Source organism: Malania oleifera, chromosome 1, assembly GCF_029873635.1.
Source record: "Malania oleifera isolate guangnan ecotype guangnan chromosome 1, ASM2987363v1, whole genome shotgun sequence".
Taxonomy (NCBI): Eukaryota; Viridiplantae; Streptophyta; class Magnoliopsida; order Santalales; family Ximeniaceae; genus Malania; species Malania oleifera.
In genome coordinates, this window is record NC_080417.1 from 34,450,545 (window position 1) to 34,522,633 (window position 72,089).

Sequence of the window (72,089 nt, forward strand, 5' to 3'; positions counted from 1 at the left end):
TTAACTAAGTCGAATTGTTCTTGTCTCCCTATTAGTGAGTGCACACCAATCATAAGGGTTGTATCCTAGGGATAGATGCCAACGAACCTTCTGCACCATATTAGAGGGGTGGAATATTTCCTAAGGGCAGTGCATATGCCTCAACTGATAAGTTTTCTAAAATTTATTTTTCGCATCCTATTTTCAAATTCATTTTTACAATGAGGAGATACCATGGAGGAAAGCACACATTAACTTCTCATTTCATTTCACAAGAAACTAACTTTACATGGCTTTCACACCCTATTTATTATAAAGTCTAAATACAAAAGAAAACTACAAATAATGTCCTAAAGGTGAAATAAATTACAAATGAACACCTCAAACACACATATATTACAAACAAACCCCAAAATACACATTAGTCTACTAGTGACTAAACTACACACAAAAAAAAAACTAATTAACAAAACATATTTTGGTTTTGGACCCAACAATCCCTTGACCTTGTTCTTTGAAATTGGATCCAAATCGGGTTAGATTGATCCATCCAATAATCCAATCCACACGCTACACTAAAGGGCCATCAATGGAAGATCTTTATTGAACCTTTAAAGTCTATTGTGGAATATGGGAGGTCAAGGCTTCCTTGGCAACAAGGAAGAAATCTGGCTTTTCGAAGAAGGGTGCAACTTGGATTGATTTGGTGAACTGAGTTGATTGTAGTTCAAATTGTGCTTATGTGAAGGAGTTCTAGAATAGTATGGGTTGAGAGGAGGAGGGTCAGCAACTACAGTTTCCACCTTCAGTGACTTGGGCGAAGATACAAAGAACGGGGGTGGGGCTAGGGCAACAATTCTCTGGAGTGGGCTAGGACATTCTCACTTCTAATTTTGATAGGCCAGCTGTTAAGGAGGGAGTTTATTCCAGTTGAAGACCAAAGTAGTTTTAGGGAAGTAGCCCATTTTCATTCCAAGCAGGATTTAATTGGGCAGGGTAGTTTTAAATCCCAGGTGAAGAATCAAGCCTGGAAGACAAATAATTGTAAGGTTTTGTCAAATATTTATGATAGAATTAATCCTTCAATGCAGCAGGGGCAGAATGCAAAAATCTTCCTTGTGTGGAATCTTTTAGTGCTCCAGCAATGAAAATCTTCTTCTCTGATGAGGTGTGATTTTCCCATTTTGAAGGAGATTTGTAGTCAAGGAAAGGGTTTTTTTTTTTTTTAGGGTCTCTCAACAAAGGGGTTGTAGTGGTAAGGATATGATTGTGGGTGTTGATGGCTGTCATGATGAGGAGCAAGCCTCTTCATCCACCGTGGACCTCATGGGACTTGAGAGAAGCATAACAAATAGGATTGCCAACAGAATGGTTATTAATGGTTAGTTGGTGGGGATAAATAAAAAAAGTCATGATGGTTATGTTGTGCAGGGAGCTTTATCTTCTGAGGATGGAAAACAGAATTCTATAGATGAGTTAATAAAGGCTGATCGTTGTTGAATGGTGTTGCAGTCAGGTTTTGAGATGCGCAAAGTTTTTAACAAACAGCATTCCAATTCGGGGATGCATAATGCAAAGAATTAAGTTTTAAGAAAAAAAGTTATGCAAGTTGTACTGTTGTGGAGAATCCACTACAGGTGTCGGGTTTAGGGAAAAAGACTAATGCACAGGATTTTTCAAAAAATAAAAAGAAATGAGGTGACAACTGGCAAGTTAAATGAGGAAAAAACGTGGAAAGTGAGTTTGTCTGTGATGGTCCTTTACTATTAGATGAATTCCGTAAACAATATGAATGCTACTCAGACCAATCCAACTCTGTGGATGGCTGTTCTCATGTCTCAGCAATTCCTATTGAGGGGTTTGGAAAGAGTTCCTAATATTTGAGGATGAAAGACTGCTATTCTGCCAAAAAAAAAAAAAAACCCAAAGTTGACAAGAAACAAAACATATACAGAGAAATCGTACAAACATGCATAGAAGACCCTTCTTGTAACAAAATCCCCAAAGATCTCAAAACTAATTTAGGAAAATAGCAACATATAATTGTAGGGTAGGTAGACATCTACACTCAAACTAGAAACCCAAAGTTGACAAGAAACACAACATATACAGAGAAATTGTACAAACATGCAAAGAAGACTCTTCTTGTAACAAAATCCCCAAAGATCTCAAAACTAGAGTCTTTGGAATTAAGAAGTTCAGGTAGTGAAGTGGATGTTAAGCAGCAAACGTGTCCAACAAAACTAGAGATAATATATCTAAAAGTCTAAGACAAACCCAAATTGAAAAAGGCCGAGTGGACTATTAAGAGCAAACAACACCTTTAAAAAAAATAAATAAATAACTAACCCCTTGAATGGTGCTTGTTACCAGAAGATCTAATTTTTGACCAATAGTTAGTCTAGTGAAATTTTCATTTAAGCACAATTTCCCCTTCGTAAGGCAGCCAGAGAAAAGTTCAGAACTCCAGTTACCATCATTGCCCGAGATATCAACTTTAAAAGCTTCCAGCTTGAACAAGGTGCATGAAGGAAGACATTTTCAATGATAAGAATTAGAATAGGAAATGGAATATAGACCAACTCATAGTTATGACTAATCAAGATTTTGCACAAATCCAAATCCAACCTCAAGCACCCAAAAAACAGGATAAATATAAAAGATCAAGAATTCAGAACTGCGCATATGATAGTGGATCACCAACCAACTGAAAGTACAAAGAATTAGGCAAACTCAAACAATTATACTCCAGTGGACCTCGCTGGATATTTGTTCACTTTCTCATATGTTTTAAGAGGATTTCGTCATGCAGCCGATATGCACAACATAAATTTGAGATCCTTGAGTTGTTAATTTGAGAAATTTTTTAATGGGTGTGTTTTTTTTTAATTTTTTTTTCAAACAGTATAGGCGTTTCTCGGTTTAATTACTAGGTTTGAACAAGCAAAGAAGCTCGAGGCCATGGTGGCTGGACCATGAGGTCGACGGTGACGGTGATGATTGCCAAACCAATAAAGATGCAGATGAGAAATCTTATGCCGATTACATTGCAAAATTTAAAATAAATTAAAAATTAAAAATCTGATTATTTCTCGAGGAAATTAGCAAAATTGAGGAAAGGAAAATAATAGAATTTGAAGCCTTACCCGACCAACGAAGACACTCCCGTTGAAGGCGACCTCCGCAGTCTGCGTTTTGTCTTTCTCAACCCACCGTAAACTTTCAGCAACAGTTTTCACTTTTCCCAAAACATTTTAAAACGACGTTGTTTAAAGAGTTGCCACAAATCAAACAATGCTAATTAGACTCCCCAGCTTTTGATAAGCTTAAATGAGTCCAAGTTACAAATTAGAATTTAAATTAATTGATTCTAAATTTTAATGTTTGATTTGTAAGAATTTTATTTTAATTTCTATTTTACAGATGACTGAGATTTTTACTTAGTTTATTTTTTAATTCTTACCTCCTCACTGAAAGAAAGAGTGAAATGATAAGTTATTTTTTAAACTATTGATTCAAATTTATTTAAATCCTAATACTTTTAGTCAGTGTAATTAAAGATTTATATTTATTAATTTTGTTCAATTAAATTAGTTATCTAAAATAATTTAATAATTATGAATTGGTGGGTAAAAGTATGGATAGACCCTCTCCCCGTAGGGGCCAATATATATATAAATTATTCTATTTTGTCATAAAATTTCTTGAGTTTTTTTTTTAAAAAAAGAAAAATTTGGGCTCCTAAAAATAATAGTGATAAAACGGGTAATGCTAATTCAACAATATTCTATAAATGTAAAGGAAATTTATTAATTTTTTTATATTTAATTAGTACAATAAAAATAATTATAAAAAATTAGTCAATGTAAGTTCTTAATTATACTAATTAAAAGTAAACGCACTAAAATAGATTTTAATTAAAAAGTAGAGAAACTAATTTGATATTATCCTAACTGAAATAAAATTTTGATTTCACTTGTAACACACCCATATAGGCATGTAACTAATATATACTAATGAATAATATGCATAACATAGCCATGGATATATGCATACACATATTGTAATTTGATGTCTTATATATCATAATATAAGCATCATAAAATATAATATGTCTTTATTATATATATATATATATATATATATTATATAATGAAAAATAATTGTTTTTAAAATTTACAAGACTAATCTTGATATCAGTTTCTTGTAAAAGAAAACATAAATAGAAAATACTTAACTTACCTTCTAGATATTACCATTTTATTTACCCATTATATTTGGGTATTGTATTATGTATATGGTACAATTATTTAAATAAGTAGGTAAGAAAAAAGTATAATGTTTGGTAAGTGTAGCATTACTCAAACATAAAAAGTTTATAGAAACAGGATGTATTCTAGGGGCTCCTCTCCCCAAAAATCCTTTTTCTATAGATGAGAGACTCCTCAAGCATTCAATGTTCAGTATCTTTAAGTTGGAATGAGTTATACAAGATTGATTCTAAAGGGTTATGTCCTTTTTATTTTTCCTCCTTTATTTGGGAGTTATGCCTCTTTATTTTTCTTTTTAATTAAGTCTTCAGATTACATCTTAAGGTAACTCTTCGTCTCTTTCTACTAAGCTCTTCACATAGGTATTATTTTTTTACTCATCCAATGCTCTTTACTACTTTTAAGATTTGAAATTACTTTCAAGTTTATGAATACTTGGGAACCACATTTCTTTTCAAAAGGAACAGTAGCTAAGGCAAAAGCTACAAGAGCTATCTAAGCCTTACTAGCTTCATCAAACTAAGTCAAGTTGATATCTAGCACTCACTAAATTGACCTCCTACCCTTCATTGAGTTGTGCATCAAGCCCTTCACTAAGCCAACCTCCAGCTCTTCACAAAGCTAGCCTCCTAAACTTCACTGAGCTAACCTCTTGAACTTCATTTAAGTCATTGTTGTGCAACACGCCAACAATCACTTGGGTCTGATATCGATTGATGTTCTCAACAATGCCCTCGGAAACCAATTATCGGCGTCGAATGTGCGCAACGGAAGACCTCACACAAACTCTCACTAACAATCAATGTAACAAGCAAACAAGTACTTGATGATGAACTATACGAACCTAACAATCACTCAACAATGAGAATCAATGAAAGCAACAATCAAGACACAAGAATTTATGTGGTTTGACAATTTGCCTACATCAAGAGGAGTAGCGTCAATTTTCACTATCAATAATGAAGCTTACAAGCTCTGAAGCTTAATCTCATCCAGGGTTACATAATCTACTAATCTCGGATTCGAAAATCTGTAACTTGCACCAATTGAAACTGTCGACGATTTAACCAAACCATCGACGATTTTGAGCAGAAAGAAATACCTCGCAGCTACTGCCTGAAACCCTCGACGGTTACACCCCAAACTGACAACAGTTTGCCTTCAATGGCTACACCCTGCATCTCTCTCTTGGTCCCTCACTTCACAGTAATTTCCCTGATACATGTGTTCCACTCAAAATATAAGCCACATCCCTAACAATCTCCACCTTGGCAAATATTCAACACCTAAGATAAATCTAAAAGCATAATCCCCCTGCTACTCCACCCGAGCCAGTAGATTGGGAGCCACCTCCCTCTAACACCTAGAGGCATAAACCAAGTCCAAGCCATGCTTGAACTTGACCGTGGTAACAGGAACTCCACCTAACTGAACACTCGACTCCTTGAACGATCTTATGAACCACAATGCTACCTTGGCAGCCTCTACCTCTGCCAAGAACTTTGATCCATTTGTAACCAACACACCTTGAGACTATACCCTGAACTTCAAATAATTAGGCCTTCCCACAACATACCCTATTACAAGCCTCCTGTCTTCCAAGTCCCCTGTGTAGCCTCCATCTGCGAACCTCACAACTGACAGATCCCTATGTTGCTCACCGGAGTACCCAATTGCACTGGTGTAGGAAACCTTTGACATGACCCCAACATCACCATTCGTCCGTGAGTACTGAGCGGTAGATTGTTTACTTAGTTTCACCAACAGGGTACCAGTCCGGTTTAGCATTAATCATGCTAAACCTCTCCAACACCTGATCTCTAAAACTACCTTGGGATAACCACAATCTCCATGTAGTTTTGTCCATACAGTCATCTTGAGATAACACTAATGTCCCTGCAACTATGACTACAAAGTCACCCAGAGATAATCCCAATCTCCCTGTAACTTTAAACTTGTGAATCTCCAACTCAAGAATACTCTTGCTAGCACCCAATACCTTCATGTCAACTTCCTTTCTCAACAGAGTTGCCAACTGATTTACCTCAATTGAAACCTTCCCAACAATCGGCATGTCACTCATACAAAACAACAGAATATTGCCCACTTGCATCCTATCTCCCTCTCCCCATATGGGACCACCACCAACACCATTGTTTGATTCTTATATAATGCCTCCATCTCCTCCACCATGACACTTATCCACATACCCATTTCTTGGCTGTGCGCTGCCTCTTGAAAGGTAGTAGGATCCTTCCTAGTATTAATGGTTGCATAAGACATCAGATCATACTTGGGCGGTGGCCTGACAGTGCCTCTGAGCCCATTGTGATCCTACTGGTTTCCCGAGCTTAAACTCCCTGCATTACGACCAATGACATCTCTGCCTTGAGTCTTAAACTCCACCTGCATCACGATCTCCTTTTTGCTCTAATTTTTCCTATGATATTGCAAGTCTCCTAAATTAGAACTCCCTACACTCCTATCATGAGTCTCCAACTCACCCGCACAACATGTTCATTATTGTTATTACAACTTTTTGACACTTGTTTCTCTTCATCTACCTAAGTACGTTGTCCCATGGCTTTAACACCTAAATTCATGTCTCCACCAATCGCCACCCTGTTTTCCATTGGAGCACCTAGTTTGAACCCATTTTTCTTATATACCAAAAAGATGCACTTTTCGGATATAACACCAAGCCTAGATCCTACCTCACTAGAAATGTGCATAGCTGGAGCCCCAAAGTCTATCGCATAACCAGTCCAAACCTCTCTTGCAACTCTCTCATCTAGTGATACCTTTGGCGATCGATTAACCGAGAAACACGTCATACTCATTGACTTCACCAAGAAGTCCCTTACAAGCCTTACATACACCATGCTCTGCTCACAAAACTCCTTGAACACCAGCGTACTTAGAACCAATATCTGACCTAAGGAACTCTCTCCCAGTCTGGTACTTCACCTCAGCCACAAGTTACACCTAGCAAATAACTCCAACTTGTGTCGCATGAGATACCTCCAGACCTTTCGTGATAATCTCATGAAATACCCATGTCCAACCCATGATTATGCCCTCACCTGTCCCCAAACATCCACACCAATGTAGCTAAGAATACCCACCATTTTGTGTGTAGTTATTTTACACAAAACGGTATTATCTGACTCATAACTCTTAGTTGCAGCTCCACCTTACCTTGTAGTGCATAGAGATTCCCTGTTATCCTTTGTCCCTTCATTACTATCTGTTGACTTTTTGAGTCTGATCCCTGTTTTGATGCTAACAAAGCACTTGTCTTATGTGTGCATTTAGTATGTGAACAGGTTAAAATTTAGCATACACATAAGGTAAAATGGGAAATGGAAGTCATGAAGGACTTAAAGCGCATTTCGTCTGGCGTATTCCATGGAAGAATGAAGAGCAAAAGATGTGAAGACATTATTTGATTTGTAAATGCATTTAGTTTAGATTTGTTTGTAATAATGCATACCTTCCATGATATAATACTAAAGCTCAAATGACCATAGATTGACCCTAGGGAAACTAACCTTTCATGAAAAAAAATTTTTTTTTTCTAAAAATGCTTAAATCATATAAAGGTTTTTAAATGTTTTTGAAATCAAAATTTGGGCTAAAACAAAAATTCTCAAAGTGCTCAGTCAACCAACCATGTCATGGTTTATAAGGCCCAGTCGATTGACCTGTCCTTTTGGCTAGGGCTATATGTGCCTAGTTGACCAGCCCTGACATGCGTTATTATGCCCAGTCGACCAGCCAGTGCCTTTAGGCCAATTTAGTATACCCCAGTCGGCCGACAATTTTTTGAACTAACAAACCCCAGTCGATCGGCCTTCAAAGGCCCAGTCAATCGGATCTTGGCCCGACTTGCTGTTTCGCACAATTTTGGAAATCGCCTTAAGGTCAGCTGACCGGCGGTCTCCCCAATCGACCAGACCTCTTTGAAATTTAATTTTTTTTGCCTAAGGCTAGCCGACCGGAACAGTCCCTAGTCAATTGAACCTCTTGAGTTGTCCAATTTTTCAGTGCAAAAACGTCATTAAGTTTGAAATAAACAAATTAATTATTTCCCATTAGGTCCCAAATGGTCATATTTTGGAGAAGTTTATCAATACCCCTCTCATAACTCATTTCTTAAGCTTTTGATCATTTTGAAAATCCTCTCAAATTATTTGTGCTTTATTTCTCAATTTCAAGCAAGCAATTTATACTCTTTTTATTATTCCTTTGAAAAATCATTTCTTAAGAGAGTATTGATTTCTTCTTACTCCCTTCACTTGCAAATTTATTGCATTTGAGGGTTGTTCAAGGATCATTATTGTGGGAATTTATTATATCATTTAAAGCACTTACTGTAATGACCCTAAGAATAATGATATTTAAATAAAAAGAGAGGAAATGAAAATAGAAAGAAAAAGGGGTGGCAACAGACTTCATCGACGACGTGGCGTTATGGGCTCGTCGAGGAGGGTGTGCTTCGTTAATGAGAAGATACCGAAAGGATGTTTTGGCAATTCTAAATTTCGTCGACGAGGGGGAAAGTTCGTCAACGAATTGTCTTCTTGACCTCGTCGACGAGGTGACGTGACTCGTCGACGAAGGTCAGTGAATAAATAGTTCAAACTTCATTTTTTGGCTGAAACTCGATGCACCAAGCCCTCTCTCTCTCTCTCCTCCCTTCATTTTCCCTCCCTTCTCTCTAAGTTTCTGGGCTGAATTTATGCTGGTTCGATGATCTGAAGTCACCATGGCACTCTTGGGGAAGTTCTCTGCATATCTGCTAGAGTGGATCGTCGGTGGGGATAGTTTGAAATTCATCCCTGAATCAAGGTAAGGCTATTTATTCAAAATTTGGTCTTCCCATAGTTATAGGAAATGTTATTCAAAGAAAAATACTGAAGTTTAGTTCAAGGAGTTGTCGTTTTCAGGGTATTGACCGGGAAACCCTGCGAGTGCAGGACTAGTGAATTTTAAGGGGGTTTCTTTTTAGTAATCAGGTAAGGGAATAAACTAAAGCAATCATTTTCATGCAAATTATTATTATTTATCAGCTAATAAATTTTCAGGAAGTATGTATTATATATATGAGTAGATTAGTAAAAATACATACTTGGGAAAATACTGCTATTATGTTGAAATGTATATACATTATGAAATGCGAGAAAATATGATTTTAGAATGGAATGTATTGTTTTATTCAGCATTGTGTGGCATGAATATTATTTTACATGGAAAGTATTATGTTATGGCAATTCTACAAATAATGTATGTTTTCAGAGATTATAAAATGATGCAGTGCATTATGATTTCAAAATACATGATAAATGAATTATTTATTCAGGAAGATAAGTATGAAATGTTCGGCGCAAGGCCGTGTATTTATGTATGATTTTGGCACAAGATCGTATTTATGAATGTTCGACGCAAGGTCGTATGAATGCATGTATGTATGTATGTTATTACAGAAAATGCTATCAATCTATTTATGTTAGACAAGTATATTATCATATATTATATGTTATCAGAACCCTGATGTTAGTTTAGTTCAGTTACAGGAGCACGGTAGCTATACAAATCATATTATTATGTTTAGACTTGTGCTAATCGCCCTTGCAAGTAGAGGGGGTGGGATATGGATAGTTGATGTGACTTTCAGTGTAAAGTTATAGACATCCACCTGGCAGTTCGGACCAGGGTGTGGCGGGTCCATCGTACTTATAGACATTTTTTACTAGGTAGTGGTCGGCCAGCCATTGTCGGGTCCCGCCTTCGAGCTGCATAACCCGTTATAGGGAGTAATACATGACATCAACTAGCTATACATCCTGGGTAAATTTCTGTATTATTAGTTATATAAAACATTTCATGATCAATATGAATTATTAGAAATTATGAAATTATATGCTTATTCCATTATGTTATGATGAATGTTTTTCTAGTATATGAAATGTACTGTATATGTATTATAGCACCAAATATTCATGTTGTCACACAGCTGTATTTAGTTTATTTTCCCTTACTGAGAGGTGTTTCACCCCTAACATTAATTAATTTTTTAGGAAACCCAGAAAGACTGGCGGGTCGAGGCCGCCATTGAGATAGTGTGATATTACCCTGCTATGAGGGTAAGTTTTGATCTAGGGACAAGAAATTTATGTTGTGGGTTCCTAGATATGTAAATATTTTGTGTTTTTGGAGATTGTACATAAACACGGTATTTTGGGAATGTTATTGACTCTGGTATTATGTATTTTATGGTTTGAAAAATGTGATTTTTATTTACTGCTGCTTAGATTTCCGCTGTGAATATCAGGTGTGTCCCCGTTACCCATGGGTTCGGGTTGACTTTATTACTAAATATGTTTTATTATATGACAAGATAGGCAGGTCGTTACACTTACTCTCACTCAATCATTATTTTTGAAAATCATTATAGAGAGTAAAGTTTGAGTTTCTCCACATATTTCTTTGATAAATATTTTCAAAGAAACTTTACATAGCTTGTGAATCCTTCTGCATCTCCATTGCAAGATTAAAAGGTTCACATATTCTTTATTGAAAAAATCTTTTTAAGCAAAATCCTAAGCTTCTCCTACATTTACTTTGAAATATATTTTTTGAGAAAGTATTTGGGTGGGTCAAGAGAACCTTGAGCATATATACATCTATATATCTTTGTTTGGAAGGTCTCTCATATTTTGTTCTTGAGAAAATTCTTTTGAAAGAAAAACCCTAAGTTCTCTTACATCTTTATTGAAAAATATTTTTGGGAGAAAATTTTCATTGGGGTTAAATCTTCGAAGTATTCGTCATAAATATTTTATTCAAAGATTTCAAAAAGTTTTATTGAGAAAATTACTATACTCTATTGAGCTTATTTCATATCATTTGAGAGTGCATTTAGAACTTTATTGTGTACATCTTTGCTTAGTTTGCGAAGCACTTATTTGTACGAAAATTCTTATTGAATTTGGAACGGGGTTGGCTCCACCTGGTAACTGAGCTAAGGATACTTTGCCCTGTAAGGAGAACCAGTTTGGCTCCACCCGGTAAGTGAGTTAGGGAGACTCTGCCTTGTAAGGAAAACTAGTTTGGCTCCACCTGATAAGTGAAGTAGGGAGACTCCACCCTATAAGGAGAAACTGTTTGGCTTCGTATGGTAAATGGGCTAGGGAGACTTCGCCTTTTTAGGAGATTTGTAAACGGCATTGCTCCGCCTAGTTAAGTGAGCAAGATAGTGGAATCCTCAAGCAGATTGGCTTGAGGCAGGGACGTAGGTAGGATTGGATGAACCTTAATAACAAATATTGTGTCTACTCTTTATCTCTTGTGTCTATTTAATTTTCGCACTTCAATTTTTGCACATGTATGTTTAATTATTTATTGTCTTGATTGTTTTATATACATGCTTTAAATATTTTTGGTATTGGTGTTTGTATAGAAATACCCTAGGTTGTGTAAGGCTGTGATTTAAAATTGAACACACTTAACCTAGGAAGATTTTTTCTAATACCCAATTCACCCCCCCCCCCTTTTTGGGAATACATCATTCCTGTCAATTGGTGTCAGAGTCTCGTTGCAAAAATTTTAATCGCTTGTGTTAAAGATTGCAATGGATCGTATTGGTGTATCCCAATTTTATGAGGGACATTCTTGCTCTAGGCCTCCATTATTTTGTGGTGTGAATTACACCACCTAGAAATTAAGAATGAATGAAAATGATATTAGTTTAATGAATGCAAATTCTAATGCCATGAACATGCTATGTTGTGCTTTAAATTCTACTATTGTCCATGAAATCATGGCATGTAAATGTGCAAGAGAAATGTGGGAAGAGCTGGATATGAGATATGCAGGAGCCCATGAGAAAGTGGCCACCTCTCTAGATGCTCTGAGCTCGACTGGTGAAAAAAGAGAAAGGTGCAGTCATGTAGAATTAGCAGACGACGAGGTATATGATTCACCTTTTATCTCAGTTAATAATTCATTTGATGTGTTGAATACTGCAATATATCTTGTGTTGAATAATATGATGACTCAAGTAATAAAACTGTGATTGATGCATGCAACAATTTACATACTGATTCGTGTGGTAGATATTGTTATAATTCTTTAGAATCATGTGATGAATTTAATGATGAAAGCATGTTTTCTTGCAAACAAATAGAAAATGCTTAAGGAAAAATGCATAAGCTTTTAGCTAGGATGTCTAAACAGAAATTATTCTTGAAAAATGAAAATAAAAGGTTGGATAAACAGTCAGGGAAATTAAAAGATTATCATGTCATTCTAAAGAAGAAAAAGATTGAGAAGATATTCAAAATTATTTGCTTGGAGGAAGATTCTAGAATAATTTCCAAGGCTAAAAGTGAGAAGAACAATTAAAGGAAACCCTTGGGAGTTAAAAAGAAATAATACTTTAAAAAGGGGGACATCTTATAAATCCCATAGCCATTTTTTTTATGCCTCACCAAGCGAAAATATAATATATAAGCAAAATCCTTCACCTACACATAAAATTTGCTTATATTATAAAAGAAAAGGGCGTGTGTTGGAATTGGTGTATTCCTAAGAGGGGGAGAATTGAGTATTTAAAATTTTTTCCTAGATTTGGTTCAAATTCCAGCAGTAGTATTACACAAACCTAGGGTCTTTCTATACAGTCATAAACTTAATCAAGAATTAAACGTAAACATTCAAGTGCTGAAATTTAAATTTCAGAAATTAAAAGTAGGCATAAGAAATGTTATCGGGGTTCAGTCAATACTGCCTACGTCTCCGCCTCAAGTTCACAAGTAAGAGGATTCCACTAAGGTTCGCTTAACGGGTGGAGCAGCACGTAATGCAACACCTTAACAAGATGGTATACCTAACTTTCCTAATCAGGTCAAAGCCAATCCGAGACTTTTCATAAGGTAAGTCTCCCTCTTCCAACCATACGTTGGAAACACAACAGATAATCAAATTTGTGTACAAAAAAATATGCTTCTTACACTAAGCAGATGTGTACCACTATGCTCAATCAATTAATGCACTCACTTATGATATGATATTAAGCTCAAGTGAGATTTTGTTAACCAATGTGTTAACTCTCAACAATATGTATGTCAATGTGTATACATGAGAGTGAGACTTTTGATATCAAGCTAATATGCTTGTAATGTGAATAGTCAAACAGTCTGTACAACCCTAAACAAATATCACAATAATATTTCCCAAATGTAAAGCACAATAGATATTAGGGTTTAAGTTTGCTAAAAATATTTTTTGTCAAAGCATAAAGTAAGCTTATAAACCTTGCAATGAGGATGCAAGATCTTAAGCCAAGTAATAGTTTTTCCCAATCAAATATTTATGAATGAAATATTATGGGAAAAACCTTAAGCTACTCTCCAAAAATCAATACACAATCAAATACAAGTGAGGGAGAGTTTAAGCTTGTAGGATGAATATGAAACACCAATCTCACTCAAAATAAATGGCTAGATAAGTATGGGAGGTAGATTTGGGCAATATATTTGAAAAGATATGGGAGTATGAATGATTTTGGTAAATAAAATTTTCAGAGAAATTTGGCTAATCTAAAACCCTAATTCTCTTTTAATTTTGCAAATGAGGAGATATTTATAGAGTTGGGAAGAATTATAACCGTTGGGGACATGCTGGGTATTTTGGAAAAAGATTAAGTGATCTTAATTAAAAATAACACAGTTTAACCTCGATAAAAATTAAGCAACTCGAGAGGTTCGGTCGACCATTTTTAAGGTTAAGTCGACCAGAGTGTTTTTGAATTGAGGTGATGGTCGACCAAAATTGAGGCGATTTCAGAACCTCCGAGGTTCGGTCGACCGAGCTAAGTTTGATTGACCGAAGTGGAATGTTCGGTCCACTTCGGTCGACCAAACCATTTTACAACTGTGAGTTCGGTCAATCAGGGCGTTGGGATTTCCCACGTGCCAGTTCGGTCGACCAGGGGGTTGACACTCATTTTAAGGACGGTCGACCAACTAGTCAAACCATTAACCCTGTGGAGGTTCGGTCGACCAAAGTGCTTTGTGTGTTGGCGTTCGGTCGACCGACCATATAAAAATTGTGCATTTAAGTTCTAATTTTATTTTGAAGTCACCCCTGTTCACATGTATAGGGGACTTTTTCATGCAATATTTTGGGACCTATGGTCAATCTAAGGTCTAGGTTTTTAAATTATGCCCAAAAATCTGGTGTCGGTCGACTAAAGGGTGATCCATATGGTCATTCTATGGTCTTTGAGCTTATAGTCCTTACCATGCATGTCATGCATTAATTATTATAGACCTTGAATTATAATTATAGATCCAAATGAGATATATGAAACAATATAATACAACTTAAAATAAACAAGTACTTCATGCTCTGCTCCTCTACATTTCCATGGAATGCGCTAAATGATGTGCTCGTTTAAGTGCTTCTCGGCTTCCAAATTGCATCATCATCCGAGCTAACTAAAACATAAACCTGATCAAATACTTAAAGCACATAGATGAGATATTATGGTTTGTCATAATCAAAATAGGGATCTGACCGAAGTTGACTGAACGTTCAACTTCGGTTATCCAAACTTAGCCTGATCGACCGAACCTTAGAGGTTCTAAATCGTCTCAAGTCTGGTCGACCATCACCTCAGTTCAAAAACACCCTGGTCGACCGAACTGAGTAATTCGGTCGACCGAACCTTAAAAATGGTTGATTGAACCTCTCAGGTTGCTCAATTTGTACCGAGGTTAAACTGGGTTATTTTTAATTAAACTCACTTAATCTTTTTCCAAAATACCCAGCATGTCCCCGACAGTTATAATTCTTCCTAACTCTATAAATACCTCCTTATTTGCAAAATTAAGAGAGAATTAGGGTTTTAATTAGCCAAATTTCTCTAAAAATTTTATTGGCCAAAATCATTCATACTCCCATATCTTTTCAAATATATTGCCCAAATCTATCTCCTATACTCATCTAGCCATTTATTTTGAGTGAGATTGGTGTTTCATATTCATCCTACAAGCTCAAACTCTCTCTCACTTGTACTTGATTGTGTATTGATTTTTGGAGAGTAGTTTAAGATTTTTCTCATAATTTTTCATTCATAAATATTTGATTGGGAAAAACTATTACTTGACTTAAGAAGGTTCATAAGCTTGCTTTATGCTTTGAAAAAAAATATTTTTAGCAAACTTAAACCCTAATATCTATTGTGCTTTACATTTGGGAAATATTATTATGATATTTGTTTAGGGTTCTAGAGACCGTTTGACTATTCACATCACAAGCATATTAGCTTGATATCAAAAGTCTCACTCTCACGTATACACATTGACATACATATTATTGAGAGTTAACACATTGGTTAACAAAATCTCACTTGAGCTTAATATCCTATCATAAGTGAGTGCATTAATTGATTGAGCATAGTGGTGCATATCTTCTTAGTGTAAGAAGTATATTTGTTTGTATACAAATTTGATTATCTATTGTGTTCCCGACATGTGGTTGGAAGAGGGAGACTTGCCCTGTGAAAAGTCCCGGATCGGCTTTGACCCGGTTAGGAAAGTTAGGTGTACCATCTTGTTAAGATGTTGTATTAGGTGCCGCTCCACCCGTTAAGCGAGCCTTAGTGGAATCCTTTTATTTGTGGAGGTAGGGACATAGGTACTATTGGTTGAACCCCAATAACATTTCTTGTACTTACTTTTAATTTCTTCAATTTAAATTTCAGCACTTGAATGTTTGCATTTAATTTTTGATTAAGTTTATGATTGTATAGAAAGACCCTAGGCTTGTGTAATACTGCTATTGGAATTTGAACCAAACCTAAGAGAAATTTTTAAATACCCAATTCACCCCCCTCTTGGGAATACACTAATTCCAACAGTGTGTTTAGTTTAGTTGTCTATGTAGAAGTGTCAAATGCATGGATAAAAAAATGTTATGGGTTGTCATGAAGGCAAACCCCTCAGGACCAAAGGAAGAATGGGATCTAGTAGGAAGTACATAATTGCTTAACTCTTCCTTAGGCCTTAGAATTTAGAATTAGTTAGAATAAGAGGTTGTGATGACTATTGGCTCGAGAAGTGATGTGTGCTTAAAATTTTAAATCTTAGTATATGCATTCATTATACACCTTGGTTATACTAAGAATCTTAGAAGAATCAAGCCAATGTGCAAATTCAAGTAATTTATCCAATCTGAACTTAATGTATATACACCATAATGATTGGTTAAAATAGGATATTATTGGTTATAGCATGCTAATCTTTGAACTAAAAGGGCATGAGTTAATCTCTACTTAAATGAGACATTAGTCTCCATTTATCTCATATTATTCCTCAAACTTGTTCAAAGTAAAGGTTAAGAGCACAACTAGCTAAAATCCTTGGAACCTTATATGTCTGAGATGGAAAACATATAATCTTAAATAATGTCTCAAAAGCATGCTTGTATAAATCCACTTCCAAATGGACAAAAGTATCATTGCTTGGTACATAATTCTTAATGCTTAACCCATGCCTAGACATGAATATCTTAAGTTAAGCATATTTCGTCCATCGCACAGAATTGAGCCCTAGGGATCCATCTCAACTTATTCATAATGTATTAAATGATTAAATCTATTTGATGGATGGCTATTAGCTCTTGATCTTGATTAATGCATGAACTGCCTTGGACTATTTAAAACTGTTGATTCCATCTTCTTTCATGATCAAGTACTTATTAGATGACACTCACGGTGAACATTGCAAGAAAGATGTCTTGAAGAAGTAGCCAGTACATCCCTGTTCAATACATATACCATCATCCTTTGCGAGAGCTAATAGTTTGACACATGTTGCAAGATCATTCTAATAAAAGAAAAAGAAAAATCAAGGCTTGTGAAATTATGGTACAAAAACATGTGAGGACCGAGTTTGCATTAATCATGGTGTATTGTTCCTCCTTTCACAAGCTCTCAAATCTTAATCAAATCCTTTAGAGCGTCGTATCCTTATAATGAAATTGAATGGCTAAGATGATTGCACTAGGTTTGAATTAAAAGAAAATTCAAATGTCTAAGAAACCTATGCATGAGCAATTAAAATTAAAAGCCATTCGAACTTGAGCCTCTTATGCGTTGAGATTCATAAGAAAATAGGCAAAGTAGGCTTATGACCTTGAAGAAATATTGTGCGTGAATTTTTGGTCCCCTAAGCGTAAGACATTCAAGACCAAGTTTTGAATCACTAAAAATCTAGAGCACTTGGCTAAAATATTTGAAGGATAAAAAGAAAAGGCATAAGATGGTAGAGTACATAACTAAGGGGGAGCATTTGTCTTTGTGTTTTTATGATTCTAAATTAAATGCTCTTATAATCTTGTTTCTTATGCTTATATGCCTTTACGAGAACAACACTGCACCTTACTATCCATTACTTGCTTAATGTTTTATATTGTCTGATGGATAGTTTATATGTTGATTTTTAGCATGAACTTGTCATTGAGCTATACTGAATATCCTGAGTTGTTTGTCTATTGAAATGCATACTTGTATTGAATACCACCTGCATGGCTGATGCAGTGATGTGAATTGCATGCTGGTAGATATTTTAGGTTGTTGCATGCTTGAAGTGAATCACTTGCTGAAAACAACTAGGTTTTGGTGCTTGTCTTTATGGAAAATGTTTTATTTACAGACGACATGCTACCAAAATTTCGTTAAAATGATCAAAGTCCATAAACCACATGTTAAAATGATTATGACTTGATACATGCGTGTGTAAACTGCATAATTATTGCATGATTATTTAAGTATAACCTTACTAGCTATCGAGAGCTAAATTGAATGCAATATGTAGTAATTATGTGTGAACAATTGTAATATGTTGCATGCCGAACTTTATTTTAAAGGATGATTGTATATTAAATGAATAAATGATCTTCATCCTTATCTAAAAATGCATGTTTGAGAACATATATAGGGGAGCTGAGTTCCATTCTTAGAGAAAGAGTATAAAAGACTCATATGCATCACACGTGTTCATCTTTTTGAATATTGAGGCTCTTTTAAAAACCTTGGACATCATGTCCAGTTCTTAAAACTTTATGAATAGATATGGATTGTTCTTGGTCTTGTGATGTAACGACCCCAAAAATAATATGCATGGAAGTGTAAATATATATTAATTAAATTAAATTAAAAATTAAAATTAATTAATTAATTAAATTAAATAATATTTATTATTAATAATATAATATAATAATATATTAATATTATATTATATTATATATTGTTGACTTTTTGAATCCGATCTCTGTTTTGATGCTGACAAAACATAAGTATCTTATGTGTGCAATTAGTGTGTGAACAAATTTACATGACTGCACAGACATAAGATATAGGTGAAATGGAAGCCTAGACGGAACTTAAAGCTCACATCATCCGACGTTTTCCATGCACACAAGTAAAAGAAGAAGAAGATATTTATTTTTATTGTAAATGCATTTTAATTTTTGGGTTGTAATAATTGCATCGCATGCATGATAAGTATTTAATGTTCAAAGGCCATAGATTGACCGTAGGATTTGGTCGACTGACGTTGGATTTTTTAGTCAAATTTAGGTCAAAATAGTAAATTTAAAATGCCCTTGATCGACCAATCACCTTGTGTTATATTACCATGGCCGACCGAACCACTGTGCCATGGAGTCAACTTTTGACCAAACCTCAGCCGACCAAACCCAGCATGCACAAATTGGCTTTGTCGATCGAACAAGTCCGAAGTCAACATATTGGCTTCTCTCGGTTGACCGTTCTGTTTTGAATACATCGTCATCGATCGACTGAATCACAAACCACTGATACTTCAACTACTTGGTCAACCAAACCATGTAGTTCGAACTTGAGATGGTCTACCGAAACTATATGAATGGTCTACTGAACTTTGCCTTAGTCGACCGAACCCATGAAGGGTTCAAAATCGCCCTGATATGGTCGACTAAATCAGTATTTCAATCCAAAACATTAAATATGCATATTTTTGTCAGAAACCATCTACCACCATTGTGCTTTTAAGTAAAATGACTCGCGAAAACTAATTCTGCGCCAAACGAATCAACGGTTCCCAAGTTTGAACCATATGACTACAAATATATATATATAGGTTCTAGGTACCCAAAACATGAAATATGTTTGTGTTAATTCTTTTGTTTCTAATTTAGTTTTTTCATTATGTTACTTCTAACTTCTTCTTCTTCTTCTTCTTTTGATATTTTTCCCTTTGCAAATGTGTTGGAGTAGTTCAATTGAAGGCATGAGCATTTTTTAGAGATGATAATAAAATTATAGTTTTGGGCATTCTTTTTTATTATCAGTAAATGTAAATTTGTATTAGATCAAAAATGAATATGTACAAATAATCCGATCATAGCCAGAGTCAAAACAAGTCAAACCCAAACAATCACAATCAACCTGGGAATTCCTAGGAGCTAATAGCCAATCCCAACAAAAACAAGACAACACAATCTTTCAAGCAATCAACAAGTTCATCAACCTTCTAAGGAGAACATGTTGAATTTGTCATACAAGTTTCTATAAGTATGAGTTTTGATGATCCTAATCATGGTCTCTTGGGACGTGATTGTTCCTTCAAACTTCTTTTTGTTTCTGAAGTGCCACAAAAAATAGACACTAACAGCCAAGCAGATTCTTTTTGCATTTGCTTGAACTCCTATACCTTTTGCCTCTTTGTGTAGCCATTTTAAGGCTGCTTTGATTGTAGTCATGCCACGGGTCAACCCCAGCCACTTTTTCAAGTGAGTCCAAACTGCTTTTGTGGTGTTGCAATTAAAGAAAAGGTGGTTCGTGCTTTCAAGCTCAAACTTGGTAACATTTTGGATGGTTTTCGTTGTAGGCATGGACATTTTTTGGAGATGTTAACACAATTATATTTTTGGACATTCTTGTTAATATTCTAATGCTTTCATGTAATAAGATTTTAAATATTTCATTCGGTATTTGGACCTTCTTTTTGAACATTGATTGTGTATTTGAATGGAGCAGCAAATGCATTTCAGCCTTTTTTGTTAAATTAATATTTATACTTCTAATTGTTGAAATCGTACAGGAACTACATTTCATTTCATAAAAATTTAGAAAAAAAAAAGGGAAAAAATAATGAGACAAGTTTTTGCGATAATTTTTTTTTTTTTTTTTGTCGCAAAAGTATCATCACTGAAACTATATTGCTATTACCAACAACTTTTAGAGTTTTCGTCCCTAAATACCTTTAAGGGCGAATATTTTTTTGTCACTAACCGATGTCCAATGATAATTGCTAACAACTTTCTTCCCTCCCCTATTATAATTAGGTACAACTCTATTTCGTGATGAAAAGTGTTACTATTTTTAAGGACAACTTCTTTTTTTTTTTTGTCACAAAAAACATATATAATAGTCGTAACAATATTTAGGGATGAAACTACTTTGTCCCTAAAAATAATTTTTTTGCAACGGATTTCATTATTTGTCCTTGAAAACATTTATTGATGCCTTTTTAGAGACAAGCATGCCACGAAAATATTTCATTGCCAAAAGTCTTTAGCGACAAATTTATGACTTTTAGGAACAAATTTTGTCGTCACCAAAAACACTTATTCTTGTAATGATTATATAGAAAATTTGAAATAAAAATTTATAATTTTATTTGAAAATATTTAAAAGCTAAAAAAAATGTAATTATTTTTAAAATGTCTTTAAATTTTCATTTAGTTTGTAAAATATTTCATAAAATAAAATTTTGATAATTTAAATGGAAAAAGATAATTGATAATAATGATAGGTTGCAACGTGAGCTAGTGAGCCTGTTTTTTCGGAAGATGAGAAAGGGTATGCTCTGGATGGAAAGAAAAAGGTCCAATGAAAGAGAAATGTCCTTTCTAGTTTCTTCCCATGGATTGGTTGATCAAAAGAAAGTAAAAGAAAATGAAAGTTATTGTTAGTGATAAACCTCTTTCCGTCCATTTTCTTCCCACTTTCTATCCATTTCAATTTTTTTCCCTTGTTACTTTCCCACTGTATCAATAGAAGGAAAAGCAACTTTATACCCACTTTTCCTTTCTCTGCTTATTTTCCCTTCATCTTTCCCTCCCACCAATCAGAGTGTTGAAATTGTCGAAACAAGTTCACTGTCATGTCTCCGGAGAATACACCCAGCACCGGCTCTACTCTCGCTTCCCCCTCTGCTCCAATACATTGTAAATTGCTTCTGCCCTTTTTCCGAAAATGTTCATTTTGGGTTGTTTATCTGATATATAAAATTGTCCGCCATTCATTTTTTGCATTATCTATGTGCTGCTTCTTAAGCGATAATTTCCCCGGGAGAACTTTTATTTGCATGAAAAACTATCTTCCTGCAATTGACAGTGGATCTTGTCTTTGTTATTACTATTATTATTGTTCTTGTCATAGTTATAAAAAAAATCAAGAACAATATAATATGTCACAAAACTTAAAGACAGTTCTAAATATTATTTAACATGAAATGAAAGTCTGGTCATTGTTGATTTAATGAGAAAAAATAAATTCAGCGTTTAACATTTTTTTTTTTTTTTTTGTACAGAAGCACTTGTCTCCCAATTGATTGAATTGTACGATGGGTTAGTTTTTTCGTTCTGAACGGCTGGAACATTCAGCAATGGTTCCAACCTTCATATGGGCGTAGCATCAATAAAGCAAATGTAGTGTCCAATAACTGAGAGTCTAATTTGACCCATGAGATTTGGATTGATAGGTATGAGTTCCATTAAAATATTATGCTTAACAGCTTCGAACCTCATGTCTCTATTATTTGAAGTATTATCTCTTATACAAGAGCACTAGAGCTTAGCTTTAAGCACATTCATGCTGGTATTTTTTAATTACATGGCCATCTGGGCATAGTTGCTCTTTCCTTGTTTCAGCATTGTTTCATTTTCCCTAATTCGCAGTTTCTAGACCCTGTTTATGTTTAGGGAATGCAACTCTAGGATTTTTAGTGCTTGTTCCATTTAAAATGGCTTAAGAACTTGAAAGAGGATGGTGGGTGGGTTGCTTCATGATTTATTTTATTAAGTGAAATTAGGTCAAAAGTCCATGTTGGATCATGTATGAGACCCCAAGTCTTGACTGGCCGGAGGGAGCATCAAGGACTCTCACTCTTCGATTCTTGGTGCTTCCTTCCAGTTAGGGTGAAGGTCCATTATTCCTTGGTAAATTACTTGCAAGTATCCCTTTTGGCTGTTGCTCTTTTAAAAATAATTTTCCTGTCTAATGAGGAAAGATCTAATGATCTTTTTTTATGGAGTAATTTACAGGTTGCTGAATCCATTTGTTTCCATTTTCTTTTCATAAAAAAGGACAATGCAACTTGAATGTCAAGGTGACTTTTTGTGCCTGTATTTCGTTCATTCTCTCAGGGGATTTAATTCTTCTCTGCTGTTCTTCTTATTGTATGGTAAGCACACTAGTCTAGCTTCAGTTAGGGTTTTGGAATTGGAGCCTATGTGATGGTCCACACAAGAGTAGCTGTTTGCCTTATGGTATAACATAATCTTTTATCCCTAGGCAGACTGGAATTCATAACTTGATCTATTGTTTTCTTTAGTGTCTTATCTTTTCTTTTCACAATATGAAACTCAATCTATTGCTTGTGTGAAAGATCATTTACATATGCAATGGTTTGGAAAATCAAATTTAGATTACTTGCTTTGAAGCTTGTTGGCATGAACAAACTAAAAATGTTTCTAAATCACGTCTGGCAAAACGATTGCTCCATTTTATAAAATGTCACATGGAGCTGCTGTTGGGAGATCTAGGAACAATAATCATGCACAAGCACATATAAACAATCAAAAATGGATCACCAGATTTAACGTGGTTCAGTCTAATCTGACTTACGTCCACGGAGCACACCAATCTCACTATAAACTGGGAGAATAAATACAAGGAGGAGGAGACACCGCTCAACTCAACTCTCTCTCACACACAACACAATTCACTCTACTCCTCACACTTCTTCCCCACACTGTTCTTACCACAGATTACACATACACACACACACATCTCCTATATATAGTCATGGATGGGGGGTGAAATTCAAAGGGTAGTTGGCTTAATTTCAACCAAGGTGGAAAGGATTGGCGGAGGTCGCTGCCGGTGTCCACTTACTGCAGCTCAACATTCAGTGGAAGCAGCTGGGGTTGGTGCTACCAACGTCTCTACGTACTACAACTCAACAATCTCTCACTTTGAGACGGAGACACCATCTCAACCAGTGTATAGGTAAATGATGTGCTCACATCTATCTTCAAGTATGAAGACCAACTGAAGTTGAGCACAACTTGAGCTTCTCTATAGTCACCACCTTCATCAACATGTCTGCTGGATTCCTACTACCTTGAATTTTTTCAAGTGCCAGCACTCCATCCTCTAATAGAGATCTGATGAAGTGATAACGAAGTGCAATGTGTTTGGTTCTAAAATGAAATGTAGAGTTCTTTACTAGATGTATCGCACTTTGACTATCGTTGTGTAAAACATTCCTCACTTGCTTTATCCATGCTCTGTCAACAAACCTTGTAGTCAAATAATCTCTTTGCTAGCTTTTATTACTACTACGTACTTAGCTTTTATAGTGGATAGGGCAAAAATATTTTGTATCTGTGACATCCAACTAACAGTTGTTGTGCCAACATTGAACGTATATCCGGTGGTGCTTCTACGGTGATCAACTTCACCAGCAAAATCGGCATCAACATACCCTTTAATTTTCAAGTATCTTTTGGCGAAATATAAACACTTATCAATAATGCCACTTAAGTACCTCAAGATCCACTTCACCGCTTCCTAGTGAGTTTTCCTTGGATTTGAAAAGAACCTGCTAACAGCTCTCACTACTTGGCCAATGTCTAGTTTGGTACAAACCATGGTGTACATGGGACTTCCAATGGTTGAGGCATAAGGTACCGTAGCCATGAAGTTCTTTTATTCATCTATCTGGGGAGCCTAATCCTTGGAGAGGCGCAAGTGTCTAGCCAATGGTGTATTTATCGCTTTAGTGCTGCTCGTGTTGAATCTTTGTAAAACACAACTATTGTACTTCGATTGAGATAACCATAACGTTCCCTATTGCTTATCTTTGGAAATCCGCATTCTAAGTATCTACTTCGCTAAACCCAAGTCCTTCATGTCAAACTTCTTTGACAATTGTTGCTTCAATTTTTTGATCTCTTCTATATCTGGTCCTGCGATTAACATGTCATTGACATATAGCAACAAAATGAAATAACTAGACCGATACCTCTTAAAGTAGCAACAGTGGTCGGCGTTACACTTTTGAAAATTTTTCCTATACATAAAGCCGTCAAATTTTCGGTACCATTTCCTGGGAGCTTGTTTTAGACTATACAAACTCTTTTTCAACCTGCACACAAGATTTTCTTTACCTTTCATTGAGAATCCTTCTCACTGGTGCATGTAGATCTCCTAATCTAAATCATTGTGAAGAAACATCGTCTTCTCATCCAACTGCTCAAGATGTAAGCCCTCCTAAGCAATAATGCTCAAGACTGATATGATGGTTGTAAGCTTCACAATTGGTGCAAAGATGTCAGTGTAGTTGATTCCTTCCTTCTGCTCAAAGCCTTTGACTACCAACCGGGCCTTATACCTCATGAAGCCATCACAATCTTCTTTGATCCTGTACACCCACTTGTTGTGAAATGTCTTCTTACCTTTGGGTAATTTAACTAGTTCCCACATTTTTTTGGAGGTAAGGGACTTCATCTCGTCCTTCATCGCAAGCTCCCACTTGCTCGAATCTCCCACCTGACATGCTTCATCATAGCATTCGGGCTCTGCTCCATCTATAAGAAGTTAATAATTCATATATTTTTTATTTGGTACATAGGGCCGAGAAGATATCCTAAGCTCCGGAGCTAGAGTAAGAGGCGGTACATGCGACGATCTGCTCCACAAGTTCCTCTGCCTGAAGATTCTCGAAATTTTGCTGTCGTGTCCCAACACCTTCTAAGACATTATCCATGTCTATATAGGTAGTTTCATCCTGAACTGGTTCGGTGGGTTATGTTGTGTGTCTGTCCTTATACATCACCTTTTCATTGAAAATCACATATTTGCTTCTGATCACCTTCTTGTTTTTATCGTCCCAAATGCAATACCCGTACTCATATTCACCGTAGCCGACAAAGGTGCATTTCTAGGACTTTGGATCAAGCTTGTTCCTCATATAATCACTAATATGCACATATGCAACACAACCGAAAACTTTTAAATATGAAAGTCTCACCTTTTTTCCACTCCATACTTCTTCTGGTAGATAGTGGTCTAATGAACTGATGGACTTCTGTTAATCAAGTATGTTGCAGTGTTGACTGCTTCTTCCCAGAACTGCTTTGGCAAGTCTAACTATATACGCATGCTTTTGGATCTTTCAGACAACAATCAGTTCATCTTCTTGGCTACGCCATTGTGTTGGGGCATACATGGCACAATTCTTTCCATCCCGATACCATGCTCATAGCATAATTTCTTGAACCTGGTGTCTTCATACTCACCACCATTATTGGTTCTTAGCTTCCTGATTTTTAGATCATTTTCATTTTCAACCATTACTTTCCAAATCTTGAAAGCATCAAAGACATCTGATTTATGTTTCAGAAATTAAACGCATACCTTTCGAGAATGATCGTCAATAAATGTAACGAAGTAATTCCTTCTGCCTATGGATGAGACGGTCATCAGTCTTCATACATCTAAGTAGACTAGTTCTAGTCTCCCCTATTCCTTGGGGTACATGTGTATGTCTGGAAACTGACCCTCTTCTATTTTTTGAGTATGCAATCCTCGCTCTTGTCAATCTCTACTAACCATAGATCACTCAACTTTCCCTTTGAGTCTATCACCCTAAGTCTCTTCTCACTCATGTGACCGAGTCATTACTTCCAAATGTTGCTATCGTCATTTCCTATAGCAACTAAAATAGACATACAGGCATTGGAGGTTAGATAAAGTGTTCCAGTTTTCTTACATCGTGCAATCATCAGTGCACCATTTGATCTCTTCTATTCATTGCCAATGAATGTTGTGGTGTATCCCTCATATGCTAGTTGTCTAATTGAGATAAAGTTCTTTCTCAGGTCTAAAATATATCTGACATCCTTCGGCTTCCATACTGACTCGTTCATCTTCATCTTCACAATTCCCTTGCCAGTTACGTCGTGAGGTTGATCATTGCCAAGGTATACCTTACCGAAATTACCTGGTGTATACTCCTTTAGGCAATCTTTACTACAAGTGGTGTGAAATGAAGTTTCGAAGCCTAAGACCCAAGATTCCTGCTTGCTCTCCAAAGAGCATATTAATGCATCTCCTTCTCCTAAAGAAAAGGCGAGATTTGCTTCTTTCTTCACCTCATGTTCTTTCCTTGGACCTTTGCACTGGTTTCTATAATGCCCGATCCTTCCACAGTTCCAGCACTTAATTCTCTTTGTGCGCTGGGAGCTTTTGGGATTTTTGGATCCAAATCGCCTGGTCCTAGATCTACCGCAATTGTTTGATCGCTCATACCCGCTTCCTTTTCCTCAACTTTCCACGTTAAAGGCTAAACTTGAAGTAAAAGTATTGTTTGATTGCATCCTGATCTCTTCTACTAAAATCATGCTAATGACCTCGTTATACTTCAGCTTTGATTTTCCTATGGAGCTATTGATCGCTGTAATAATATCTTTTCAATTCTCAGGCAATTGACTAAGAATGAGTAAGGCTCGGATTTCACTATCAAATGTAATTCCAACTAAGGCGAGTTGATCTGATAGCTCGTTGAAATTATTCAGGGGTCTACTAAAACTTTCACCTGTGGACATGCTCATGGTAAATAACCTTTTTATTAAGTGTACCTTATTGGTGGTTGATGGCTGCTCGTACATGTTGGGAAGCGCATCCATAAGAGACTTGACGGTTGTCATGTATTTGATATTGAAGGCAATAGACTTTACTAATGTCATCCTGATAGCCCCAAAAGTTTTTCGGTCAAGCAACTCCCACTCACCCTCCTTTATGGATTATGACTTTCCCTTTAATGGTAAGTGCAACTCCTTACTAAACAAATAGTCCTCAATTTGCATCATCCAAAAACCAAAATTGGTATCATCAAACATCTCAATATTTGAGCTCTTTTCGATCAACATCTCAATTTTCCTGTTTAGATATGGAATTAGCTCAAAAGGACACCACGGTTGGATCTGCAATGGCCGAAAACCATAGAAATGGTTCAAGTTGTTAAAAAAACGAACCTGGAATGACTCCGAAAACCTAGTGAAACTTTCTGGTCAAATTCCGTTAAACTTAACGGAATATTCACCTCATTAACAGAAAATGTCTGACGTTGTTACTAACGTCGTTAGTTGATGTCATTTTCTGACATGGCAATGTGGGGCCCACCTATTGACATGGCAGTTGACAAGGAAAATGTGGGTCCTGGTGCTGACGTGGCACCATACATGGTATTAGGTCTCGATGCTGACGTGACAGCTGACTCGAATGGCTATATTGACATAGTCGTGGGGCTTGGCTACTACCATGGCAGCTTATGTGGCCGTGGGTCTTGGCTAACTGGGCACTTACTATATGCTGACTCGAATGCTGACGTCAGCCTCCTTCAAGCTTTAGCTCTCGCCATGAGCTCGCCGACGCGTAGGGGTGCATGAGGCTACGTGCAGACTATTGGGTGGACTATGGAGGTGTGTGGCAACGAAGGCAGTTTTCTAGAGGTGCGTGCAAGCACATGGGACCTTTGTTTGAGCTCCAGTTTGCACCATTGGCATCGTCTCATCGAGAGGAACACATTGGTGGTCTCAAAACTTAGTTTTTAGATACTAGATAGAGGCTCCGATATGGTGATTTTGCTATAATCTGTTTCTGATACCAATTGGTCGGGATATAGGAATAATAATCATATACAAGCAAATATAAACAATCAAAAATGGATCACCAGATTTAACATAGTTCGGTCTAATTTGACCTACGTCCACGAAGCACACCAATCTCATTATAAATTGGGAGAATAAATACAAGGAGGAGGAGGCACCGCTTAACCTAACTCTCTCTCTCACAGAACACAATTCACTCTGCTCCTTACACTTCTTCCACACACTGTTCTTACCATAGATTACACACACACATATCTCCTATATATAGTCATGGATGGGGGTTAAAATTCAAAGGGTAGTTGGCTTAATTTCAACCAAGGTGGGTAGGGTTGGTAGAGGTGGCTTCCGTTCTCCACTTATTGCAGCTCAACAATCAATGGAAGCAGCTAAGGTTGGTGCTACCAACGTCTCCACCTACTACAACTCAATAGATGCAAAGTGAATGGGGCAGCTTAGTCTCAGCAAGTCATGCTCTCTTCCTTGGCATTTTATGAATCATTCATGGTTGACTAAGTGGTAGCTCAGTCGACTTGAGAACCAGCATATAAAATGAAACTGAAATTGATATATTGTGCTTAGAAATGTGTTTGAGCTTAATATCAAAACTTTATTTTTGAGTTGATTCCCATCTTGGTGACTTGGTTGTTAAGATTTAAGAACTGATGGTATCACAAGCAGACAGGGCTAGATGCTCTACACAAAGTATACACTAGATGGAAAAAAGGGGTTTCACTTGGTGTTGGGGGAAGTAGATATGAAAATGTTTCTAGAATATTCAGACTGACAATTTTCGTGGCAAATGGGGGAAATAAACTAAGATTTAATTGATGAATGATGCTATATAATTATTGTCTTTTATTCCTCATAAAAATTTGTGAGGAAATGAATGGGTTGTTTATGGTATGAAAAATCTAATAATATGGCAAGTTAATGTCACAATCAAATAAGACAATGGGTTGAAGATGAGCAATTTAACTACTCTACAACCTATTACTTCTGGAGAAACAGGGGTAACAAAGTCCCTTGGCATGCTACGGTATGGAAGAATTTTTGTCTTCCAAAGCATTCCTTTATATTGTGGCTTGGCACAAATGGAAAGCTGCTGACTTGTGATAGATTCTGGGTGGATGGTGTGGACCAAGCTTGTGTTTTTTGCAACTCAGAAAATGAAACCATTGACCATCTATTTTTCAAATTCAGGCTTTTCTCTTGTGCGTCGAGTTTCATTAGGGGTTGGATGGCCATTTCAAGAGCCATGACAACAATTAAATCTGCTCTCAAGTGGATGCGTAAAGAGGCCAGGGGTACAGGAGTTTAGGCTGTTGCTAAGAAGGCATGCCTTGCCCTAATGGTTTACAGCCTTTGGCATGCTAGGAACAAGAGGAAGTTTGAGGGATTTGCTACCCTTCCAAAGACCTTCATAAATTCTGTCCAATCCCACATTTACAGAGTTGTTTATGATAAATTTCCCTATCTAGTTGTATGAGCTCTAATGTTTGAGAAGTAGTTATTCTAGCCTTGTTCGGCTTGCTGATTGCTTTGGGGGAGCGCTCTCCTTTGGTTGTTTGAGTTTGTTTGATTGTTTTGTCATCCTAGCTTTTTCCCCTAGGGATGCCCAGGTTTTGATGTTTTGAGTTATAGTTATTTTCAACCATTTTAGGCTTTCTGATTGTCTGCTTAGAAAATCCTTTCCTGGGTATGCCTAGTGATGATGTACATATCCATTTGGTCTATAATTATAATTTTCATATTAAAAAAAAAAAACAAGAAGAATCTCATGATTTTCATTGTCTCTTATTACTTCATATTCCATGGTGAACACATGAGGGGGCTTCGTTTGAGAACCAATATTGTGGAGATGACTTTAGATGGGGTGAATACCAAGATGTTGATTCCAATTCCCAGAAAAGGAATGGTACTATTTTCCTTTATATTGAGGTAAGAATTTTTACCAATAATATTTTTGTACCTCAAGAACAATGAAAGCATCTGTTTTTTTTTTTTAGTTCAATTTCCCAGGTTGTAGCTTTGCTTGAGGCTGGAATTTGGAGAAGTTAGAATCATATGTGTAACATAGGCCAAATAATTCATCTTGTTAATGACAATGTGACAATGTTCTTTTCATTTTAAATTGAGGAAGTTGCCTTCTCATTTGATTTGATGACTTTCTTTTAGATGAAATAATGATAACTTTACCACAAATGAATAGGACTAGGGGGGTTGAGGTTGCTCCTTTGTCTTGAAGGGGCACAACATGGTGAATTTGTTCCAAAACAATTTTTTAGAAGGCAAAGATGTAAAGCAAAGCATTTTAATCCTTAAAATGCGAGGCGTAAGCCTTAAGGCATTCGAGCATAAGCTTTTTAAGAATTTATTTTTAAGATTAAAAAAATGTAAATAAATTTTATATATTTTTAGAATAAAGAAAACTCAATAAAATCACAAATATAATGTAAGAAAGAAAATATATATACTTCAAAAATTATTTTTCGATCATTCAAAAAATTGTTAAGTTGAATACATGACATAAGTCATGACAAGAGATAGTTATACTATTGCAAAGTTCAAACTATTTACATGATCTAAGATACAAGTCTCTATAATTTTGGAAAGATTGAGGTTTAAGAGTTCCAGAAATCAACTTATATTATGAGATTCCTTTTATGCAAACATGTAGTTAAAAAATTTTAACCAATTTTTACTTGAGAATCACACACCCAAAATGCGTAACCCACAACTAAAAAGGCGCAAAAAGCTTGTCTTTTGAATGCGTTAGCCTCAACATATAATCCATTAGCCCTTTTGGAATTTGGAATTTTAGATTGAGCCTGAAGGCATTTTAGGTATGTTGTGCCTTGAGGCGAGCCTCAATTGAGCCTTTTAAAACACTGTTCCAAAATAATAGGAAGTTGCTGACAGGTGTCACAACTTGGTTGATAGACCCCTTTCGCAATTGTAGAAAAACTTGTGGTAATTCATGAATTAGGTCTTTAATTATTACGATCAAAGCACCTCCTGGTGGATGAAGAAATGGCCAAAGAAGACTTAGATGTAAGAACCCGGAAAATATAAAAGGAATTTCTGCAAATTTCGTCGACGAAGCCAGATTTCGTCGACGAAGGCAATAGACTTTTCGTCGACAAATTCAGAAGTTCGTCGACGAAGAGAAGCCGAGAGGTCTGGAAAAGTTTAAATATCAAACTTCATCAACGAGGCTGTTGACATCCATGACGAAATCCTTGACTTTTCGTCGACGAAAACCGGGCGGGTCAAAGGGGGTATAAAAGGGAAATTACTTTTCTTCTTCACTAAGTTTCTCTACTCTCTCTCTCTCTCTACTCTCTACTCTCTACTCTCTCTCTCTCTCTCTCTCTAGATTTCCTGGCCGGTCGTTAATAGAATCGAAAATCTGAGGTTACCACGAGGATCGTGGAGGGATTCTCTACAACTTTTGTGGATCGGAATCTCGGTTCGAGCATTTTCGAGTTTCGGGCCAAAATCGAGGTAAGGCTCGGTTTTCATTTCTGATTCAGTATATGTGTAGTAGTATGGATTATAAGCATGTTTAGTATTGTGATTTGTAGATTTTAGAGTCTCGGTTCGTAGTTTTGAGGGTCGTAGATTTCGTGATTTGGTTTCAGGCTGAGGTAAAGGGATTCTGTTTATATCAGTTCATTTTCGAAATAAGGATCGGTAAGCCTGTGGGCTACGATCGTATGTATGATTTGACTACTTATTTGGGGGAATCTATCGGGTAAAAACACGGGATTTTTGGGTTATAGTTTTCAGGAAAATTGGGGGATTTCGGGTATCATCTCTTATTTGATTTGAAAACCGTTTATGTTATTTAAACTGTGTTATTGAGGTGACCGTAATCCATATTTGCATAAACTGTACACTTGAAATTGTAAACGATATGATTTGCCATAAACCAAATAAGTGTGGCACGTGTGTATGTATGTAAATGTTCCAGGTATTTGTGAAAAACAGCTATGTGGCGGCTTATTACCGTACGCTGAAATGTATAGGGACTTGAGTTCCAAAGTGATTCCAGGTTTGTGAAAATTAGCTAGGGGCGGCTAACTACCGTACGCCGAAACGGCTAGGGGCGGCTAACTACCGTACGCCATAACAGCTAGAGGCGGCTAACTACCGTACGCTGTAACAGCTAGGGGCAGCTAACTACCGTACACTGTGCCCTGTAACGGCAAACTACTGTAGGCAAGAGTGGTCGACTCTATATCCAGGGTGTGAAATATCACCAGTATGATTCGGTTGGTCACCAAATGTAGCAACGGACCACAGTGGGCCTAGGTTGACGCAGCGTAGTTTACACATGGTAATGTAATCGGGGTTAGACCAAGTGACCTTGTGTAGTTGCATGTGTAGCAATGGATTCACAGTGGGTCTGAGTCGAAAACCTTCGTAGTTTAATGTGTTGGAACGTAACCGCTGAGACTAGGTGACTTGTGCAGTTGTGAGTAGTGTGACGACACTGACCATATGTATGTATGTATGTATGTATTTGAGTATCGTATGAACTAGAATGGTTTTGTGAAAATACTAGAACTGTATGGAATTGTATGGAGATGTATGGAACTTGTTTTGAAACTGTATGTATTATTTCAAACTGTATTGTATGTATGTGTTATGAAGTATGAAAATGACATTAGTATGCCATACACTGATATAACCTATTTTTTCCCTTACTGAGAGCTGTCTCACCCCGAATACATATAAATTTTTTTTAGGTCTTTCGGGTAGCCGAAACTAGCATCCTAGCATCCGGAAGCGGGGGGTGTGTTTAGCTACTGTTAGTACCTGATAGGTACAAATTTTGTAACCGGGTTGTTCTGATGGATTTTGTAGACACCCGTGGTATGTATAGTATTTGTAGGTATGTTTAACCCTGTATGGTATAGACTTTGGTATGGTACATTTTGATGTAAAGAAAGACCGTATTCTGCTGTGTATATGAGTGTGGACATGTATTGTATGTATGTATATAGGGCATCCGTTACCCCACGAGGTCGGACCCTCTTGTATATGGTATCATGTATTTTTTATATTGATACAGAGACAGGTTAGCTTACTTAATTCACCCCTGGGTCCCATTTCAGGGTTCAGGGCGTGACAGCTTGGTATCAGAGCTAACCAGGTTATTAGGTCTTGTAGACTTGGTTCAGAGTATTGATGTGTACATACCAGAGTATAGGATATGGATATGGGTAGAGTTGGTTGTGGGTTGTTCGGTTGCTAGACCGGGAATTATCGACGTTATTCCGTGTTTTCCCTGAGATGACAATTCCAGTAAAAGTAGGGCAGATCATTGATGACTTTCGTGTCGGTGTGATAGGACAGACTTGGATCTAGTAGGAAGTAGTTAACATAATTAGTGTAGATCATTGTGTTGTATGTGTTGTAGGGATTCTAACCGAATCCTATTCTATTTTCAGCATAGAGCTCAAGGATAATAACTTGGAAAGTGGCTCCGAGGAGACGGCAAGTGATGAGTCTCCTTCTGTGTCTTGTAGTTTGGCGAGACAGGTGATCCGGGAAATTGGACGGAGTGTCAAGAGATATGAGAACTCTCCTACTAATGCGGGGTGTACCATTGAGAGGTTCACACACATACACCCTCCGACATTTATGGGAGGACTGGATCCGATTGTGGTGGAAGATTGGATTAAGAAGACCGAGAGGATTTTGGGAGTCCTCCACTGCACTGAGAAGTAGAAGGTCTTGTACGCTACCTTCTAACTAGCTGGGGAGGCAGGGCGATGGTGGACAGTGGTGTGTCTGCTTGAGAGGGAGAGAGTTGGTTCATCTGATATGATGTGGGGCCGCTTCAAGGAGGTATTCTTTAAGAGATACTTTTTGGTCTCCACTCAGGATGCAAAAGCTGATGAGTTTTCAGGCCTGACGTAGGGGACTTTGTCAGTGCAGAGATATGCTTCCAGATACATCGAGTTATCTCGATTTGCACCATACTTAGTTTCGAATGAGCACGAGAAGGCTCAGAGGTTCGAGAAGGGTCTGAGGAAAGACATTCGCCATCTTGTGGAGATGCTGCAGATCCGTGAGTTTTCTGTTCTGGTGGATAAAGCCACCATAGTTGAGACCGACCTTCGAGGAGATGAGGTTGTATAGGTATAGGGGAAGAGGCCAGTATCTTCTGGTCCTCAGAGTAGTTCTCGGCAGGGATCGTGGAAGAAGAAGAAGAGCTATAGTTTCGGGTATCGGCAGAACACCGAGCGGCTGAGTTCTCAGGGGGATCCATCCTCCGCATTGTGCGCGAAGTGCCATAAATGGCACGAAGGCGAGTGTCAGCCATTTAGAGGTGTTTACTTCAACTGTGGCCAGTCGGGCCACATGACGAAGTATTGTTCGAAACAGAGAAGGATTATGCCTCCACAGAGCCAGAACCGTGGGAGTAATCAAGTGCCTTGAGGAAATTATTAGGCAACCACGGCTCCGACAATGACTCCGGTGAGAGTATATTCACTTACTCTAGCAGATGCGGAACACGCTGGGAACGTGGTGACAGGTACCATGTTATTGCTTTCGAATAAAGCTGTTGTTTTATTTGATTCGGGGGCAACCCATTCGTTTATATCTTCTAGTTTTGTGAAATTATGTGAGGCAGAAACCTGTGTGATGAATGAGATGTTGTTTGTGATTACGCCAACTAGGAGTGTATCAGTTTGTAGTAAGATGTTAGAAAATTGCCCAATTGTGATTCAGGATAGACTGTTACCACCAAACCTTGTGGTGTACGACATGTTGGGTTTTGATGTTATACTGGGAATGGATTAGTTATTCTCCAGTTATGCGGTAATAGATTGTCGGAAGAAGGTAGTAGTGTTCAGACCTCTTGGGAAGTAGGAGTATGAGTTTGTGGGATTGTATGTGCGTTCGACGCCACAGATCTTATTGGCACTACAGGCAGGGAGGTTACTTTTGGATGGATGTCAGGGGTACTTAGCTTGTGTGCAGGAACCGCCGCAGAATGAGCTGAGACTCGAGGATATTTGAGTGGTCAGTGAGTTTCCGGATGTGTTTCCAGATGAATTACCTGCTTTACCTCCATATCGTGAGGTGGAGTTTACGATGGAGTTGCTGCCTAGTAAGGCACCGATCTTTAAAGCTCCGTACCGGATGGCTCTAGCAGAACTTCAAAAGTTAAAAGAGCAGTTGCAGGAATTATTGGACAGGGGATTCATTTGACCTAGTGTTTCACCCTGGGGGGCTCCAGTATTATTTGTGAAGAAGAAGGACAGGTCGATGCGTATGTGCATTGATTACCGTGAGATTAACAAAGTGACGGTGAAGAACTGTTAACCTTTGCCTCATATAGATGATCTCTTTGACCAGTTGCAGGGAACGCAGGTCTTTTCGAAGATCGACTTGTGGTTAGGATATCATCAGGTAAGGGTTAGAACAGAGGATGTAGCGAAAACTGCTTTTCGAACCAGATATGGCCACTACGAGTTCTTAGTCATGCCTTTTGGGTTGATGAATGCGCCGGTAGTGTTCATGGATATAATGAACAGGGTTTTCCATGAGTACTTGGATTGGTTCTTGGTGGTGTTTATTGATGACATTTTGGTACACTCGAGGAGTATGGAAGAGCATGGGGGTCATTTGAGGTTAGTGCTACAGAGGTTGCGAGAAAAGAAGTTGTACCCTAAGCTGACGAAGTGTGAGTTCTAGTTGAATTAGGTCGCGTTCTTAGGCCATGTGGTGTCTGAGGGCGGTATCTCTGTTGATCCTAGCAAGATCGAAGCTGTGGTTGACTGGGTTAGACCGAAGAGTGTGCAGGAGGTCAGAGTTTTCTGGGACTGGCGGGTTATTATTGTCGGTTTGTAGAGGGTTTTTCTAAACTGTCTGGACCTCTGACATGATTAACCAAGAAGGGAGTTCAGTTTGAGTGGACTAGTGATTGCAAGAAGTGCTTTTAGGAGTTGAAGCATCGGTTGGTTACTGCTCTAGTGTTGACTATTCCCTTGGGGGATAGTGGATATGTGATTTATAGCGACGCGTCTCTGAAGGGTTTAGGATGTGTGCTTATACAACAGGGTAAGGTAGTGGTGTATGCTTCTCGACAATTGAAAGAATATGAGAAGAATTACCCTACGTATGATTTGGAGTTAGCTGCCGTGGTATATGCACTGAAGATCTAGCGACACTATCTGTACGGGGTGCAGTGTGAGATCTTCACGGACCATAAAAGCCTCAGATACTTTTTCATGCAGAAGGAGCTGAATATGAGGCAGAGGCAGAGGCGGTGGCTAGAGTTGATCAAAGATTACGATTACACGATTAGTTACCATCCAGGAAAGGCTAACGTGGTAGCTGATGCGTTGAGTCGTAAGTCAGAACATGCGATAGTATCTACAGTTGTAGCTCAGCATCATATCAGACGAGATTTGGAAAGCCTTGGCGTGGAGTTGGTGTCTGGTGATCATCATGCTTTCATTGCTAGTTTGGTGATTCAACCGACTTTGTTTGAACGTATTAAGGCTGCACAGGCTAGTGATGCGGAGTTAGCTGGGATTGTAAAGAAAGTACAACAGGGTTTGGTTGCGAATTTTAACATCTTTGACAGAGGTGTGTTGAAGTTTGGGACCAGGCTATGTGTTCCAAACGATGAGGAGATCATAAAGATGATTCTGGTGGAAGCGCATCGTTCTTTATATACGATACATCCGGGTAGTACGAAGATGTATTGGGATTTGCGCGAGTCCTTCTGGTAGAGTGGTATGAAGAGGGATATTGCCCAGTTTGTGGAGTAGTGTCTGACGTGTCAGCAAGTGAAAGCTGAACATTAGAGACCGGCAGGGCCGTTGCAGCCTTTGCCTATTCCGGTGTGGAAATGGGAGCATATTTTCATGGATTTTGTTACCGGATTACCGACAACGCTTCACGGGCAGAATGCTATTTAGGTAATTGTGGACAAGTTGACAAAATCTGCTCACTTTATACCAATGAAGGTTAGCTACCCTTTGGGTAGACTAGCTGAGACGTACATACGTGAGATTGTAAGAATGCACAGGGTACTAGTGTCCATTGTTTCAGATCGGGATCCGAGGTTTACTTCTCGATTTTGGAAGAGCTTGCAGGAAGCATTGGGGATGAAGCTTACTTTCAGTACCGCGTTCCACCCCCATACTAATGGACAGTCGGAGAGGAAGATACAGATCTTGGAGGATATGTTACGGGCTTGTGTATTGGATTTCAGTGGTAGTTGGATTCAGTTTCTGCCACTAGTGGAGTTTTCCTATAACAACAGCTTCCAGGCTAGTATAAGGATGGCACCGTTCGAGGCTTTGTATGGTCGGAGGTGTCGATCTCCTTTGTATTGGGATGAGGTCAATGAACGTCAGGTTTTAGGACCTGAACTTGTGCACCAGGCGTCTGAGAAGGGGGGTTTGATCCGGGAGAGGATTAGATCAGCTCAGAGTCAGTAGAAGAGTTACGCGGATGTTTGACGCCATGAGTTAGAGTTCGAAGTGGGAGGTAAGGTTTTTCTGCATATCGCTCCGATGAAAGGGGTGATGAGATTCGGCAGGAAGGACAAGTTGAGCCCGAGGTATATCGGACCATTCGAGATACTTGAGAGAGTGGGTCCGGTAGCCTACAAAGTAGCATTACCTCCAGCACTTTTGAGGGTCCACGATGTGTTTCACGTATCTATGCTGAGAAGGTACATATTGGATCCTTCACATGTTATCAGCTACGATGAGTTGGGGCTTGAGCATACTTTAGCGTATGAGGAGATACCTGTTCAGGTTCTGGACCGTAAAGTTCAGAAGCTCCATACCAAAGAGATACCGTTAGTGAAGGTATTGTGGCGAAACCACGAGGTAGAGGAGGCTTCTTGGGAACTAGAAACGGAGATATGCCGGAAGTATTCACAACTGTTTGAGTAGTATTTTGATAGCAGGGTAGTATAAGTATGTATGTATGTAATACCCTGTTATCGTATGGTATTAATGGTTAGTCTTTGGGTGAGTTTTTTTGTATTGTAAACTCCCGAGACTTTGTATGTATGTAACCACGGTATTTTCCTCTGCCATAAGTGAGGGAATGTATGTATGTATTGTAATGGGGCTGCGTATAAATGGTCGCCGTATTTGTAGAGTATGTATGTATCGTAACAGCTGGGTATCATGGCCGCTGTATTCTCTAGAGTGTGTATGTACGTATTGTAACGGGGCTGCGTATAAATGGCCGCTGTGTCCTCTAGAGAATGTATGTATGGATGGTGACCGCTTGGTATCAGTATGTATGTATTGTGACAGCTTGGTATGTATGTGTCGGTCATGACAGTTTGGTTTCGCTTTAGAGTAAGTATGTATGTAGTAGTATGAATGTGTTGTAATGAGAGATTTCAAATTTCGAGGACGAAATTTTTTGTAAGGAGGGGAGATTGTAAGAACTCGGAAAATATAAAAAGAATTTCTGCAGATTTCGTCGACGAAGGCAGTAGACTTTTCGTCGACGAAATTCAGAGGTTCGTCGGCGAAGAGAAGCTGAGAGGTCTGGAAAAGTTTAAATATCAGACTTCGTCGACGAGGCTGCCGACATCCGCGACGAAATCCTTGACTTTTCATCGACAAAGGTACTTTTCGTCGACGAAAATCGAGCGGGTCAAAGAGGGTATAAAAGGAAAATTACTTTTCTTCTTCACAAAGTTTCTCTACTCTCTCTCTCTCTCTCTCTCTCTATATATATATATATATATCCGGGGTGCGAAATATCACCAGTATGATTCAGTTGGTCACCGAATGTAGCAACAGACCAAAGTGGGCCTAGGTTAACGCAGCATAGTTTGCACATGGTAATGTAATCGGGGTTAGACCAGGTGACCTTGTGTAGTTGCATGTGTAGCAATGGATTCACAGTGGGCCTGAGTCGGAAACCTTCGTAGTTTAATGTGTTGGAACGTAACCGCTATGAGACTAGGTGACTTGTGCAATTGTGTGTAGTGTGACAACACTGACCATATGTATGTATGTATGTATTTGAGTATCGTATGAACTGGAATGGTTTTGTGAAAATACTAGAATTGTATGGAATTGTATGGAGATGTATGGAACTTGTTTTGAAACTGTACGTATTGTTTCAAACTGTATCGTATGTATGTGTTATAAAGTATGAAAATGACATTAGTATGCCATACACTGATATAACCTATTTTCTCCCTTACTGAGAGGTGTCTCACCCCGAATATATACAAATGTTTTTCATGTCCTTAGGGTAGCCGAAACTAGCATCCTAGCATTCGGAAGCGGGGGAGGGGTGTGTTTAGCTACTGTTAGTACCTGATAGGTACGAATTTTGTAACCGGGTTGTTCTGATGGATTTTGTAGACACCCGTGGTATGTATAGTATTTGTAGGTATGTTTAACCCTGTATGATATAGACTCTGGTATGGTACAGTTTGATGTAAAAAAGACCGTATTCCGCTGTGTATATTGATGAGTATGGACATGTATTGTATGTATGTATATAGGGCATCCGTTACCCCACGGGGTTAGACCCTCTTGTATATGGTATCATGTATGTTTTATATTGATACAGAGACAGGTTAGGTTACTTAATTCACCCCTGGGTCCCATTTCAGGGTTCGGGGCGTGACATTAGACCCATCACTTTTCTTGTGGTGCTTAGGAAACTTGCAACTTGAAATAGTAAAAATTGTAGCTGAAAACTGTTATGTGATGCCCCGATTTTTCACACCATTTTTTTTCCAATAAACAATAATAAATATTCACATGTCATCAACAATATTCATAAATCAGTCACATCAACAACCCTATTACCACCCATATACTCGACCCGCATTGGGTACCGGGTAAATTGTCATTTTATTATACAACCTATCAGTGAAAGACAATATATTTATATCATCCACAATACAAATGCCCGAAGTATCAACATACATATATACACATTACTATCTCATACCCAAAAACAATACAACCCTAGGGAATCACTCCTCCCTAGTCCAAAATTCACCCTGTATATCAGGGTTCTAGCTCCTTACTATCACAGAACTTTATCACCTAGTCTATCTCTATTCCTTGAAAAATTTAGATAATTTGGGTGAGACACGTCTCAGTAAGAAGGAATAAATTATTTACAGTGTGTGACAATATGAGTTTAGTTATAAAACACTTTACTTTTCAAATCATCATTTCATCTGAGAAAAATACACTGATATATATATTCTTATTATCATATAGATATACAACACAAATTTTTATAAGCTTTAAAACCATTTCTCAAGTTCATTCATTTTCAACACATATTTACCCGCAAAGTTCCTAAGAATAAGGAAGATTAGCCGCTCATATGGGTAGCTTCCCTCTGCCCTAACACGCTATGCAGCCAGGTATGACCACATATGATACCTATCAGGGCACTCACCTTACTCATTAAGCTCTCAAGCGAAAAGTTTCACTTTGTCTCAATTATTTATATTATTAACTCACACGAATCCATTTCTCAATTTTATCATTCTCTATTTCTCATTTTCCATTATCTGTTTCATTTCTCATTTTAGCCAATTTTATCATTCTTTCACTTTCCATTTCCATTTAACTATCCAACTCATGAGTATCCTTGGTATCTAGTACCAACATCACGTCTGTAACTCATGGCTACTAAGAGGATCTTTCTTTCCATGCCATGCTTCCCACCATAATCAAGGTTGTGCGGACCAAAAGCTGGATCTAACCGCGGTTGGCCAACCCGGTTAGTTCAAAATACCATATCACATATCTTGCGTCTATAGTACGAGTTGCCGGCCTATAGCCCTGATCCAAACTCAGGGGGCACAACAACTCTACAACTCAGTTGATTTTCACGTCACACGCTTCAAGAGTCCATGTGGTTGCACTACACCACTAACAACGATACCGTGCTCAATATCACAACCCTTCATTAGGGTTTCCATATCCATTCACTAGGGTTATCATTATCACATACTTGCAATCATTATGCTGTCCTGGCATTTCATCAATCACATATCAATTATCCCATTGCAGCTTTCACACTTTGCAATGTTCACATTTCCTAACATTTATCATTAGTATTCTCATCTCAATCATTGTATTTCAATTCCCATATTGCATTATTCACGTTGCAATATCCTCATTTTCTCATTCTCAATTCAACATACATTTTGCAAAAATCACATTTCAATATACTCATTTCAATGCTCATATTTCAATATTCACATTTCAATTCTCACAATTCAGTATTCATATTGTCGAATTTACATTGCAATATTCCCATTCTTATATTCATTTTCTAATATACATATGTTAGAGTACACATTTCAAAATTCATTTCATAATAATACACATACATCCCACTTCACATTCATTTCATTCTCATGCTAGCATATAACTTATTTCACGTTTTTCAATACTTCTCAACATACGCAAATCAGTATTCATACTTTCCCATTTTCATCGTTTCCTATAAACACATTGATAGTTCTCATTTCATCTTTTTCTCAAAAAATACTCATCATCAGGTATAATTTTCGCCATACGTCATCAGCCACACAATTTCTCATCTGATATTTATATCATAATAATTTCAAGTAAAATATAATATATCATAATAATTTCAAGTAAAATACTGTAATTTATTTTCATATATATTTCCAACGAGCAATTCTCAACAAAACTGCTATAATTTATTCCTTTTACTTGACTTACTAAGACTTTCCTTAAAACCTAGATCCTACGCCCCTGGTGCCCGAAACTCAAATCCTACAATTCGCATTTTCCCCTAATTAATTAATTCACTTCCCAAAATAATACCCATATAACCTTTCCTAGACTCCATATACTCCAAATTAACATTTAAACCAATATTTAACATCCTTACGTGGTTTTCTGAATTACGCCTACAAGATCCTAAAATTACACCTGCGGCACTTACCCAAGCCCTGAATTCAATAACCCAAATTCAAACTCAGAATGCTCAATATTCTAGCATTTCTAATTCAACATTAATTAAATAATAATTAGCCCTTTAATAACCCCCTTATCCTAATTTTGGGGTTATGCCTACGACGACCCCACGAGAAATCCGCTTCGCTAGACTTGTAGAGAATTATCCCTAGATTCTTGTGGTGGTGTATGATCGTCAATTGGGCTTAAGATTTACGAGAAATTGAGGTAAAAGTGAGAATTTAGCTTACCCCGGGAGATATGTCTATGCCACTCCTACGACAAATTCGCTTCAGTAGAAATGTCGGTGGCGGGGGATGGGGTCCAACGGTATTTTCTGATTTTCAATCGGGTGAAAATGAGTCAAAAAATTAAAGAGAGTGGGAGAGAGAACGAGGAGAGACGTACAAGGGGGGCGCTGCCTCTACCTCCTCTTCAATTTCATTTGAGTTCCTTCCTAGAGAATCAGAAAGGAATGTGTTATATAATAGGCTCTGTAGACTTTAGTAAATAGCAGAATACAATACCAGAGTATAGAAATGGATTTTGAGGAAAATAGGAGATGGGTAGATTGAAATGTGAGTCAGACATTGTGGAGGATGAGATTGGAAATTTAGGATTCTATCTTACGGCCTGGAGGCAGGAGTTTCATGGTTGTTTTTTTGTGTTTTTCCTAAGGTGACGATTTCAAGAAAACCATGGATACTATCGTTGGGTCTTGTTTTTGAGTGGTAGGACTGAATCTTAAATTGGGATCAAGGATGATAAAATGAATGGTCATAGAAGATTAATTTTGGATCCTAGTGTTTTAAGTGTATTAGTGGCATTACATAGCGTCACCCAAAGGGTGATGGTAGAAATGGCTAGGAGCTCGGAGGAGCAAAGCTGCACGATCAAGCAGTTCACACGTATGCGACCCCCATCATTTGCTGAAGGAGTGGACCCACTAGTAGCAGAGAACTGGGTCTAGGACATAGAGGACATACTAACAGTTCTCTCATGTATAGACGAGTAGAGGGAATTATTTGCTATATTTAAATTGACCCGGGAAGCAAAATGCTTGTGGAGGTCGGTGAGACTGTTGGAGGAGTAGAGGCTTGACCCTATAGCGATGACATGGAGTCGCTTTAGGGAGATTTTCATTAAACGGTACTTTCCCGCTACGGTCAGGAATGCAAAGGCATCAGAGTTTCTGTATTTGACATAGGGGTCTTTGATGGTGCAGCAATATGCAGCGAAATTCATTGAGCTATCCCGATTCACCTCGTATCTGGTTCTAGATGAGGAAAGGAAGGCGAGGAAGTTTAAGGGGGGCCTGAGGTAGAACCTACATGAGCAGGTGGTAGGCTTTCGAGCTCAAACCTTCTTAGAGATAGTAGACAGGACTGCAGTGATTGACAGCAGCCTACAAAGAGGCGCAGTAGTACAGAACCAGAGGAAGAGGCCCGTGCCTCCTAATTTTCAGGCAGGGTCCAGTCGAGGGTCGTGGAGGAGATGATAGCAGAAGGGGATGATGATAGGGAGGAGGAGATCGAGCAGTACAGGGCAGACAGATGCTCCCTCCTTGTCCTAGATGTTTCATGAGGCACCCGGGAGAGTGTCGTGTAAGGAAGGTTGTCTGTTTTGAGTGCCACTAGCCTGGACATATTGGGATAAACTGTCAGGCACAGCTAACGATAGTGGCTACCCCTTGACCATATAAAGGAGGCTATTAGGTACCTTAAGGCAAACAGCAAAGGAATACTGCTCTGGCACGAGTTTATGCATTGACATCGGGAGATGTTGAGGCAGCAGGAGATGTGGTGACAGGTTTTGTTTCAATACTGTCATTTAAGGCTCGAGACTATGTTAAGTTGTATGGGTTTGAACCTCAGTAGTTAGATAATAGTTAGTCTGTTGCTACACCAACTGGGGTTGTAGGGATATGTAGAAATGTAATCAGGGACTGTCCAACGCGTATTCAGGGGAGGTCTTTGTCAGCTAATACGGTGGTTTTAAATATGCATGGATTTGAGGTAATCTTGGGGATTGACTGACTAGCTGCCCACTATGCCAGTATTGACTGCCATCAGAAAGAGGTAGTGTTCAGACTTCCAGAGGGACAGGAGTACAAATTCGTGGGATCATGTGTGCACAGCCCACCTCAGTTACTATCCGCTATTCAAGCGTATAGATTGCTATTAGAAGGCTGTCAGGGATATTTAGCCTATGTAAATGTGGTATCAGAAGGAGAGTTGAGGATAGAGGATATCCTAGTAGTGAGGGATTTTCCTTATGTATTCTCCAAAGATTTTTTGGGACTACCTCCTGATTATGAGGTAGAGTTTGTTATTGATCTAGTTCCGAGGGCAGCGTCGACTTTGTAGGCGTCGTACAGAATGGCACCGACAGAGCTGAAATAATTGAAAGAACAGTTGCAAGAGCAATTAGATAAGGGGTTTATTCGGCCCAGTGTGTCGCCCTGTGAAGTGCCGATTTTATTTGTGAAGAAGAAGGATGGGTCGATGAGGTTGTGCATCGACTACAGGGAAATAAATAAAGTGACTATCAAGAATAAATATCCTCTCCCTCGTATCGATGATTTGTTTGATCTGCTACAAGGGACACAGATCTTTTCAAATATAGACTTACGCTCTGAGTAGCATCAGATGAAAGTCAAGGCAAAAGATGTTCCGAAGACGGCATTTAGAACACAGTATGGTCACTATGAATTTTTGGTTATGCCATTTAGTTTGACGAATGCTCATACAGTGTTTATGGATTTGATGAACAAAGTCTTTCACCAGTATTTGGATTAGTTTGTGGTAGTATTTATTAATGATATACTGGTGTATTCGAAAAGCCCAAAGGAGCATGAGGAACATCTAAGTATAGTACTTCAGGTGTTGTGAGAGAAGAAGCTTTGTGCGAAGCTTAAGAAGTATGAGTTCTGGCTGGAACATGTTACCTTCCTTGGACACATTATATTTAGGGGTGGTATTTTTATTGATCCGAGTAAGATTGAGGCGATAGTAGACTGGGTATGACCAAAGAATGTGCACGAGATCAAGAGTTAGGCCCATTGACCAGATTGACTAGGAAAGGAGTGAAGTTTGAGTTGTCTGATGAATGTGAACAGAACTTCTAGGAGTTGAAGCAGCGACTCATTACTATGCCTGTGTTGACGATTCCTTTAAGAGAAGAGGGATTCGTAATTTATAGTAATGCGTCCTATAAAGAGCTTGGATGCGTGTTGGTATAGTGAGGGAGAGTGATGGCCTATGCCTCATGACAGTTGAAAGAATATGAGAAGAACTACCCTACCCATGATCTGGAGTTAGCAGCGGTTGTTTACGCATTGAAGATTTGGAGGCACTATCTATATGGGGTAGGTGTGAGATATTTACTGACCATAAGAGTTTAAAGTATTTTTTTTTTCACATATAAGGAGTTAAATATGAGGCAGAGGAGATGGTTGGAGCTTATAAATGATTACGACTGCACTATCAACTACCACCGAGGAAAGGCTAATGTGGTCGATAATGCTTTGAGCCAGAAATCAGTGGATTCATCTGTATTTGCAGTGGAGGTTCAGCATTCAATCCAGATGGATCTAGAGAGGCTCGGTATGGACCTGGTAGAGGGCGATCACCAAGCATTTATTACTAACTTGATTTTGTAGCCAACTCTACAAGGGATAATTAAAACAACTTAGAGGAATGATGCAGAACTAGAAGAGCTTATGGAGAAGGTACAGGATGGTCAAGAGACATAATTCAGCATCTTAGATGATGGAGCCTTGAGGTACTATACCAGGTTATGCATTCCTGCAGACCCTGAGATTAAGAAGGTTATTTTGGAGGAAGCACATCAGTCCCTGTATACTGTACATCTAGGTAGCACTAAAATGTACAGGGATCTTCGAGAGTCCTTCTCGTGAAGCAACATGAAGAGGGAGATAGCCCAGTATGTGGATCAGTGTTTAACGTGCCAGTAGGTGAAAGCTGAGCATCAGAGACCGACGGGATCATTGCAGCCACTCCACATTCCTGAATGGAAGTGGGAGCATATAGCAATGGATTTCATCACAGGATTACTGCCAACGTTGCGTGGACAAGACGCTATTTGGGTAGTGGTGGATTGACTGATGAAGATTGCCCACTTTTTGCCGATCAGAGTTAACTACTCCATAGACAAAATGGCTGAGTTATATATCTAGGAGATAGTTAGGCTCCATGGCATCCCAGTGTCCATAGTTTTAGACAGAGACCTATGGTTCACATCTCGTTTTTGGAGTCTACAAAGGGCCATGGGTTCTCAGTTATCGTTCAACACAGCTTTTCATCCTCAAACAGATGAGCAAACGGAGATTACAATACAGATTCTAGAGGATATGCTATGAGTATGTGTGCTGGACTTTGGAGGTCATTGGACGCAATATTTGCCACTGGTCGAGTTTGCGTATAACAACAGCTACCAGGCCAACATTGGGATGGCACCGTATAAGGAATAATATAGCAATAGGTGCTGATCCCCGTTATACTAGGAAGAGATTGGTGAGAAACAAATTTTGGGGTCAGAGCTGATACAGCAGACTCAGGATAAAGTCATACTCATCAGAGAGAGGATCAGAACAGCATAGAGCCGACAGAAGAGTTATGCAAATACTCTCCTTTGAGAATTAGAGTTTGACGTAGGAGATCATGTATTCCTAAAGGTAGCACCGTTGAAGGGAGTTACGAGGTTCGGGAGGAAGGGTAAGCTAAGCCCTAGGTATATTGGACCATTCGAGATTCTTGAACGAGTGGGTCCAGTTGCCTATAAGTTGGCATTGCCACCGATCCTATCTAGGATCCATGACATATTCCATGTTTCCATACTGAGGAAATATGTCCCAGACCCCTCCCATTTGATCAGTTGTGAAGCACTAGAGTTGGGTGATACCTTGACTTATGAAGAGGTGCCAGTGCAAATTTTAGACTGGAAGGAACAAGAACTATGCACGAAGAAGATTCCACTGGTAAAGGTGCTATGGTGTAATCATGCAGTAGAAGAAGTTTCGTGGGAATTTGAAGAACATATGCGCCTGAGGTACCCACCATCTATTAAGTGGAGTTTAGAGTTGAGCCAATCAGAATAAGAGTAAATAATAATGTTGTATTTTGATTTGTATAATGTAACGTAAGATAAATAGAGTTTTTAGTTTTGGGATGTGAATGGTTTTGGGAGAATTTTGAAAAGTTGTAATCGCCGAAACCCCTCTTTGTAACCACGGCATTCCTCCGCCATAAGTGAGGGTAATTAATAAAATTGAAAATATTTTCTCTAAGTATGGGAAACAAATGAATAGTAATTTTGAGGATACAATTTTTATAAGGGAGAATGTAATAACCCTGAAAATGGTTATACAAGATTAGTGGAGTGATTTCAAAAAATATTAAAAAAATAAAAATAAATAAATAAATAAATATTTAATTAATTTATTTATTTATTTATTTATTAAACTATTATTAATAATTAAATAATAAAGTATATTAATATATTAATTTTATATATATATATATATATATATATATATATATAAAATACATTCCTTCTTGATTCTTTAGAAAAAAACTCAGATGAAATTGAAGAGGAGGCAGAGGCAGCACCCCCCTGTACGTCTCTCCTCGTTCTCTCTCCCATTCTCCTCAATTTTTCGACTGATTTCGTTCGATCGAAAATCAGAAAATACCACTAGACTCCATTCTCTGCCACTGACATTTTTACTAGAGTGGATTTGTCGTAGGAGTGGCGTAGGCATATCTCCTGTGGTAAGCTAAATTCTCACTTTTACCTCAATTTCTTGTAAATCTTAAGCCCAATTGACGATTGGACACTGCCACGAGAATTTAGGAATAATTTTCTACAAGTCTAGCGGAGCGAATTTTTCGTGGGGTCGTCGTAGGCATAACCCCAAAATTAGGATAAGGAGGTTATTAAGGGGCTAATTATTATTTAATTAATGTAGATTTAGAAATGCTATAATATTAGGCATTCTAAGGTTGAATTTGAGTTATTGAATTCAGGGCTAAAGTAAGCGTCGCGGGTGTAATTTTGGGATCTTACAGCTATAGTTCAGAAAATTAGGTAAGGATGTTAAATATTGGTTTAAATGTTAATTTGAAGTATATGGAGCCTAAGAAAGGTTATATGGGTATTATTTTGGGAAATGAGTTAATTAATTTGAGGAAAATGTAAATTTCAGGATTTGAATTTCAGGCACTAGGGACATAGGATCTGGGTTTTAAGGAGACTCTTAGTAAGTTAGGTAAGGGGAATAAATTATAACAGTTTTGTTGAGAATTGCTCGTTGGAAATTTATGTGAAAATGAATTACAGTATTTTACTTGAAATTATTATGATATATTGTATTTTACCTGAAATTATTATGATATAAATATCAGACGAGAAATTTTGTGGCTTATGATGTATGCTGAAAATTATACCCAATGACGAGTATTTTCTAAGAAAATGATAAAATGAGAACTATCGACTTGTTTATTGGAAACGATGAAAATGATATATAAATACGTGAATAGAAATTATTTTTATGAAAATGGGAAAGTATGAATACTGATTTGAGTATGTTGAGAAGTATTGAAAAACGTGAAATAAGTTATATGCTAGCATGAGAATGAAATGAATGTGAAGTGGGATATACGTGTATTACTATGAAATGAATTTTGAAATGTGAACTCTAAGATATGTATATTAGAAAATGAATATGAGAATGAGAATATTGCAATGTAAATTCTGCAATATGAATATAGAATTGTGAGAATTGAAATATGAATATTGAAATATGAGCATTGAAATGAGTATATTGAAATGTGATTTTGGCAAAATGTATGCTGAATTGAGAATGAGAAAATGAGAATATTGCAAAGTGAATAATGCAAAATGGGAATTGAAATATAATGATTGAAATGAGAATACTGATGATAAATGCTAGGAAATGTGAACAATGCAAAGTGCGAAAATTGCAATAGGATCATTGATATGTGATTGATGAAATGCCAGGACAGCATAATGATTGTGGGTATGTGGTAATGATAACCCTGATGGATGGATGTGGAAACCCTAATGATGGGTTGTGATATTGAGCATGGTACCGTTGCTAGTGGTGTAGTGCAACCATATGGACTCTTGGAGCGTGTGGCGTTATAGTCGACTGAGCTGTATAGTAAAGTTGTTGTGCCCCCTGAGTCCGGATCAGGGCTATAGGCTGGCCAGTCATACTACAGACATGACATATATGATACAATATTTTGATCTAACCGGGTTGGCCAACCGTAATTAGATCTAGCCTTCGGGCCGCACAATCTTGACCATGGGGGAAGTATGGCGTGGAAAGAAAGATCCTCAGGGTAGCCATGAGTTACAGACGCGATGTTGGTACTAGATATCAAGGATACTCATGAGCTAGATAATGAAATGGAAATGCAAAGTAAAAGAATGATAAAATAGGTTAAAATGAGAAATGAAAGAAATAATGGAAAATGAGAAATAGAGAATGATATAATATAGAAATGGATTCGTGTGAGTTAATAATATAAATAATTGAGGTGAAGTGAAACTCTCCGCATGAGAGCTTACTGAGTAAGGTGAGTGCCCTGATAGGTATCAGATGTGGTCATACTTGACTGCATAACATGTTATGGCAAAGGGAAGCTACCTGTATGGACGGGTAATCTTTCCTATTCTCAGGAACTTCGCGGGTAAATATGTGTTGAAAATGAATGAACTTGAGAAATGGTTTTAAAACTTATAAAAGTTTGTATCGTATATCTATATGATTATAAGAATATATATATTAATGTATTTTTCTCAAATGAAATGATGATTTGAAAAGTAAAGTATGTTATAACTAAACTTATATTGTCACACACTGTAAATAATTTATTCCTTCTTACTGAGATGTGTTTCACCCAAATTCTTTAAATTTTTCAAGGAATAGAGTCAGACCGTGTGATAGAGTTTCGTGATAGTATGGAGCTGGAACCCTGATATACATGGTGAGTTTTGGACTAGGGAGGTGTGATTTCCTAGGATTGTATTGTTTTTGGGTATGAGATAGTAATATGTATATATGTATGTTGATACTCCAGATATTGTATTTTGAATGATATAAATATACTGTTTTCTGCTGATAGGTTGTATAATGAAATGACTATTTACCTAGTACCCAATGCGGGTCGAGTCATATGAGTGGTAACAAGGTTATTGACGTGGCTGATTTATGAATATTATTGATGACGTGTGAATATTTATTATTATTTATTAAAAAAATTGTATGAAAAATCAGGACGTCACATAACAGTTTTCAAGTACAATTTTTACTATTTCAAGTTGCAAGTTTCCTAAGAACCACAAGAAAAGTGATGGGTCTAATGTCTTCTTTGGCCATTTCTTCATCCACCAGTCTTCCATACTTGTCAAACAGAGCATCCAAAATGTGTTCCCCGAAGTGGTGGGAGATCATGGACTGTTGGATTGCCCTAACGGTCATAGCAACCGCCGTTCCATAGCTTGTCCCATCATTCTTGCTGCTGTCCTCCTTCTCTATTTCAAACGTCTCCAATCGATCAATTTCAAAAGATCCCTCTCTTCTAACTTCATCTTCTATCTCCTCTTGGGATGCTGCATAGAAGTGCACGTCATATGAGTCCAGCTTTTCCTCCTCCACTTCTCCCTACAAAGGCACACAGCTTAATTAATTATTACCTAGCTAAGTACAAATTATTAGGGAACTGAAAAAAAAATTAATGATATTATTGCTAATCAGAGGTTTGCAACATGAGTTTTGATTTTGAATTTGCGTAAATTTGAACAAAATATAATATAAAATTATATTAAATTTTAACTACAATTTATACAAATTCAAATTCAAAATTTGAAATTCTTCCACCAAAACACTATCTAATTGAATTGTCATTTTGTAATTGAAACCCCAGTTAAGGTAGTATTTAGAAAGACGGATTGTGGATCTTAGATGTGAATATGTGTAGATTTGAATGAAGCTCAATATTTTTATAAATTACACAAATCTAAATTTAAGACCTAAAATTCAGATTTTTAAATATAAAGGTAAGAGTATTGAAAAAATACCTGGAAGGAAGTATTTGCCACAATCAAATAAAACTATTATATTCATGTTTATACACACTAAAGTAATAGACCCAAATCATATCTCTCTTTTTGGATCCAAGTGTCAAATGTTTGAATGAGAATTTTTAATCAGGAAATTAAAATGGGTATGATTTAGAATATATAAAATGGCGCAGGATTGTAGGTACCTGGGAAACCAAGATGGAGAAGGATCGAGTGAGGAGATTCCAGAAGAAGGCATTGCCTCTGTCAAGATGATGAGGGCCTGCTCTTCCCAATAAGATCAGCACCATTCGTCCCCCCTCCACCACCTCCTCCGATCGGCATCGGAGGAACAGTGAGAAATCCCGCCGGAATTGCCTCTGGTAAGCTTGGGACACCTCCGGCGGACTGTTCTCCGATATGTAAACACTGCCCTTGTTTATGGACTTCCCCTGTTCCCCATACAGCCCAGCAGGAATCTGCATGCATGCATGCATATGCAATTATTCATGTGCTATGTAAACATGACAGTCCCCCTTAATTAATTATTGGTCTAATATCAATTACTACGCCATCACAAGTGGTGGAAAACTGAAAAGTGGGGTGAGCAATGGTCCATTTCCGATCTCAAGCTAAGTGATATTTTGTGGCCAGAAATGAATGAATTTGACAACAGTTTTCAACTTTGAAAATGAAAACACAAAGGCAAGTACACAAAAGGGATAAAGACATATATATACAACTGAACTATTCATCATCCCAAGCTAGAAGCTTTGCTAATTACGGGTTGACGTGACACCAAGGAGATTGTGCCACTCTGCGTAGCGCCCCGTAATTCCGCCAATGTGATGGGTGAATCTGAATCCTCTGCTTCCAAAGTGTGTGTCCCATCTATGGTCTGTAATAATTTTGCTGTCATAATTGAAGATATTGCTGCCAAAGTAGTTTATTATAAGCGTATAAATAGACTACTTTAGCAATGATCTTTCAGTTTTTGACTATTTATAGTTCAAATTTGTGACATAAAATTCCAACTTGATTAATATAAAGTTGTAATGAAGTGGGTCAAAATTAATTCATACAAATTTAAATCAAGATCCAAAACCCATAATATCAAAGACCATCCTTGAAAATTACTCAAAAATATAAGTTGAAAATTCTTGATGCATGTATCTGATCAACAATTCCTATTTGGGAATCTAATGGTGGGCATCTAGGTAGTTCCATTTTCTTTTTTCTGTAATTGGAATTCCGTAAAGAATTGAATGACATTCCTTTCTCCATTTTGAAAATTTTAGGACTGCGACATGATGAATGCCATAGGATCACAGGGAGAATCAATTCATAAGTACCATGGGGACAGAGGACATAGAAGTCTGAAATCATGATGACGAGTAGCGTATGGAAGACAAATTTGAATTGGACTAAGGACTTAGATTTAAATCTCACCCTGGAAAGCCAGTGCAGACTGTAGGAGGAGTAGACGAAGTGCAAGCAGTCGCCCGGAAAGAGCCTGCCGTAAAAGGAGCCGGGGTACCCTGCTACGAAAACAGAGGGACAGTACTGCCGGCCACCGTCACTCTCAGCCACCTCCCTGTAGAACTCCGGCAAGGCCTTGAACACCGAGTTGAAGTCGTTGGTGGGGAGATCGTTCAGGTACACTCTGATTTCCGGCGCCGGGGCCGATATTTTCCTGCTGGCGCCGGCTACGGCGTGGATCATGTCTCTGACGATTGACAATGAGTTGGGTCCGGAGGAACAGCCCAGATCGGCTATGACCAAGCTCTTGGCGGTGGGGCTTGTTTCCAGGTAGAGGTCTTGAAGAGTCTCCATGATTATGCACTTCACCATGTCCGATGCTTTCTTCTGCAAACAGATGGGAATCATAATCATCATGAGAGAGAGAGAGAGAGAGAGAGAGAGAGAGAGAGAGAGAGAGAGAGAGAGAGAGAGAGGAGGGGAGTTGATTGAACCTGGAGGGAGGAGTTCTTGGCATAGCTGGTGTCGCCAGCTCCACCGGTCATGTGGAACACTTTATGTACATCCATGTTGAGATTGAAATTGTGGAGTGGTTCGTTGTTCTCTGGTTCAACTTTCTAAGGGCAACCCCATGCTCAGCTCTGCTTTCAGTGCCCTTTTATAGGCTTCTTTTTTTTTCTTTTTTTTTTTCCCGTGATGAAAAACTATACTTATTCAACCAACTGGTATACATTGGAATTTGGCATGAACTAGACTGCACAAAGCACCTAGTACATATGCTTAGATAATTAGTTTTAAAAATAATATCAAAATTTAGAAAATTATTTTACATTATTTGTTCTAAAAATTGTCAAATATTAATAAGTTCATATGAATAACATATATTTATAAAAATTGCATGTAATATATAAAATTTTAAAGAGCTTACAAATATATATAAGTGTTAGGAAATTTAATATAAAAAATTAACACGATTCACAAATAGACCGAGACACGGATATTTCACTCTCGTTAAGGAAATTCAAGTCCTTTGTGATTTATGACTTAACCCATGACCCAATGCAGCAAAAACCCTAAAGACTTGTCTCTCCGAAGATATAATATTCCGATTTGAATCGTATGACTCTTTCCAATTCTGTACAAATAGAAGAGTTCAAAGTAAAATAATAATAATAATAATAATAATAATAATAATAATAAATAAAACACACTTTTCTTTACTTGTTAAACTCTCTAGATTTGAAAAAAAAAAATGGCGTATTGAGAAGCCAATTGGTATCTAGTGTCAATTGTTTAAGGGTTTATTTATAAACACAAAATGACTTTTCATTCTCCATGCACTTAATAAATAAGATGCATATATATTAAATAGGTAACACACCTATATTTAAGTTATAATCACATAATTAATGTAATGTCCTGACCCGCCACGTGGACTCAAGGTGCTACTTTAGTGACGTTTGCATACCTGATACCATATTTATCAAAAATATATGCAGCGGAAATAATGAAACATTCTCCAAACATACATTGCCAGAGTTCTAAATTTTCTTTATACATAAAGTTTCCAAACATCCATAGTACAATTCGACCGGCAAAAAGACAACTAGCTTGGTCCATACCACCATAATACAAGTCCAATGACTTGCAACATAATTTTACATACATCTGAGCTCATATAGATACTCACAAAAAGACTATTTTAACTTTCACCCCCTTTCCTGTTAAGCACGATTCCTAGTATTTCCTGAAAAGATGATTTGTATAATGGGGTGAGACACTTCTCAGTAAAGAAGATTAAGTTAACATCAGTGTGTGGTTAGCATGCATTTAGTGTTTATAGAAAAACATTCATCCTTCATATAACTGAAAAAAACCATGTTACATTATACTTACTCTTCACAGTTAAAAATGTTCACCTCGTTTCCATAATATAAACCATTCAGTAATTACATAACATCATTTACATAAATCTACAGATATCCATAAAAAACAATCCCTAGGACTAAATGACATGCTTAACCCCCATGACGGGTTGTGCGGTCCGAAGGCTGGACTAAGCCTAGGGTGATACCGCCAAACAAAGTCGAACATACATCTACATCATACTACGACTACGCAAGCATCCGCAACTTGCTTGCGTGGTTCTGATTGCCCTACCACATCCTGAAAGTTTGGATTTCTAGGAAAGGTACACCCTCCACCAAGGCTAATCGGCTAAAACCACCCTACACTGCTATTTAGAACAGTGTGGGCGCACATAGCCACATAATGAATCCTTAGCAACGGTACCGTGCTCATAACATAACTGGTCCTCAGGGTTTCTAAAGCATACATGTAATTTAAATAATATAAAACCATATTTCATACCCATTATGTATAAAGCATGTCATTTAAAACTCTCAGCCCTCAGCCATCTTATAAAACTCCGCTCACAGCCGTTAAACATAATCCTAGCCCTCGCAGCCTCAAACATAATTCTGGCCCTTGCAGCCTTAAACATAATTTTGGCCTTTGTGGCCTCAAACATAACAATTCCTTGTACTTTCATAAACAGTTCCAGTATTTCACAAACATTCATCATTTCGGTTATAAAACAGTACATACACATTATTCACCAACCACACAAATTTTAAGTATTTTACACATAGCCCGTAGGCAACCAAGAAAAGATAGTATATTCGGTTTAGAAGATAAAACCAAGCTTCCTACCGTTCGTTTTTACTTAAAATAACATAGCATATATCCTAGGTTTGGAAAAGGGTATTTTAAACAATAAGTTTTCAAAACATCAACTGAAAACATAAATATACTTATCCCAAAAACATTTCATACAGTTCAAATTCATTAAAAAACTGACTTAACTTAATTCCCTTATCTGATTCTGAAAAAGAAACCGAAATGGACCAAAAAATCAAAACCCTAGCTTTTCAAACCGGTAGAAAGACGAGAGCCTATAAGCCAGAAGGTGAGAGTGTAACAACCTCAAAATTCATACCATTTTATATATATTTATATGTATGTATAAATATATATATATATATATATATATATCCATATCCGAACCTAAGCAGCGGAAACACATATCATGCAACCATTTACATATTTACAATGCAATACTAGAATTCTATATATATACAGACCATAGTCACATAAAAATACCCCTCCAGCATCATCTACTCAAAAATACTCAACTCTGACAAAAACTCACCCTTTAACCAGGGTGGTCAAACAACTTTCTATCCGCGAGCCTAATCTGCTCGCCTAGCTGACTCACCTGAAAAATGGGGTGAGTTAACGTTTAGTAAGTGGAAATATGCTATTACTAGTGTCTGGCAACTAAGTTAAAGATACTTTTAAAATGATAACTGAACTGTAATGCAACAAATACTCTGTAAAGCATATCTTTCTTTCTCAATTTATAATATACTGTATCGTCTATATTTTTTACTTTTCATACTGATAATATCATACTATACTCATCATATTCTGTAAAATTGTATACGTTTACATATCTATACTTTATCCCTGAGACTCTATACGTCATGATTTGACCCCTCATGACAGGATTGTGTGACCCATAGGCGGGACTTCATCTAGTCGGCCCTCCAGATAAGTCAATATACTCTACACTACCTCAACCCAGCCAAACTACATCCTCTCCTAGGCGCGGGACTGGCAGCTACCTTGTCTAACCGTCCTCCCTCTACCCAGCGTACTGGGGAGCTGCATCCTCTCCGAGCACAGTTAGACGGTACCCATACACTATCTGAGATATGTGGTTGCACTCTATCTGTATATAGCAACGGTACCTTGCTCTGTATTTAATATCTGTACTGTATCTGTCGTAATCTTTCCACAAGGATCTGATACTATATACATATATACATATATATTCTTTTACTGTTTTTTTCATCATGTTTCCAAAATTACCATAACTCTATCTTTCTGTACTGTAAATGTTGTAACCTCTGTATACTATATCCGTAGCATCTTGATGTTACCTCTGTATATCTATTTGTATACTCTGTCTATGTACTCTGTTTGTATACTCTGTACATTATGGTAATAGGAAACATGGTATACTATAACTTTGTATAAACTGTTTTGTATAAAGCTGTAATATAAATACTGATCTAAGTAACACTGTATACATGTATATGTGTGTGTATATATATATATATATATATATATATATATATATATATATATATCTCTATTTCATGAAACTATTGATATAAAAGCTGCGTATGCATGTATAATTCTCGGTATAATTTTCTGTGAATATATATCTGTATCAGCATATTCTGTATAACTCCATACACTTGTAAACTGTATATACTGTCTACTTTCATACATTCAGTATAGTATGATATATATATATATATATATATGTGTGTGTGTGTGTGTGTGTGTGTGTGTGTGTGTGTGTGTGTGTGTGTGTGTGTATTATAAAAACTATATAAATTGTATTGTCACATAAAAGTCTACTTAGGCCACACAAGTATTTAAACTCATAATCTGTAAATATTATATAATAAACTGGTACAAACATGTGTCGATGAAATCTCTAATAACATTATGAAAACTCCTAACATAGCATATTTCCCTTACCTTAACTCTGAAAAGCCCTTACAAAATTTGGCTCTATACCCGTAGGGTTCCTAACTCAACATCCTGAAAACACAATCCCCCAGAATAAAATATCAGTATTTCTTAGCCTACATCATTTCCTATAACTTCCAGAAAGTCAAAAACTAAATAAAAGACCTTACCCTGAATTTGGGATGAAATCCAACTTCGTTTTTCCGACGATCCGTTCTGGCAAACTTGTAGAGAATTCCACCAGGAGCGTCGTGGTAGCTTTAGATCTTCGATCCGGTGAAAAATGGGCCCAAAAATGAAGAGAGAAGTGAGAGAGAGTCATAGAGAGAGAGAGAGAGAGGAGAGAGAGAAGGGCGCTGAAAATGACAAAATTTCCCGGTTTCCCTCCATTTATACTTCCAGATTCGTTAACGAGACACGTCACCTCTTCGACGAGTCTTTCATTAAATTCGTCGACGAAATTCAGGTTGCTCCATACCCCCTCTCGGTATTTTCTCGTCGACGATGCCCTGAATTCGTTGACGAATTTTCTTATGTACTCGTCGACAAAGCCCTGTATTCGTCGACGAGTTTCCTTATGCACTCGTCGACGAAGCCTTGTATTCGTCGACGAGTTATGACAATCTCTTGAAATTATTATTATCTTCAAAATGCGATGTCGTCGACGAACGCTTCTGCCTCTTTCTGTTTTTGTTTCCATTTTCCTCTTTCTTTAATATTGAATATCAATATTTTCTGGGTTGTTACAGAGAGAGTAAATAGGGAGTAAGAAGGAACTCGTAAGAGCCTCTTAGTGAAGAGAACTCAAAACCCTAGTAGAGCTCAAAAGGGGAGCTTTTGGAATTCCTTAAAAAATAAGCTCACTTCTATTTATAAGTGAGCAGTCCAGGAGAAAACCATCGACAGTTTTCCCTGTATCCACAAAACCGTCACGGTTTTGTGGTTGACTCGCCAAAACTGGCGACACTTTTTCCCATGCTTTATAAAACCGTCGACGGTTTTTGACCATGTCCCTTATATTCTTTCCTTCTCTTTTATTTTCCTTAATTTCCCTCTTTTATATTTATTTTCTTTTATTTTTCAAGTTCAAGTTTCTATAATTAATCTTATGAATTTATGAAACACATGAATGAATGACCTAATTAAATGTAGATACATATAATACATTCCAAGATACATGCTCTTTTTCAAAATAATTAATAAAATAATAATATTAAAATACACTAACAATCCCCCGCCCCCCTCATTTTAATATTATGTATGTACCATGCCTATAGAGAGTTTAACAATCAAAGAAAAATAATTATGCATAATGAAGGTGTGCTCTGCATTGAGTATTCACTTAGTGACAATAGTCTTTAGTGCAGAGCCAGTCTTAGACTTAAACTATGTTGCTTAATGGAAATACTCACTTAAAAAGATTTTGTAAGGGAATAATAAGAGGAGTATTTTGGCTTGGAGTATGAAAAAGGGGTCTCAAAAATTCAAAGAAAATATTTTCTAATTAAATCCCTAATCACTCCTTAATCTTGCGAATGAGGCCATATATATAGACATGACCAAAATTATGATCATTGGGGACAGCAAAGGTATTTTCAAATTTGTTTTAAATATGTTTTAAGAAATTAACCCAATTTAACCCTTAATTACCCGCGATAATAATTGACCAACCCGAGACTTTCAGTTGACAGAGCCATAGGTTCGGTTGCCCAAATAGACACAATGGAAAAAACAAGTTTTTTCATGTTCGGGTGCCCGAGTTTATATTCGAGTGGTTAAACCAGGTGATTTTCCAAACGCTCGAGATTCAGTCACCTGTTCTTAAGTTCCGTAGCCCGAACTTGACACTTCGATCACCTGAGGGTATTTTGAACGTGAAAGTTTGGGCATCCGAGTTGGTGGAAAAGTACCTGACATGAGTTTGGTCGGCCGTGGACACTCAAGTCATTTGAGTTCAGTCACCCGAATCTAGGACAAATTTTTTATCGGTCAGCAGTTCTGTCGATCGAGGCAAAATACATTACCAAGTTCTGTTGCCCAAATCCATATGAATTTGCACATTTAAGTTCAATTTTAAAATATAAGATTCCCCAAATAATATATGTGATAATGGGGACATTCCTAAGTGCAAGTGCTGGGACCTAGGGTCTTTCTAAGGTTATTTTGCTTACAGAAAAAATTCGACATCGGTCGATCGATCCCTAAGGTCATTGTAAGGTCTTGAGCTTATAGTCCTATATGCATGATATGTAGATTATTACAAACCTTAGAATAAATGATTATTACACACCCAATTGAATGAAAAAAATACAACACTTAAAAGCAATAAGGGTCTTCATTTTTCTTTGGGTCTACGAGTGCCATCATATGACATTGTCAATGAAAACCTGCACACACACTTGGCAACCATTAAATACCAAAGTATTTATCATAATCAAAACAAAATATGACCCATAGGGTCAATAAGACGCTGCTTCAATTCCTGGAAGCTGTACTCGCACTCACTAGTCCAATCAAACCTACTGTTTTTCCTCGTAAGTTGCATCAGGGACTTGAAAATATAGAGAAACCTTCGACGAACCGACGATAGTACCCTGCAAGACCTAAGAAACTTCTAATCTCATGTATGTTCTTCTATCTTGCCCAATCAACTATGGCCTCTACTTTGCTTGGGTACATTGAAACCCCCTCTCTGAACACTACATGTCCCAGAAATGCAACATGTTCCAGCCAGAACATTTCTTAAATTTAGCAAATAACTTCTTCTCTCTGAGTACTTGAAATACCAGCCTCAAATGAGCTTCATACTCTACAGAACTCCTCGAATAAATCAGGATGTCATCAATAAACACTACGATGAACTGATCTAAGTACCCGTGGAACACCTTGTTCATTAGGTCCATGAATGCTGCAGACGCATTCGTCAAACTGAACGACATAACCAGAAATTCGTAATGGACATACCGGGTTCAGAAAGCTGTCTTCGATACATTCTCTGATTTCACCTTTAACTGATGATACCCGGATCGCAGATCTTTCTTAAAGAAAACTTGAGATAGATGACATCACCTTTAACTGATGATACACAATAATAGTGGGTTATGATTGGGAATGATTTATTTTCAAACGGCATGCTGCTGAATTTTTTTTCTTTTTTCCCAATATACCTTCTGTATCTAAATGACATACTTTGCCTTTGCGCTTTATTGCTTAACCCTTTTTGCTGTTTCCAAAAGGGGGAGAAAGGGCAAAAGTGGGGTAAGACTGTACTTAATTATGCTTAACCTTTTATTACCCATTACTTTAATTATCTTTATGCATAAAGTCAGGGAGAGCCTTTCTTGGCTAAACCCATTTTTGCATAAAGTATTTGTCATCATAAAAAAGGGGGAGATTGTTGACCTTATAGGTCACACCCAATTTTGATTATGACAAATACTCTTGGTACTAATGGTTGTACTGAGAATTGCATGCAGGTTCACCTTGTGCGCGCTTCAGGACTAAAAGACATATCATGATGGCGTGTGGTGTTCGTGCCAAAGAATGAAGATCTATGTGTTGTATTTTGTATTTGTTAATTTATTTCTTCAATTTGGGATGTATTTTATTATGAACTGTGCATTCATATGGCTTGTAATAATTTGCATCATGCATGGTAGGTAGGTATGCTCAAAATGACCATAGTTGGACCTTAGGTACCTACACTAAGAATACAAGTCCCCTACATCACTTATCATAATCAAGGGAATCAAAATAAGGCTAAAATAAACTTAATGGGAAAAGATAAGAGGGTTCGGGCGATTGAACCTATGTCGTGTAAAACGGCTCAGGCGACCGAACAAGTCAACATGTTGACTTGGTCTTCAGGCACCCAAGCCTATTTTGAACATATCTTCCTCACGTACACAAAAGTTTGTCAGAACACTTTTCAACTACTCAGGTGACCGATCGTTTACATTTAAAAAAGGGGTCAGGCGACCGAATTGCCTAGTTCGGTTAACCGAACTGTGAACCGGACACCCGAAGTATCTAACAAATTGCTACTGACTTTGCTTCAGCCAACTGACTCACCCTTCAGGCACCCAAACCTCTAAAAGATGTATTTTTTACTATGTTTGTTCGGGCACTCGAACCTTTGGCCGAGCACCCGAACCTCGCGGTTAAAATATTTTTTACCGAATTTTTAAATGGGGTAAAAAGGGTTAATATTCTTAATGGTCCTTTAAACAAATTTAATTATACCCACTATGTCCCCAATGGTCAAAAATTCCTCCTTGCCTATATATACCCATTCATCTGTCATAATTAGCAATTTTTAGTAAACTTGATTAAGGCAAAATTTTCTCAACTTTCAAAACCCTATATTAGCCAAATAATACTTCCAAACACTCACATACTCCTCATTCTTGATTTCTCCAAGCACTGTGAGTATTTTCTAAAGGCTATTGTGCTTAATCTCTGTAGCTAAAACTCTCACTTGCATTATTATTTGATTGCTTTTATTTGAGAGTTTAGCATTAAAGTCCTTCCACCGATTTCATTTGATAAATCTAGTTGAAAAGACTTTGAGAGTTGAGGTTCTTGCATTATTGTTGTAAGTTACCTAAACCTAAATTTTGTGTACAAAAATCCTTTTCAAAAGCTAGTACTTCAAACAACTCCATTGTACCATGAATATTAGAATACATTATTGAGTTTGTTTGTTTGAACTTGCTTAGCATATTTTGAAACCCTAATATGATATTGTATTATTCACATAGCATGTTTCAAATATTGTGTGAATATACACTCTACATCTGAACTAAAAATCTATACGTGATTGAGTGTTTAGCACACATTAGAGCACTGAGCATATTTACATATCATTCGTGCTTGCATTATTGATTGAACTATATTGGTGCACACATCTGCTTGTCTAGAAGCGTATTTTCGTGTACAAACATTTTATACACATTGGTTGTATTTCAGGCACGGGCCTGAAGAGGGAGACTAGCCCTGTGGAATAGTCCCGGATTGGCTTTGACCCAGTTAGGAAAGTTAGGTGCGCCATCCTGTTAAGGCATGTCGATTGAGGTCAGCCCCTTGAATTGACCTGGTTGTATTAGGTGCTGCTCTACCCGTTTAAGTGAGCATTATAGTGGTAAACCTTGTGCTGATGTGGTCAAGGTGGGGACATAGGCACAGTTGGCTGAACCCTGATAACATATTGTGCATGTTCTTTACATTTCCATACTTTACCTTTATTACACATGTATGTTTATTTGTTGATTGTGTAGACTGACCCTAGGTTGGATTGTACTATTGATAAAACCAGTTAACCTAGGCGTTAAATTTTAAATACCCAATTCACCCCCCTCTTGGGGTTGCACCAAATCTAACAGATCCTTCTTTCTGCATTCAGTACTAATCAATGCAGTACAAATAACATCAAAAGTAACTCTATCTTTTCCATACAATAAAGTGGTGGTCAGATGTTCATAATCATTAGGGAGAGAATTCAGTAACAATATGGCTTTATCCTTATCTTTCACATTTTCATCCAAATTTAACAAATCGGCCAAAATTTTATTGAAAACATTTATATCGTCATGAATCGAAAAACCTGGTTGATATTGGAAGCGAAACAATTTCTTTTTCAAATAGAGCCAATTTTCTAAACTCTTGGTCATAAATGTATCATCCAATATCTTCTACAATTTTTTTGCAGATGTCTCCCTCATAACACAATATTTTTTATTCTTAGCAAGGCACAAACGAATCGTACGACATGCCTGACGATTGATCTTTTCCTAATTTCTGTCACCCATATCCGCTAGTTTATCATCCAAAGCAATATCTAATTTTTACTAATACAAGATGTCCGTCACCTCACATTGCCACATATCAAAATAATTGGTACCATCAAATTTCTTCACCTCAAACCAAGCATTAGCTATTGTCTTTGACGATAATGTCGAAGTCGTTGGGGTTGGAGTTCGTGTGGATAGAGTTTCTTTTACTGCAGTTTTTGCCATCTTCTATATATTCAATGGCAACCAACAAAGCAAAAGGCCTAGGATGAATAGTACGTACTAATTGTGTCTACTTTGTTTTATCCTATGAAATTTCACTTTAACCAGGTCGACCTCTAGGTTGTGACTGAGCCGCAATGGTCTCTGAGCACTCGCTTAGACAAGATCTTTCTTAGGCATCAAATTTGGAACCAAGGATCCTAATAGAGGAACACCTCCATATCGACACTATTCAACCTAGTTCTAATACCAATTGTTGTGTCGGGCACCCCACTTATGTCAAACATTAATATTACAACTAATGATATTGAATATATAAAAAAACTAAAGCAATGCAAGAACTAATAATAAAAGAAAGTAAAAAAAATAAGGGAATAATTTAACGAGATTCGGTACAGAATAACCTACGTCCTCGGGTGTCGACGATCAATCAACTACTTTTTGACAAAGTACAACTTTGAGATGTGTTTTACAAATGGAGAATTGAACCCTTTATATATTTTCAACCTCAAATTCAAAAAATACTTTTCACCAATGTGGGACAAACAAAGAAAAAATTCAAAATAATTTTTCTACCAATGTAAAACTTTTCTACCAATGTGGGACAAAAAATAGTAGTAAAAAATAAAGAAAAATTATATGTGAAAAAAATAAAATAAAATAAGTGGAGCCCGGGGCACTTTCCTCTATGGCTCAGACACACAAAGAGAGGGGGAGGGTAAAAATAGTTGGACTGAAGAGAAAAAAAAAAAAAAAACAATTGCCACGTTTCAGTTCCATATGCATTTGGTGCTTCACAATTCATGCATAGATGGAAAATGCTAAAAGACCCGGGCCTACCATGATACACACTCACATTGCGTAGCTTTACTCCATATAGATAGATATAAATCTTCTTCTTTTTTATTTTTTTGCATTATTTTTAGAGTGAGACAAAGTTCATTTAAATTCTAAATTAAAATGTGTTATTATAGAGTTAACATGATGCTAAAAGATTGTTGAGTCGTGACAATGGAGAGGTTTGTGACTTTGTTAACCAAGTTATGAGATTGGAAGACAATATCTTATATATAGTTAGTTTTGAAAATATATTTTATTTTTTAAGATAATTACAAAATTCTTTTTTGTTTTTATTAAGTATATAATACTAGTTTTGGAAAAGATAAGAAGAACAAACTTTTTATTTTTTATTTCAAAAATTTTAAAGATTCAAAATTTTTGGGTGGTTGAGATCTCGACATCATTCTTATCTCTTTACCAAAAGTGAATAAACTGCACCCACCATTATAAATAACACTGACAGCTAAAGAGTGTTCTTGTGAAATAAAATACAAAATCTCTTCTAATCTCTCATTTATCCTTCCTTACTACTAGACCTAATTTTTATAAATACATACATAATTTTTAAAATATAAAATCCTAACTATAACTATATGAGCACGAACATCACTTTCACTTTACCTTCTATTCTTATTTAAGAAATTAGGACTATAAATGAGTTGAATTGCGCCTAAGTTAGAACTAGCTCAAGGTAGAAAATTCAAGTTCGGGTCTGGCCCAACTCCATTAAAACACCAGCTACACTTTTATGTTAATCTACAATGATGATGACCTATAATGAAATCTATTTATTCGACGTGGGAGCACTAGTAATCATTGTTCTTTTAATTTGGGTGGGGAACCCTAGACACAATGTAAGGGTGGGAGTACATGGAATGGGTACAAAGGCATATGAGAGTAGTACTATTGAGAGGGCAGCCGAGTCCACTGTTAGGGGTTCTGAGTTCTCAAACCTCATGATGGTGTCTCCCGTCCCTTGGCCTAGGTAAGTGGGTACTGTAATATATTGATGGTGCAGGAGTCGTCACTCAACTCGATCACCCCATGTTGCCTTTGGTCTTCAGTCCATCAAATCCAAAGTGTTGCTTTTGGATTTCGAAGAATATTCTGTGTTCCCCTCCTTTTTCTTTTTCTCCCCTTACAGCCACAGGATGCGCGCCTCTGTCCACGTGTCCGCCGAGGGCTGCCTGATGGACCGCCATTCATGAACCCTAATTTATCTTTGGCTTATTATATCCAATTGGCCAATTGGGGTCTCCCCCCCTCCCCCCCCCCCCCCTCTCTCTCTCTCTCTCTCTCTCTCTCTCTCTCTCCAATAAAGCAAATTGAACGATTACATAGTGCCCGCATGCTAGTAGTAAGCTGTATTCTTTTTTGTTCTAAATGAATTAAATTGTTAAATTAATTGGTTTGCTATGTCATTGCAATCGATATACTCACAATGTCTTTCTGTAATAATTATTTGGGGGAGAAAGATTAAAAGCACAAAATCTAATCTTTATTCTCAAGGAAATTTTCAAAGTCTCTTTATAATATAATTACCCTTCCTATCCGCGCATAAAACTTGTCTAACTGTGCATTTTCTATGGTTCCGTTTTGAAACTAAGAAAATATTAAATATATATATATATATATATCAAGAAATTCTCATTTTCATGTTTTGTTATAAAGGAAAATGAGAAAGAATATTAAAAAAAAAAGACATCAACTCATTTTCATATTTTGTTATAAAGGAAAATGAGAAAGAATATTAAAAAAAAAGACATCAAATTTATAAACAAAATTTTGATTTTATACATCATTAATATTTTATTTTTTCTAATTTTAATTATATTAAAATAATATTTAATTTTTAAGAATATTTAATAAAGAATGAAAAATATAAAATTAGTATTGTTGCTGTTTTTTGTTTTTGTTTCTCAACAGTGAAAAGAAAAAACATATTATAAAAACGCATTTGTTTCTATTGTCGGTTTTATGTTTTGGTTACCGATTTTCACCTGTTTGCGAAAAAATTGAAAGTCAAATTTTATGATTTTCAGTTGTTTTAGTAACTTATTGGAAAAACTTTTAAAATCCAAAAATAATCTTTTTTGGATTAAATTGTTGCTTTTATACACTTTAAAATTAAAATTGAATAATTTTATGAATTTATATATAATTAAAATAAAAATATACACAAATTTTTTAAAAAAAAAAATTAAAGCCAATTACAAAATGTTTTTTCTATTTTTCAATTATCATGTCTAATAAAATTTTTATTGTAAAGTAAAATTTGAAAGCAAGAAAATCAAGTAAAATAATTATAATAAATTTTATTTTTATTTGTAATTTTTTTTATTTTAATCATATTTTTATAATATTTTGAATGAAAGATGAAAGTGAGAATTTTTTTTTTTATTTAGATTTTTAATTTGTATTAATTTTATAAATATTAATGAAATAGGTTATTGATTTTTAATTTTTAATTTGTAGTTTTTGGTTTTGTTTGGCAAATGTTTAGTTAGATTGATATTATGGTATATAGTAAACCCACGCAGTAAACTTCTCCATTAAAATACAGCACGCACTCTCAAGCTAGGGATCCTTCAGCGGCGACTCCATTTCAACGCAGCTAATCAGCTCTACCTACGTTGCAGTGGCACTGCAATAAAAAAGAAATAATAAGAAACAGGAGCAAATTTAAGATAATGCGAAAGATGAGGAGATAATCAGAAAAGACAGAAACAGAAAACAGAAAGAGAAAGAGAAAGAGAAAGAGGTGAAGGTGAAGGTGAAGGTGAAGGTTGGTGTGACTCACATCACTAGTACTGTCCCATCACCCCCATTACTAACCCACGCACGCACCCACCTCACATAGAGGAGCACTCAAGAAGATTAAAAGCCTTCCCCAAAAAGCAGATTTTTCAGATTATCCCATCACCCCCGCACCCTCCCTCCCTTCACTCCTTTAGTCTTTGCTTTTCTCTTCTTTTCCTCGTCTCCCTGTAATGGGTTAGGCATAATTTATATTATATTATATTATATTTTATATATATAAAGCTTATGATGAAGTGTAATATTGCCCAACTCAAAACTGTTTTTAGTCATTTACTTGAGATTCTAACTTTTTAATTAAAATAAGAGAGATTCATATTTGACTGCGAATCTCCAATTCGAAATTTTTTTAATAGTTTATTTAAGATTTAAACTTTTTTAATTAAAATTAGTTGACGTCGATTTTGTTTCAAGTACAGACGAAGATGAAATGACGATCCACAAACAAGAAAAGAAGATGTTTTGATGAAAAAAAGGTAAAATAGTTAAAAAATCAAGTCGCCATCTTTCTTTTTTTTTTTTTTGAAAAATATAGGAAAGATAAAGAAAAATCCTGCAAAAGGTTTGTGAAAATCAGATAACGAGTTTGGGAGTACATTTGTGCGAGGGGAAGGTATTAGCACGCCTTAAGACGCTTGCTCATAGAATGGTTACTGCAATTACGTAGGTGTTGCCCTCAACAAAAAACAAAAAAAAGGAGAAAAGAGCACCTTTTGGTCATTTAGTGATGAAATCACTTCTCCAACACTCCAATACGATTTTGTGAAGCTCAAGTATTGTTCTAAACGGGGTTGCCTTCAAAACCCTATGTTTTGGTGAAAATGAGATGATGGTGATGGTAATGACTAATAAATGCAAAAAAATTATTGGTTTTGAATACATCGGACTTACATCGCTAACTGTTGAGGATCACACAACTCATTCCATCGAGGCTTCCCAAATATAGCTGCATTGACCCCCATGAATGTAGATATTTCATTCATTCTAGGATATTAGTTTCCATTATACATACGGTATCATTTAATTGTAATTATTCTTTGTAATTATAAATATAGCATCCACACCCATGTTAATGTGTGGTGGTTTTTCAAAATATTCACATGGTATTAGATCCAAATTGATCCTTCTTCAGCACAAGAAAAATTTCCCTGTTGCGCTCAGTTCCCATCACACCAAACTCGACGGACACCACCCTTACATCTCCATTGCCCCATGTTCTCATCATCAACTTCCGACGACATCATTCTTCGACATCGTCATCTCTATCCTCGTCACCTAACTCCGACGTCATTTGCGACGTTGTCTCCGACAACCCTTGCCAATTGCACACTGTTGCACCAACTCCCAGCAACATCACTCTTGGTTATTCGACTCTGCGCGTTCGTTCCCAACAGTCACCATCGCCTACCTACTTTCCGATGTCACCACCCGCCGTCACTGACCTTGTTCTTCTGGATCTCCATCTTCGTCAGTTCCTTGATCATCACCGTTGCCTTCGTTCCATGATTCGTTGCCGGCACACGTCCTTTGCTCGCCGCTGCTGCTTTTGTTTTCTTCTCTGTTTCTTTGTTTTTGTTCTTTCACTCCATCCCTTAGCTCTCTCCTCCCATTTTGTTTTCTATTTAATTCTTTTGTGATTAGTTCAAATGCGGAAGTAGCACACTAGCAAAGAGTAGTATTTTGTATCTTTTCTTATATTAAAAAAAAAAAAACATACTGAGGCACCTCCCCGATTGAGATCAAGGTCAAAAAAAAAAAAACCCCCTCTTCTATTTGTCTCCATGGCTTCTAATACTGCAGGCACCAAAAATTTTGATGATCCAAGTCATGTTTTTTATCTCAATAATTCCAACAATCTTGGCATTGTCTTGGTTTCCACTCTCTTGACTGAAAACCAACCACAATACATGGAGTCAATCCATGGTCATTGCCCTCAACACCAAGAACAAATTTGGCTTCATTAATGGTACCATATTCAAGCCCTCCAAGACCTTTTCTGCCGAGTATCGACAATGGAATCGTTGCAATAATATGGTAAAAGCATGACTTCTCAACTCTCTTTCAAAAGAAATTTCTGCTAGTGTTCTCTTTTGTGATCTTTCTCGAGATATCTAGATAGATTTGAAGGAGTGTTTTTCTCAAGTTAATGGTCCTAGGATGTAATCTTGAACAAGAAATCCATAATCTTGTTCAAGGTAATACATCTGTGGCCACCTATTTTACAAGGCAGAAATTGCTAGGGGATGAGTTGTTGTCTCTTCAGTCTAATCTCTTTAAGGGAGATGTTGCTCCATACCAACAGTACCAGCGCACCATGAAGTTCCTTATGGGACTTAATGACTCTTATTGTAAGAACTCGAACCGTGACAAGTGAGTTTAAATATTAAAGAGAGGGGCAAATTGGGAATTTGGCATGTTTCATCGATGAAGCCAGATTTCGTCGACGAAGCCTTTGTTCTTCTAGTCAACGAAATTTAGGGGCTCACCAATGAGGAGAAGCTGAGGAGTCTCGTAAAAACCGGAGAAGCCAGATTCGTCGACGAGGCCATCGATTCGTCGACGAAGTCAATGAAGGATTTTTCGACAAGAACACCATTTCGTTAACAAAATTTCCCTGGTCAAAGGGTTATAAATAGAAATTTCCTCTACTTCTTCATTAAGAAACTTAGATTTTATCTCTCTCTCTTTCTAGAACTCTCCCTACTCTCTCTCTTTCTCTAGATTTTTTCGCCGATCATTGATGGAATTGGGAATCTGAAGTTACCAAGAGGATCGTGGAAGGATTCTCTACAACTTCTACGAATCGAAATCTCGTTTCAAAGGTTTTCGGGTTTTAGCGAAAAATGGAGGTAAGGCTCGGTTTTCAGTTCTGATCCAATAGTTTTGTAGGTAACTGTCTTGTGAGTATATTCTGTACTTTGAATTGTAAGTTTTGGAACTCGGTTCGCTGTTTAGGGGCCTTGGAGTTCAGGATATGTGATTCGGGGAAGAAGTTAAGGGGAACTATGTTTATATTCGTTATTTTTGAAATCGGACTCGGTGAAATTGTGGTCCACATTCCTGTGTGTGTTTTGGCTACTCATTTGGGGGAATCTAACGAGGAAAACTATAGGTTTTTCATTATTACAAGGGGTGATGGATTGTATCCCAGGTTTTGTTGAAAATCGTGGGTATATGTTGATTTATACTGTGATATTGGGATGGTCGTGCCTTGAATTGTTTAAACTTTATTTTTTTGAAAAATCATGATTTAGATTACCAAATGAGTGTGGTTTATTTGGTTATAAGAGCATGCATGTGTGTGTGATATGTTGAAATGCTAGTAGGAGCGCGGTTCCGAAATTGTTCCAAGTACTGAAAGTGTCCGGCTCTATATCCGAGGGCATGTATTTTACCGCCTACCATGTGGGCAAAAGTGTTCAGCTCTATATCTGAGGGCATGAGCCTATTCCGGCAGATCAGGCCGAAGGGTGTGGATCCACCAGTTATGTGCCGGTACGATGCCATGGGAGTCGAGGACTAGCCATGTGCCAGTGGCGCCGTGTTCACGGGTTGGCTACCAGCCAACGCCGTATGTCACGGGCTGGCTTCGGGCCAATGGGTGTGACTACACCGGGATTGCTAATCATGTGTATGTGTATGGGTGCGTGTATGCACTGTGGAAACTTGTATATGGGTGCGTGAATGCACTGTGGAAATTAGTACTGGAATGCATTTAACTACGTGTATGTTGTATCATGATAACACTCAAATGCCACACACTGATATTACATGTGTTCTTCCTTACTGAGAGGTGTCTCACCCCTACTGTACGTACATTTTTACAGGTCCTTCAAGTAACCAGAACTAGAATCCTTGTGTAGGAAGCGTAGTTGCCGATGTATTGTGTTTAGCGCTTGGGTAAGTGTTAGGACTGTAATTTTGGTGGGTTGCCATTTTGAGATATATTTCGGCACCCGTTTGTACGTTTTTGATAAAGCCATGTTCTGCTTTTGTATAGACTCTGGTATGGTACAGCATATGTGTATATAGATGACCTTTTTTCCGCTACGTATATATTTGTGATTGGATGTGTTTAGGGTGCCTGGGAACCCCACGGGGTCGGACCCTCATTCACTGTGCTGTATCTTTGGATGTTTTATCAGATACAGGGACAAGTTAGATTACATTCTCACCCCCGGGTCCCATTTTCGGGTTTGGGGTGTGACACTTATGGTGCGATTCACGAACATATTATTTTGATGGATCCTTTGCCCACGATCAACCACATTTAAGGTTTAGTTCTTCAAGAAGATTGTTAACGGAACATCCAAACTCCTTCACTTGTTGATGGGGTTGCATTAGCTGCAAAAGGTATTCTCTCCACCCCAAAAGATGGTAAGTCGTTTCGCAAGCCCAAACCAAAGTGTACTCACTGTCACAAAGAAGGTCATACTGTGAATCATTGTTACTTCATCCATGGTTTCCCATCTAGACCCCGTAAAACTAGCTTGAGTTCCAAGCCAAGTGCACACCAAGTCTCTTCCGCTAACAATAATCCATCCACTAGTAGTCTTCCTTTAACTCTAGATCAATGCCAAATGCTTTTAGCCTTGCTTCACTCCCAGTCATCCCCTATGCAAACTATATAGGTACTACTGAGTCTTTATCAGGTATATTCTCTCATCTTTCTTCCGAAGTCGTTGGATTCTTGACAGTGGAGCCACCAATCACATGATGTGCTCTCCCACTAACTTAACCTATTATATTCCTGTTTCTAGTCACACAGTATGACTACCTGATGGTTCTTATGCTCTGGTAACACATATTGGATCCATCATTTTCTCTCCTTCCCTTATTTTGAAAACTGTTCATTGTATTCCTTCATTTCATTTTAACCTCATTTCTGTTCGCCTATTATGTCAAAATCTCAATTGCTTAATCGTTTTTTCTACACACCTGTGTTTTATTCAGGACCTACGCTCGATGAGGATGATTGGATAGGGCACTGA

General features: G+C 37.3%; 2 protein-coding genes and 1 long non-coding RNA gene across 3 annotated transcripts in view; 1 reads left to right on the forward strand and 2 right to left on the reverse strand.

Moving 5' to 3' along the window:
• Positions 1-3,219, reverse strand: part of LOC131163811 (uncharacterized) — a 15,007-nt gene extending 11,788 nt beyond the window's left edge. The window contains exons 1-2 of the mRNA XM_058120585.1: positions 3,126-3,219; positions 2,329-2,490 (exon numbers count right to left, since the gene is read on the reverse strand). The gene's annotated coding sequence lies outside the window, so the exon portion shown is untranslated. The remainder of the gene's footprint in view (positions 1-2,328; positions 2,491-3,125) is intronic.
• An 18,076-nt stretch (positions 3,220-21,295) lies between these two features.
• On the forward strand, positions 21,296-53,438 carry LOC131163826 (uncharacterized). Its single transcript, XR_009139140.1, has 3 exons — positions 21,296-21,530; positions 21,896-22,066; positions 51,541-53,438. It is a non-coding gene; the product is annotated as an uncharacterized LOC131163826 (long non-coding RNA).
• LOC131163819 (probable methyltransferase TCM_000336) lies at positions 50,510-53,456 on the reverse strand. Its single transcript, XM_058120596.1, has 4 exons — positions 53,320-53,456; positions 52,796-53,212; positions 51,553-51,825; positions 50,510-50,948 (listed from the first exon to the last, which is right to left on the reverse strand). The coding sequence occupies exons 1-4, from the start codon at positions 53,392-53,394 to the stop codon at positions 50,601-50,603; spliced, it is 1,113 nt and encodes a 370-aa protein (XP_057976579.1). The 5' UTR covers positions 53,395-53,456; the 3' UTR covers positions 50,510-50,600.
• Positions 53,457-72,089: the final 18,633 nt, after the last annotated feature.

What these genes read in the sequence shown, in the direction of transcription:
- LOC131163819 (XM_058120596.1), bottom strand. Translation starts at nt 53,394, where the DNA reads ATGGATGTACATAAAGTGTTCCACATGACCGGTGGAGCTGGCGACACC. An exon ending in CCAAGAACTCCTCCCTCCAG is followed by an intron (nt 53,213 to 53,319) that starts GTTCAATCAACT and finishes ATCTGTTTGCAG; the next exon opens with AAGAAAGCATCGGACATGGT. An exon ending in GTCTGCACTGGCTTTCCAGG is followed by an intron (nt 51,826 to 52,795) that starts GTGAGATTTAAA and finishes GCATGCATGCAG; the next exon opens with ATTCCTGCTGGGCTGTATGG.